Source organism: Silene latifolia, chromosome 1 (genome assembly GCF_048544455.1).
Source record: "Silene latifolia isolate original U9 population chromosome 1, ASM4854445v1, whole genome shotgun sequence".
Taxonomy (NCBI): domain Eukaryota; kingdom Viridiplantae; phylum Streptophyta; class Magnoliopsida; order Caryophyllales; family Caryophyllaceae; genus Silene; species Silene latifolia.
The window spans coordinates 130,553,882-130,625,970 of NC_133526.1; the positions used below are offsets into that span (position 1 = coordinate 130,553,882).

Genomic DNA, 72,089 nt, shown 5'->3' on the forward strand with positions numbered 1-72,089 from the left:
ACTGATCGATCTTGGTTGGTTGAATGCAAAAGTTGATAAAACGGTTTAAATGCATGAATGCGCATCCAATAATTTAAACCTAACATGTGAGAGCTTTCTAAGTCGGTTGATTTAATCCAAGTATCAAGCATAAGATGTCGAGTTGGATTTATGGTTGATTTGCATGCAAGATGGAAATTAAACATCCATTTACCAAATTAGGTTTATGGTGCATAACGTGATCCATTTGTCTTAATAAGACTTTTGCAAATACAGTTTTTAAATGAGCAAGTTAGTCATCTGATCTGTCCTGTATCCGGGTTAGCCGGAGTCGGGATCGTCCTAGACTAATGGTGGAAAGGGAACAGACCCTGCACCAGGCAGCCAGATGGGGCGCGAGTCCTATTGGCGATGTAAGGGGGTCTACCCTGGTTTGAAAATAGGAAAAGAAAATGGCATGTTTAGGCGCGGGTTAGTCAACGGTATAAGACGCATTCTGACCATTGAAAAACATATACAAAACGTATTGAAAATGGGTATTTGGACCCATTTTGATCGTGTTATGCATGATTTAGCATATTGTAGTCATGAAACCGGTAAAGACATGATAAAAGAAGGATTTTTACACCCTCATACTTACATGCTTGGTTTATGGCGATAAACCAACGTAGGTGTATCAACTCGTTTGGTTGGAAAAGACTCGTTTTAAAACCGTTTTATTAAGTAAAAAGAGTGTTTTGTTAAGTTTAGTGATGGTGTAGTTGTCGATGTAGTCGAAGTGGTCGGTCATGTGATTTAATGCACGATGACGGTACCAAACAATGTGTAAGGCTTGTATTTACGATCGGTAGGTCGTAAATACGCGTCGGATTGTGACTTAGGAAGTCGAGTCGAGAGTCTTAAGGGAGAAAATAGGGGACGGACACTCGCGTAAGTTCTCAAATGGTGGCATTTGAGGGTTATTTATAGGAGAATGAGTGGTTGTGTGAGTTTTGAGCGACGTGGCCACCTGGGCTGCTCAAAGAGGCGCGAGCAATGTAGCACGTCTTCGAGGTGTCTTGTCGCTTTCACACAAATGCAATCATGATTTGTTCTATCCTACGATTTGTATGCACATGTTTGGTACTTGACCATACATGAATCCGGCAAATCTTAACATGGAAGCATTTGAAGGTATGTTTTTTTTTTTGTGTTTGACTCGGTTTGACTCGTTGTTGGAGTCGGGATTTGAATTTTGAGTCGGTTTTTGGTCTGGTGTCGGTTTTGACTCTAGTTAGTGTCATTGCGACCCCGTCGTCATGCATTAAACACTCCAGGTACTTTTGAAAATTTTTAAAATGTTTTATTTTCGAAATCGTTTTATGTTTTACGACGTAAAGTTGTACACGAACTGTCGATCAAACGCCGCGATTCCAAAGCATGTTGTAGTCTACAGAGCCCCCACTTTGACTGAGGCTTAGACAGGGCAAAAGTCAAAGTAGAGCCCCGAGGTCAATCGAAGATTACAACCTGGAGACCCAAGCCACGTCAAGGCGGCTCGAAAGGATTCGGGCTAAGGACCTGCCGTCGGGAAGGGCAACGCCAAGGCGACTCGAGGGTACGAGCCAAGGACCTGTGGTCGGGAACATTTTAAAGTCTGTCAACTGTCCGCGGGGGTCGTTTAAAGTCCGTTAGACTACGTACAAAGGCTCGCCAGCTATAGGAAGGAGTTATACCTGAGGCATCTTCGGATATGTCCTTGTTTGTTTGCGGACAAAGGCTCGCCAGCTTGATAAGGAGTCGCACTCGAGGCATCTTCGGGATACGTCCTTGGGTTGAATCTTGCTTGCGGAAAAAGGCTCGCCAGACGTGCTACGGATATGAGGAGGGATCGACAGCCGCGGTGCGTGGTAAGGCTCGCCGGCGATGGTGCGTATATGAGGAGGGCTCGCCAGCCGCGATGCGTTGTAAGGCTCGCCAGCCATGGTGCGTATATGAGGAGGACTCGCCAGCCGCGGTGCGTTGTAAGGCTCGCTAGCCATGGTGCGTACATGAGGAGGGCTAGCCAGCTGCGGTGCGTTGTAAGGCTCGCCAGCCATGGGGCGTGGTGCGTTGTATGGCTCGCCAGCCATGGGGCGTATATGAGGAGGGCTCGCTAGCCGCGATGCGTTGTAAGGCTCGCCAACCATGGAGCAGTCGGTTGATAGACCGTGAGAATTGTCGTGTTGGATGAGCTTGTTTTAGAGATAGCGAACTCTTGATGCCGCCGTGGAAATAGTGAATTTTGAATTTCACTATTATAGTTTTCTAAATAAGCGGGTTCCGCGAGGAAGCTCCCTGTTGACATTTGAAGGAATAGTGAATTTTGAATCTTCACTACTCGTTTTTGAAGTGGCGGTTTTAATCGTCGTTTGTTTGAATTTTGGAGGAAATAACAAAATTTGGAATTTTCGCTATCATGTTTGAAGTGACGGTTTATGTTGCCGCCGTTGACATGTGAAGGAAATAGTGAATTTTGAATATTCACTATTATTTTGAAAATGACGGTTTTAATTGCCGTCGTTTGAAATTTGGAGAAATAGTGAATTTGAATTTTTCACTATCATTTTTGAAAATGACGGTTTTAATTGCCGTCGTTTGAAATTTGAAGAAATAGTGAATTTGAATTTTCACTATTATTTTTGTAATTGCAAAATGGCGGTTTTAATCGCCGTATGTTTGGAATTTTGAAGGAAAATAGGGAATTTTGATTTCACTATTTGATTTTGTATTTGAAAAATGACGGTCCTTAATGTCGTCATTGAAAATTTGAAGTTTGATGGGAAATTGGGCCAAAGCCCAAAATTCCGCTACAATAGAGCAGGGAGCACCCCATTGAGGCGCGAGCAACTTGGCGAGGTAAGGCGGCTTCCCTATTTTCCTGTAAAAGACGCGAGAATGGCTTACTCGTCATTCATTCTTCGTCTTCCTCACACAAACTCGAAAACCCGCGGAAAATCGTCGTTGTTGGTCTTCTTGCTTGCTCCCATTCGTGCCATTATCAACATGTCATCTCAAGGTACGTATTTCCTTTTGAATCCATTTGAATTTGTTGGTCTTTTTGAAAGATTGAATTAGGGCGAAATGTTTACCCTTGAGAATCGATTTGGGCGTTTTTGATTGAGCCTATTTCGAGTGAAATTAATGATTGCATTAGGTTAGAAACCTGTTTAGGAGTATAGAGGTGCGTTTTATTTGCATTTTGGTCCCCGTTTTCGTCCCCTATGGTTGAAAAACGTGAGTAAGGCGAAGAAACCGTCTCATTTCACAACGCCAAGTTTATTTGCTTGGGTAGTGGGTCCCACTAGATTGTATTGTAGTCAGGAAAGACCGTATTTGCCATTGTGGACCTTTGTTGGGTATTGTGGGCAAAATTGGAATTTTTGCCATTTGTGGTCTTATGTCTGACAAAATAAGCGCCTGTTCGGGCTTGAATGGAGTAAGTTTCCTTGAAATGGACCTCATTGGTAGTTTGGGTCGCTTTGAGGCGTGATAAAATCAAGTTGCCTTGTTGTGGTCGTATTTTGAAATTTTGACCGGTTTGTGCTCAAATTGTCGTAGGAATTGCCTTTTTGAGCCGTAGAAAAATACCCCATTGCATTGGGTATGTATTTTGGTTTGTTGGCGGACCTTGTGCGGGTCTTCAGATGCCATTTTTGTTTGTTGTTGATTTGACTCGTCGTTTGCTTGAAAAGAAGGGCGAGTCGTTTTTTTTGCGTTTTTTTGTAAATTGTTTTATTTGGTTGGGTTCGGGCGGGATTGCCCTTGTTCTGCTTTGCAGGTTTTTTTTTTTGGATTTGTCCATTTTACGCCGTCGTAATGCCGAAATTTCGGCTGACGTTCTTTGATTTGCCTTTGATTGCAGGGGAGCGTTCGGGGCTACGGGGTCTGTTGTGGAGGCATTGGAGGAGGAGGATGATCCGGGAGGAGGAGAGACGACTGTTTTTTGTTACAGGCTTGGTTGTGTTTCTCCCTGGCGGCCTTTGCCCGGCCAATGATCTGGGATCGATCGTTGGTCGTTGTCTGCAGAGGTTCGGATGTCCGATGAGTGGGGTTTAATACGGGCGTGTTATCCCATGTTTCCATTTTTGATCGTTGTCGAGTTCTGGTGATTGAGGGTCAACATCGGGGTAGTGTCCGTTGTCATGGTCCCATTTCACCCTTAAATTCTGATTATTGGAGGTCAACGTCGGGGTAACGTGCTGAGTTACGATCCTCGGTTGTCGTGTCATCCGAAGTCTGCCAGGCATCATTTTTCTTTTTGTTATGGAGTAGGAATGCGGTGTTACCGTCGTGGTAACCACCTCTGCTTCCGTTGTTACTCCTCTGTTTCCTGTGTTGCTCCTTTTCTTTTCCGAGCGAAAGGATAGGGAGTGCTTAGTTCGGTAGGTGGCAGATAGCCCCCAATTTGTTGTCTTAGGCCAGTGTCTGTATGATAGATGGTTGTTTTAGGCCAGTGTCTGTATGATAGATGTCTGTACTAGCTCCTGTTTGCATGGTCAGTCGTTTGTACCAAACGTGTGTCGATGTATTTTTGCGTGAGGCGGTTTGTATATATGTGTTTTTGGATTGTGGTTCATTTTGTGATTTTTGGCCCCTCTTTTTTGTGTTGTGTTTCGGAGAAGCGCTGTCGGCTGTCAATTCTCCTTTTGCTTTACATCGGTTCCTGCATCGTTAGTGTAGAAAACAGGCAACAGGTAGCACGTATGCGTAAACGTAAACACGTAAAAGGCACTCGATTGAAGACAAAATTTAACCGCGATGACACGAAGTTAAAAATTGAAATTTGAAATTTGAAATGACATTTTGAAAATTCCACGACAAGTCGTCGTATTCGGTCCTCTTAAAAAGAAATTGATTTGAAAATTTGAGCAATAAACTCGTGTCATGAATTAAATTGCATCGAGATTGTTGAAATTAATTTGTGACTCGAAAAAATTCAATCTCAAACCGCCAGGGGTGAATTTTAGAAAAGATTTTTACGAGTGTATTTGATTTGATTTTTTTGTGAGATCAAGACTCGAATTTGTGAGTGCTTGAAATTTTGAGGAAAACTGACGTCGTGTTATCAATTTTCAATTTTTATTTTTGCTGGGAAATTGCGAAAAAGCGAAAAATTTTCGGAATTTTGATGGAAACGATTCGTCGCTGATCGGGGCGACTAGCCCTTTCCCCTTTAAAAAAAAAGAAAGAAAAATCCGTATGTTTAAAGCTGCGTCAAGGAACCCGTGTCGGATTTCGTAAAATGCGAAGACAAGGAAATGTGAGTGTGAGGAGACACAAAATGTCCCGGACCATCCCGAAGAGGCGCGACCATTCCGGTGGGAGGTTTGAGGTGTCAGGAGAAAACACAACTTTAAAGGGACAATTCAAGGTGGGAATCCTCAGAATAGGCCTAAAGAGGCGCGGGCTATTTGGCGATAGGAAGCAGCTCTCCCTTTTTTCTGAAAAAACGCGCTGATTGTTTTGTATAAATAGGGATGTTCGCGCTTCATTGTTTCATCATCCGAAACACAAAACATCTCTACAAAACCTCTTCTTCTTCTTCCACAAAAATATTTCATGGATGCCTTTGAGAATGCGTTGCGACAATGGTGCCGGGATTTGTCGCGTCCCGAAAAGTATCAACTCATTTGCATGGGAGTTGGTCAATTGTTGGTGCTCCGTCAAGTCAATGCGCAATCCTCATTTCTCGAAGCATGTTCTCGGTTTTGGGATTCGAAAAACCATGTTTTCGTTTTCCCGAAAGGTGAAATTTGTCCACTTGCCGAAGAAGTTGGAGCCATTGGTGGGTGGCCGGGTTGTGTTTCGGCGCTTCCTCCGACTCGGTTGTGCTACAAGGAGAAATTCCGTTCAATGTTGGGCTTGTCGACAAGTTAAGTCAACTTCCTTCTTGCTCCACATGGTGTGGATATGTTGGCTCTTATCAACATCTTTTCAAACCGACTGGATACCAATGTTTCGGAGGTGGCTAGGAGAAGGGCTCTTGCCTTTTGTCTTGTCCATGTATACCTCTTTGTTGATGCTTTGAAGAAAGAGGGGCCGAAATGCTATTGTAGCATGACCCTTGTACATGTGGTTGAGCAAATGGAGCATGGTAGGGATCCATCATGGTTGGTGAGTGGCGAGATCATCCAAGCTTTGGACAAGGAAGGCTCATGTGGAGAAGTTCCCTCATTTGGATCCCCAAGGATCCTCCAAGTGTGGCTATTGGAGAGGCTAAGGTAAGTAGAGCCTCTGGTTGATTCTTCTGCTTATTCTTTCCGTCACCTTACCATGAGGAAGAAGTTGTACTCGGATAGCTTTGCTTCGACCGAGACCTATTGGGCCGCAAGATTGGCGGAGGAGGGTGGTCTTCATATCCGATGGCCGTGGTGCCATGGTGGCACTTAAGGTCCTTCACGAGGTTGCCCGCTTCGAGTGTTAGTCCTCGTTCTTTGATGGTGGTGGGTTTGAAGGTTGCTTCTTTCGTTTATCCCGAAAGGCTTATGAGGCAAATGGGGCGTCAACAAAAGGTGCCCGCTCAAGATACCCTTGTCCAAGAGAATGTTTTCCGGAACTCCGAGCTTGTGGAGGTCTTCGAAAGATGGTGGGCCACTCGGCCGCTTTGGGAGGTACTAAATCCCGTTGCCACGAAATGGGTGACTCCCGCTTATGTCAAGTGGTCAAGAGCTTTGTCCTTGGAAGAGAGGTCCAAATACCGTAAGGATGAGGTTGTCGACTTGAAGTATCGAGAGGTTGGCAAGGCCAGCCGTGCCTTCTTTGAGGATTATATTGATGGAGTTAGCCCGGATGTGATTAGACCACCAAAGAGGAGAAGCTCGGGTCAGAAAAATGTAGTGGGCCGTGCATGGGCTCGTTTTGGGCCGAACATGGGATCTTGCAATAGACCGGAGGCCATTGCCGTTGTAGATCCGTTGAGGATCCGTTCCGAGGAGGAAATCCATGCTAGGCAGGCCAACAAGAAGAACAAGGGGAAGATGTACCCCGAGGGAAAAGGAAAGGGTAGAATGGAAGAATGAAGACCTCCATTACCCACTTTATTATTATGTTGTATTATTGTTGTGAGCTTTTTATTATGTTGTACTAGATATGTTTTGTGTGTTTTCTGCTAGTTTTATTATGTGAGGTGTTTTAGTCGACACCTTAGCTTTGACAAGTTGTAGACACGTCGAGCTTTATTTGTTTTTGAAATTGTAATACCTCCCATTATTAATTAAATAAGAGGATTGCTCGTGTCGAAATTGTGAACGCTTGTTTCTTCCATCCATTTTGTAAAGGCAATTTGGTTTGAATCGTCCTAAACATTTGCACTTGGGAAATGGGATTTTTGTGGGAATGGAGAAAGGCTCTTTTTTGTATTTTTTGTGAGAAAAGGGAATGTCCCCCCCCCCCCTTTTCTTTTGATGGGGATGTTTTTTTTTTTTGTATGTGGTGTTATTTTTTTTTTTTTTTGATTATCGGGATGGTTGCATCCTTCTTGTATAAGAAAGGACTGCCTACGTATCCACCTGAAAAGGTGAAATCAAACCATGATAGTAGTTCGAAATGTTTTGTAAATTTATTTGTGTTTTGTGGTTGTATCCCTCATGTATAAGAGAGACCGCCTACGTATCCACCTGAAGAGGTGAAATCAAACCATGCTCGTAGTTCAGGGTTTTTTTTTAATGCAAATGGATGCTGCCTTTGACAGATCAAAGGACATTCGAAACGGGCAAGGTGCCAGAACTTAGACTCGATAAAACATGCAATTTCAAATCAGAACGTGCTGAGGAACTTGACTTGAAAAGGGTTAAGGTGGTCGCTAGTTATAAAACTAGGGTTAGGTTGCTGGTTGCTATGGTTCAAGGGTAGTATTTCTTGAGTTGGTCTAGGTTGGTCGGGTTTGTAAAATCTTCCCCGTCTAGGTCACTCAGTCTCACTGCGCCCCCGAAAAGTATTTTCTTGACCAGGTATGGCCCGGCGCAGTTTGGTTTGAATTTCCCCCTCGGATCGATGGGTAACGGTGCTCGAACCGACTTGAGGACCAAGTCGCCTTCCTGGATGTTCCTAGGTTTAACCTTCTTGTTGAATGCCCGTTGTATACGTCGTTGGTATAGCTGGACGTTGTGCAAGGCGTTGAGCCGCCGTTCGTCTAGAAGAGTGAGTTGTTCGTACCTTTGACGGTACCATTCTGCCTCAACGACTTGACTCTCCAGTAGGATGCGTAGAGAAGGGACCTCTAACTCTACCGGTTGGACCGCCTCCATACCGTATGCTAAGTACAAGGGCGTGGCGCCTGTCGGTGTTCGAATGGAGGTTCGGTATCCCCAGAGTGCGAATGGGAGTTTGCTCGGCCAATCGCTGTCGTTGTCTCGCATTTTCTTGATAATGGTGACAAGAGTTTTGTTAGCTGCCTCCACCGCTCCGTTGGTTTGTGAACGGTAGGTGGATGATCGATGTCGTTTGATCTTGTATTTGTCCAGCAAGGCCTGAGTTTCCGCCCGGAAGTGAGAGCCTTGATCCTGATGATTTCATGGGGTACCCGATATCGGAAGATGACGTTGTTTTGGATGAACTTGGCCACTTGTTTGGCGGTCAAGACTGCATATGACTGTGCTTCCACCCATTTGATGAAGTAGTCGATGGCGACGAGGATGAAGCAATGCCCCTTAGTGCCTATCGGGTTGACTTTCCCGATGATGTTGATGCCCCAGGTGGAGAAAGGCCAGGGTGATGTCATGGTGTATAAAAGGGATGGTGGTATGTGTTGTATGTTGGCGAAGATTTGGCAATTGTGGCAATGTTTGACGTAGTTACGACAATCGGCTTCCATGGTGGTCCAATAGTAGCCTAGCCGCATGATTTTCCGGGTAAGCATCATTGCGCTCATGTGAGGGCCACATTCTCCGTCGTGGACCTCTCCCATGACTTTTTTGGCTTTGTGATGGTCAATACAGGAGGAGAATTCCATGGGGTGTTCTTTTGTATAGTTGATCTTGGTTCATCACGAATTGTGATGCAAGTAAACGGATGGCTCTTTGTCCTCTTTGATCAGAGTTGGGAGGGAATTCGTTTTTGGTTTTATAGTTGAGGATGGCTTGGTACCAAGGTTCGGCATGGCTTTCCTCGTCGTTGTTCATGGCACAGATGTGAGCTGGCTTGCTCCTTCTCTCGACACATAGGGGCATTGAAGTCATGTCGTCGGGAATGTTGACGAGCGCGGCAAGTTTGGCTAGGGCGTCAGCAAATTGATTTTCCTCTCGTGACAAGTGGAAGTAGTCGACTTGGTCGAAGAACTCGGCTTCTTGATTGATTTTCGCTCGGTAGGGAGCTAAGCTGTCACTTCGGATTTTCCATGATCCGGACACCTGATTGATGATGAGTGAGGAATCGTCGTGGACCCTCAGTCTCTTGATGCCAAGTGAGATGGCTGCTTGTAGGCCGATGAGGCATGCTTCATATTCAGCGGTATTGTTGGTGACGACAAAGTCTAGCTTGACCGAGATCGGAACATGTTCTCCTTCCGGTGATATTAGAAGGATTCCTACCCCGAAGCCTCTCAGATTAGACGAACCATCGAAGTATAGGTCCCATGCGTCGGAATCGGCACAAAGGATGTTTTCGTCAGGAAGTGACTATGTGTCGGTCGTTGGATCCTCGCTGACGGGATTCTCTACTAGGAAATCGGCGACTGCTCTTCCCTTGATAAACTTGAGGGGTACAAACATAAGATCAAACTCGGACAGCATGAGTGTCCACCTAGATAGCCATCCGTTTAGTACGGGTTTTTCGAAGATGAATTTGACCGGGTCCATCTTGGAATAGATGTGGACCGTGTAGCTGAGCATGTAATGCAACAGCTTCTTTGTTGACCATACTAGGGCAAGGCAAGTCTTTTCGAGTTGGGTATACCTTGTCTCATACTCAATGAACTTTTTGCTGATGTAGTAGATGGCTCGTTCTTTGCCGTCGACCTTTTATGCTAGCATTGCTCCCATGGCTGTGCCGGTGACAGTCAGTTATAGGGATAAAGGAATCCCTGGTTGAGGTGGCATGAGGACAGGAGGCTTGGATAGGATTTCCTTTATCCTGTCGAAGGCCTTTTGACAGTCGTCGTCCCAATCGGTATGATCGGAGACGCGAAGTTTCTTGAATATTGGTTCACAGATCATGGTGAGCTTGGTAATGAAGCGGCTGATTTATTGAACCTGGCTGAGAAATCCTTGAATCTCCTTCTCGTTCTTAGGCCGTGACATTTGTTCAAGGGCTTTGATTTTGGTTGGATCAATCTCAATGCCTCTTTTGCTGATGACATGTCCCAAGAGTTTTCCGGAGGTAACCCCGAATGCACACTTCTGAGGATTTAGTCTCATGTTATATTTCCGCAGACGAGCAAAGAATTTCCGGAGGGCGCTGATGTGGCTGTCCCGTTCTCTTGATTTGACAATCATGTCATCGACATATACCTCTACCTCCTTGTGCATCATATCATGTAGGAGAGTGGTAGCAGTTCTTTGATAGGTAGCTCCGGCATTGATGAGGCCGAAGGGCATGACCGTGTAGCAATATGTACCCCACTGTGTAGTGAATGCAGTTTTGTGCATGTCCTCCCCAGCTATTTTGATTTGATTGTACCCAGCATACCCGTCCATGAATGATAGGAGAGCATGTTCAGCAGTATTGTCCACCAGAATGTCAACATGTGGCAAAGGGAAGTCGTCCTTTGAACTTGCCTTGTTCATATCCCTGAAGTCGACGCAAACCCGAATTCTCCCGTCTTTCTTCGGTACAGGAACGATGTTGGCCACCCAGTCAGAGTATTCAGACACTTTGATGAAACCGGCGTTGAACTGTTTATCCACTTCTTCTTTGATTTTCAAGGCCCATTCAGGACGCATCCGGCGCAGTTTTTGCTTTACGGGTTTAGCTCTGGGCTTAATGGGTATCTGGTGCTCTGCAATTTCCATGTCAATCCCAGGCATATCTCTGTAGGACCAGGCGAATACGTCCTTGTGTTCGTGGAGGAGGTCAATGAACTGTTGCCTTTCCGAGGGGTCAAGGGTTGTCCCTATCCTAAGTTCTTGAGGTGTGTTGTTGGTTCCTACATTAATAGGTTCGGTCTCCTCAATGATGGGGGGGTCTGGTTTCCCGTTTGCCAAGTTCTTTGGCTAGGTGAGGTGGGTAGTCACTCAAGTCAAATTCCTCATAGTCATTCAGAATTGGATTGCAGTTAAATTGAGACGAGTCATAAGCAAACTAAGCGTTCATTAAGTTAACACGAGCGAAAATCTCGGAGAGGACAGATATCTCATGGTCAGTCAGAAGTGAAAGAGTAGAGGAGGTGGCCCCTGGAACAGGCTCCAGGTTGTCACCTTTCATGGGAGTGGGGATGACCCTAGTAGACTCAGCCTCTGAATCAGCCACAAGCTTGTGATAAAACAGTGGGAAGGGGACCTTGGCTGGGCCATCAGGAGTGTTAGGAGCTACGACAGACTCTGACTCAGACTCAGACTCAGACTCAGATTCTTCTTCACTTCCCCCTTTGAAGATAGGGCCTTCTCCAGTTGTGATCTTGAGAATGCGGCCTTGGCGATCGGTCCACTTGATGGTCTTCCTCCAGCCCTGTGTAGCTTTCTCTGGGTCAGTATCAGAGATCAAGATGGTGGGGTCAAATTGGTTATCCTTCAGAGCAATGTTGATGATGTCCTCATAGTCGAGGTGCTTGATGTTATCCTCTCCAAAGAGGAGAGTGACAGCTTGTCCGTCGAGGCATGAGGATGGCCTAGACTCAGTTGATGCAGCTTTGGTGTTGTCGGGGATGAAGTAGCAGTCCTGGAACACTTCCACTCCCGGGTGCCTGACTTTGGCCACAGAGTCATAGATCGGCTCCAGAAAGCCATGGCAAAGCCCGGACTCTCCCTCGGGGACAAAGTATCCATTGAGGGTCAGATGATAGGGACAGAGGATAACTCTGTGCTTCTTGCGCTTTCGATCTAGGAGGTTCATCTCCTGGATATCTTCATCGGTAGGTTCATAGCCAAGCCCAAAGGGGATATTGGGACCTTAGCCTGTTTCAAGGGAGGTAAGGTGTCCTTCAGCGGATTGAGGGGTAAACCCGGGAAGTAACCCTAGCGCATTAGAATACGGTTGACTGTGAGGTTTGCAAACGGGTCACAATCAGAGGATGCTGATTCATCAGTTATGGCATTCACGGCTTGGAATCCCCACATTTCATTGTCGTCCTCCTCAATTGCCTGGGAGGCTATTCCCTTTTTCATGATGGCTTTAATCGGGGAAGCAGGAATTGTGATCGTTTTCCCGTTGAAGGGGACCCTAATTTTCTGGTGGAGAGTTGAGGTAACTGCCTTGACGGCGTGAATCCAGGGACGTCCCAGAAGCATGTTGAAGGAGGCGTCGATGTCGACTACATGAAAACTGGTTTGCCTCTCCAATGGTCCGGTTGTGATAGTTAGAGTGATAAGCCCTGCGACCTTACGACGAGTGTCGTCATAAGCGCGTACTCCTTGATTGGTTGGGACCAAATCAGCTTCTTTGATACCCAGTTTATGAGCCGTTTTGAGGGGAACGACATTCACCGCAGATCTGTCATCCGCAAGAACCATAGGCACATTCTTTTTGAGGCATTGTACGGTGATGTACAGGGCCAGGTTGTGGTTGGCTCCGAAGGGAGGGATATCTTCGTCAGAGAAGATGATCGGGTTGCTCAAATCAGGGACATCCCTTGTCATGTGTGCCACCACTTCTTCCGGGGAGGAGGTAGAGGGCACTGTCAGTTTTCCCAAGGCTTGTAGTAGAGCCTACCGATGCTCGAAGGATGTGGCAATTAGTTGCCAAATTGAGATTTCGGCTTTTGCTTTCTGCAGTTGTTTGAGAATTGAATTCTCGGGAGCCTTGGGCTGGGTGTCCGCGTCCGGGACAACTTGGTCATTCGTTGTTGGAGCGACCGTTGAATTGTTCGGGTTTTGATAGGGGCGTCCGGACCGGGTAAGGTGACCTATCTCTTCCGCCTGTTTCACTTTCCCTGGGGCAATATAGGCATCTTCAACATCGTCTCTCCAAATGCCATTGATTTTGGGATCTCGAGGGTACCTTGGAGGGGCATTCCTCGGTGGGCAGTTTTTGTGAGGGACGTTTTTGTGAGGGTAGTTTTTGTGAGGTTGATTATTGTGAGGGTAGTTATTGTGAGGTGCATACCAGAATGGTCGTGGGAGCAATCCATCCTGGTGAGGGTAGTTTTGGGTGTTCGGGGGACCCTCCCTCGGGCGTGGTGTTGGAGGACTGAAAATCAGACGGTGGTAAGCGTCGTCAAGTCGGGTAATTATTTCGGAGAGACTGGCTATAGCTTCCTCAACTTGTTGGAACATGGCAAGCATAGTTGTAGCACTGAACACAAATACCCCGTCTGAGGCATCCTTCTCCACGGCATTCACCTCGTCATCAATTGGCAGGATGAGGTGTGAGCAGTCCAAGTTTGGCTCATCATCGGAGATAGCATGGATTCCCAAAGGGTTTGTTTTGTTGTTTGGTTTAGTTGGTGGAGGCAAAGGCAATTCTGCTTTCTCGATCATGTCTTGGATGAGGTGTTTGAGCTTGAAGCAGGTTTCCATGTCATGACCTTTCCCTTGGTGGTACTGACAGTAGGCATTAGGGTTCCAGAAGCGGGATTTCTTAGCATTAGACGGATTCGGGGTGGCTCCGATTGGTTGTAGTTTCCCTTGGTCCATAAGTCTCTTTAGGGCGCTTGCATAAGTTGACCCTATATTAGTGAACACTCTCTGGGGGCGCTCAGCTCTCTTGGCGGTTGGTTCAAGGAGGTTGACCTCATCAATCTTGTTTGTCTGACCATAAGGGCGAGATCCGGTTGATTTGGTTCCCTGGTAGCCTCTACCGGTGGTTTTGGCTAGGACACCCTTACGGGGGTCGTCTTCAATGCTTGTCCCAAGGATTTGCAGGTCTTGGAAGGTCTTGATGTTTTGGTACCTCAGTAAATTGGCATACTCCGGGCGGAGATTGTTGACAAATTTTTCCACCAAGGTTGACTCACTCGGCTTGCTGATCAACTGGGTGCTTACCCTCCTCCAACGGGTTAAGAACTCGGTGAATCCCTCCTTGTCATTCTGGGTTAGGACCTCAAGGGTACGGGTGATGGCTTGGATTTCGACATTGTCGGCATATTGCTTAGCAAATTCAACTGCGACCTCATCCCAGGTAGTAAGGTTCTTCGGGTCAAGGGAGTAGTACCATTGGCGAGTGATCGGTTCCAAGGATTATGGAAAGATCCGGGTGAAAAGTTCCTGTTTAACCCCTTTTATGGCCATGTAGTCTTTGAAGGCTCGGATATGATTGAGTGGGTCCTCCACTCCCTTGAATTTGGGCACATCGGTCAAGGTAAAGTTGTCAGGTAGTTGATCCCCAACAGGTTCAAACCTTCGGTTGTTCCCAAGATGGATATTGTTACCCCGGGCTAGGAGCTGTTCTTCCAGGAGCTTGATCCTTTTCTCAGTTTCAATCAAAGGCGGAGTGTTGTGTTCTCCAGCTTCTTTGTTTTCCAGGGTGTCGATACGGGTCTCGACACGATCCAGAGTGACCTTAAGAGCAGTGAGCAGGCTGGCTAGCTGAGCAGTCATGACATCTCTGTTGTTATCATTGTTGTTGTTGGACGAAGTTGAAGACGGGGCCATCATTCTGAGGCAGAAAAACGGCTCACATTACAACTCGATCCGACACGGCTCAAAGACTGAACGCAGACAACATAAAGGACGAGACAAAGATCAGACTCAACAAGACGAGGATGACCGCGTGTGGTACCTCGGTGTTGACTCGATTTATGACGTGACCGTGTTGACCGAACTTTGACACGCGTCCAACGTAGCGGCGTGACGCCATTGGACGAGTCTCGTGGTGATACGACTCATAAGTAAAGACCTATAAGTACGTTTGCTTCGACTCGATAGACACGAGGCGGAATTGGAATGGTGGACTGAAGTTTTCGAAAATAGAAATTTTCAAAAGATTCATTTGTCGCTTTATGGATGGCTTCCGAAGATAGGAATCTCCGCAAGTCGGTCAGTTGAAGGGGTTGTCTTAAGTTTGTTTGCGAAAGACGGTTTTGAGTTTGAATCGGCTCGGAAAACAACGTACTGCTTCCCAAGACGGTTTTCAAAATTCAAAATTGTATGTTTTGAAAATCGGGTTTGAAATGTTTGAAGAGGTCTCGGGGACGGTGTATGGTCCTCGGGATCTCGAAAGTGTCTCGAGAAAAGGGTGTGTGCTTTTCTCGGGTTTTGAAAGAGCCATTGTCGGCGCAAAACGGGTTAAAATCCGTGTCTAGACGCGGCGATTATAACGGCGTAAAAAGGTGATTTGAAATGGTTGTAGAAGATCGAGTTTGAAAATCGTCATCACGACGGCCTAGAAAGGCATGTTGAAATGGTTATAAAAACCGGGTTTGAAAATCGTCATTACGACAGCCTAGAAAGGCGTGTTGAAATGGTTATAAAAACCGGGTTTGAAAATCGTCATTACGACCGCCTAGAAAGGCATGTTGAATTGGCAACGGTCGGCGAAAGACCGAGGTTTGAAACGGCCATTATAACGGCGCAAAAAGGTGTGTTTGAAAGTTTGAAAATGACACGGAAGGACTTATGATAAAGTAGCACATAAGCACTCACAGTTCATTATATTATGCATAATGCTGACACGGGTTTTGGCTTAAAAGGGTGGGTTACACACCAAGCAATCAAACCCCGATTTGCGAGAGGGATACCAATCCAAACAAAATGTGTAAGGAGGGTGCCCTAGCCTCGTGCTCGAAGGTGATGAAAGTTCTTTGACCAAACATAAATGTGTATCGTCCACGGTATGCTTGACTCAATCGAGATTCGAAACGCGGGGATGAGAAAACTCACGCCGACGAGACGAGCCAATTGGTCGAAAAGGGTTAGGTTATGGGCACGGACAAGGAACCCGACCGTGACCGTAATATCAATTAATGCATTCCAACCAAGACCTCGTTCGAGTCTCATCATCTACGGATCACAAAGACATAAGTGTCCTAGCTCTCCCCAGCGGAGTCGCCAATCTATGGACACGGGCCCACCTACATGTCGAGCCGATCTGTCGGACGTATAGCGGTCTTTTGAAAGCCACCCTCGGCGGCGTAAAAATGCCTTCGACCAGATCGTTTTAGATCGGTCGGTTTCGTCTCGGTAAGGGTCTCGAAACGATTAGAGATGTTCGGAGTCGCCACCAAGCATTTGTGGGATGCTTGGAACCTATTCGAATCCACTTTATACCTCGGTTAAACGAAGCACAAAGCTTTGTTTGACATAGGTACTAAAGATGAGGAATCGTCCCTCTTTAGCATCCTATCTCTAGAATGACTCTCGTACGCCCTGGATAAGGTCGTCCACTATCCAAAGTTTCTGAGTAAGAGGTGAAGGTACGTATTGGGAAGCCCTTTAATCAGACACCCAATCCCGCCCGCGGTAGCGGCCTCTACTGATCGATCTTGGTTCGTTGAATGCAAAAGTTGATAAAACGGTTTAAATGCATGAATGCGCATCCAATAATTTAAACCTAACATGTGAGAGCTTTCTAAGTCGGTTGATTTAATCCAAGTATCAAGTATAAGATGTCGAGTTGGATTTATGGTTGATTTGCATGCAAGACGAAAATTAAACATCCATTTACCAAATTAGGTTTATGGTGCATAACGTGATCCATTTGTCTTAATAAGACGTTTTGCAAATACGGTTTTTAAATGAGCAAGTTAGTCGTCTGATCCGTCCTGTATCTGGGTTAGCCGGAGTCGGGATCGTCCTAGACTAATGCTGGAAAGGGAATAGACCCTGCACCAGGCAGCCAGATGGGGCGCGACCCTATTGGCGATGTAAGGGGGTCTCCCCTGGTTTGAAAATAGGAAAAAAAATTGCTTGTTTAGGCGCGGGTCAGTCATTGGTTAAGACGCATTCTGACCATTGAAAAACGTATACAAAACGTATTGAAAATGGGTATTTGGACCCGTTTAGGTTTGAAAGGACCGTTTAGGTCGTATTTGTGTTGATTTGAGGAACGAGACTTGAATAATCATCATTGTTTTGATGATATTCGATATCGGGTTCGACTTTATAAGCTTGACATGAATAATTTTGAAAATAATTATGAACTAATTGTTTTATGTTCATTTGAATATAATTAGTCGATACTCATCACCGTACTCGGATTAAAATCCGACATGGTATGTAGAACCAAGGATGACTTTGTGTTGGTGACTAATACATTTATTTTGAAAATGTAAAGAAATGATGAAAGGCTTTAAAATACCTTCCAAAATGTAAAGAAATGAAATAAAAGGCTTTAAAATACCTCTTAAATGTAATTAACCAAATATTATCACCGAAACACGGATTAAACCGTCATGGTATTAAGAACCAAGGGTGAAAAATATTTTATGGTTAAAACTTGTAAAATAAAATAAAAATGGGTTTGAAAATACTTGAAATGGTAAAAACCGATTACAAATATGAAAATAAATTAAAGAGGAAAGACGAGAACAAACACGGTTGAGTCTGACCTGGGCACCCCATTGAGGCGCGAGCCTGTGTGCATAACAAGGGGCTCCTATCTCAGGCCAAAACTCAGTTTTGGCTCGTCTAACCTATATTTGGATCGTGTTATGCATGATTTAGCATATTGTAGTCATGAAACCAGTAAAGACATGAAAAAAGAAGGATTTGTACACCCTCATACTTACATGCTTGGTTTATGGCGAGAAACCGACGTAAGTGTATCAACTCGTTTGGTCGGAAAAGACTCGGTTTAAAACCGTTCTAGTAAGTAAAAAGAGTGTTTTGTTAAGTTTAGTGATGGTTTAGTGGTCGAAGTGGTCGGTCAAGTGATTTAATGCACGATGACGGTACCAAACAATGTGTAAGGCTTGTATTTACGATCGGTAGGTCGTAAATACGCGTCGGATTGTGACTTAGGAAGTCGAGTCGAGAGTTTTAAGGGAGAAAAGAGGGGGTGGACACTCGCGTAAGTTCTCAAATGGTGGCATTTTAGGGTTATTTATAGGAGAATGAGTGGTTGTGTGAGTTTTGAGCGACGTGGCCACCTGGGCTGCTCAAAGAGGCGCGAGCAATGTAGCACGTCTTCGAGGTGTCTTGTCGCTTTCACACAAATGCAATCATGATTTGTTCTATCCTACGATTTGTATGCACATGTTTGGTACTTGACCATACATGAATCCGGCAAATCTTAACATGGAAGCATTTGAATGGTTTGTTTTTTTTTTTTAGTGTTTGACTCGTTGTTGGAGTCGGGATTTGAATTTTGAGTCGGTTTTTGGTCCGGTGTCGGTTTTGACTCTAGTTAGTGTCATTGCGACCCCGTCGTCATGCATTAAACACTCCAGGTACTTTTGAAAAGTTTTAAAATGTTTTATTTTCGAAATCGTTTTATGTTTTACGACGTAAAGTTGTACACGAACTGTCGATCAAATGCCGCGATTCCAATGCATGTTGTAGTCTGATAATCATCGGGTGTTTGTTGGAGTCTCAGCAGATACCGGGTATCTACAGAGCCCCCACTTTGACTGAGGCTTAGACAGGGCGAAAGTCAAAGTAGAGCCCCCAGGTCAATCGAAGATTACAACCTGGAGATCCAAGCGACGTCAAGGCGGCTCCAAAGGATTCGGGCTAAGGACCTGCCGTCGGAAAGGGCAACGCCAAGGCGACTCGAGGGTACGAGCCAAGGACCTGTGGTCGGGAACATTTTAGAGTATGTCAACTATCCGCGGGGGTCGTTTAAAGTCCGTTAGACTACGTACAAAGGCTCGCCAGCTATAGGAAGGAGTTATACCTGAGGCATCTTCGGATATGTCCTTGCGTGTTTGCGGACAAAGGCTCGCTAGCTTGATAAGGAGTCGCACTCGAGGCATATTCGGGATACGTCCTTGGGTTGTATCTTGCTTGCGGACAAAGACTCGCCAGACGTGCTACGGATATGAGGAGGGATCGACAGCCGCGGTGCGTGGTAAGGCTCGCCGGCCATGGTGCGTATATGAGGAGGGCTCGCCAGCCGCGATGCGTTGTAAGGCTCGCCAGCCATGGTGCGTATATGAGGAGGGCTCGCCAGCCGCAGTGCGTTGTAAGGCTCGCCAGCCATGGTGCGTACATGAGGAGGGCTAGCCAGCCGCGGTGCGTTGTAAGGCTCGCCAGCCATGGGGCGTATATGAGGAGGGCTCGCCAGCCGCGGTGCGTTGTAAGGCTCGCCAGCCATGGGTCGTATATGACGAGGGCTCGCCAACCGCGATGCGTTGTAAGGCTCGCCAGCCATGGAGCGGTCGGTTAATAGACCGTGAGAATTGCCGCGTTGGATGGGCTTGTTTTAGAGATAACGAACTCTTGATGCCGCCGTGGAAATAGTGAATTTTGAATTTCACTATTATAGTTTTCTAAATAAGCGGGTTCCGCGAGGAAGCCCCCTGTTGACATTTGAAGGAATAGTGAATTTTGAATCTTCACTACTCGTTTTTGAAGTGGCGGTTTTAATCGTCGTTTGTTTGAATTTTGGAGGAAATAGCGAATTTGGAATTTTCGCTATCATGTTTGAAGTGACGGTTTATGTTGCCACCGTTGACATGTGAAGGAAATAGTGAATTTTGAATTTTCACTATTATTTTGAAAATGACGGTTTTAATTGCCGTCGTTTGAAATTTGGAGAAATAGTGAATTTGAATTTTTCACTATCATTTTTGAAAATGACGGTTTGAATTGCCGTCGTTTGAAATTTGAAGAAATAGTGAATTTGAATTTTCACTATTATTTTTGTAATTGCAAAATGGCGGTTTTAATCGCCGTTTGTTTGGAATTTTGAAGGAAATTAGGGAATTTTGATTTCACTATTTGTTTTTGTATTTGAAAAATGACGGTCCTTAATGTCGTCATTGAAAATTAGAAGTTTGATGGGAAATTGGGCCAAAGCCCAAAATTCCGCTACAATAGAGCAGGGAGCACCCCATTGAGGCGCGAGCAACTTGGCGAGGTAAGGCGGCTTCCCTATTTTCCTGTAAAAGACGCGAGAATGGCTTGCTCGTCATTCATTCTTCGTCTTCCTCACACAAACTCGAAAACCCGCAGAAAATCGTCGTTGTTGGTCTTCTTGCTTGCTCCCATTCGTGCCATTATCAACATGTCATCTCAAGGTACGTATTTCCTTTTGAATCCATTTGAATTTGTTGGTCTTTTTGATAGATTGAATTAGGGCGAAATGTTTACCCTTGAGAATCGATTTGGGCGTTTTTGATTGAGCCCATTTCGAGTGAAATTGATGATTGCATTAGGTTAGAAACCTGTTTAGGAGTATAGAGGTGCTTTTTATTTGCATTTTGGTCCCCGTTTGCGTCCCATATGGTCGAAAAACGTGAGTGAGGCGAAGAAACCGTCTCATTTCACAACGCCAAGTTTATTTGCTTGGGTAGTGGGTCCCACTAGATTGTATTGTAGTCGGGAAAGACCGTATTTGCCATTGTGGACCTTTGTTGGGTATTGTGGGAAAAATTGGAATTTTTGCCGTTTGTGGTCTTATGTCTGAAAAAATAAGCGCCTGTTCGGGCTTGAATTGAGTCAGTTTGCCTTGAAATGGACCTCATTGGTAATTTGGGTCGCTTTGAGGTGTGATAAAATCAAGTTGCCTTGTTGTGGTCGTATTTTGAAATTTTGACCGGTTTGTGCTCAAATTGTCGTAGGAATTGCCTTTTTGAGCCGTAGAAAAATACCCCATTGCATTGGGTATATATTTTGGTTTGTTGGCGGACCTTGTGCGGGTCTTCAGATGCCATTTTCGATGTTATAGCTTGTGCGGGTCTTCAGAGTGAGTGGTTGTGTGAGTTTTGAGCGACGTGGCCACCTGGGCTGCTCAAAGAGGCGCGAGCAATGTAGCACGTCTTCGAGGTGTCTTGTCGCTTTCACATAAATACAATCATGATTTGTTCTTGTAACACCCCCATATTCAGAGGAGCCTTAACTAGGCTTTCCTTAGGATATAAGGGCGTTACCAACTCGGTTGCCCAAGGATAACAATATTCACATGTCGATAAAAGAACTATTAAGATATATTACAAGCGATTTAAACCAAAATACAATATAAAGGTACAACTCAAAGACTATTCACTATGACCGCCATATCTCGTGAGGACTCATCCCTGCCCGGACTCCAGCTATCAACAACATCAACACCTGCTAGGACCGACTGCTCACCATAAGGGATCACGGCAGACACAAAACAAAAAAACAACCACACAAGGTCAGTACTGAGATAAGACACAGCAATAACAGCTACAACCAACAACACAATACGATGCTATCAATCTCACACACACACAGTCACGACAATCCAACCAATCTCTGTCACTGACTGTCCACTGGACCAGTCCTGCCAGAGGGGGACCGCAGCCGCACCCACCAAATCCCCGCTCATCATACCGAGCGATAACCATGTCCATTAATGTGCACATCCCTTCTGTGGCGGGTTCCACAGAAGGCAAAACTAGGGCGTGAAGCCACTCCCGCAAGTGACCCCACTCAGCCGAGGCCACGCCTCACGAACCATAGACAACGATCACAACCACAATCACAATACAATTACTATATCAAACAACCAAACACAACACATCAATCAACTGACATGCTAGACCATCAACAGAAACTGAGTAGGCGAACCTACCTTTAAGCCACCGCAACCAATCCATGCCGACAGATAACATGTCCAGCGACCAAGCAACGCCTATAACCAGAATACCATCATCTATTACTAACAGGCAAACCCTAACTAAAGAACAAGGACACGGATGATGATCATGACATACCTATTAGAGAGAAAACTCAGCAAGAGACCACTACCCGACACCAATGACGCCCTCATAAGGTTCAAGGATCTTCAAAAAGGCTTCCATGGAGGTTTTGAGGTGAAGGGGAGGGAAAGGGGTGACTGAAGAATAGAAGGAAAGTGGCGGAAGTGATTTGTGGATTTAACAAAACGCGATATAAAACCCTCGCTGAAAACCAGGTACTCGATCGAGTACCCAACATACTCGATCGAGTGGCCCCCTACTCGATCGAGTAACCTAGCTACTCGATCAAGTAGCCTCTACTCTATCGAGTACCACTCTTAACACGCAGCCCAAGATGGTTTTGGCACACTTTTCTAAGACTACTCCCGCTCCCATGTTCAGTCAACGTTGGTCAAAGGGTCCCTAAAAGGGCGGGTATTACAGTCTTCCCCCCTTAAAAAGAACTTCGTCCCCGATGTTCAACTCCCTATCTCCCGCTCGCGGCACGAGAACAACACGACCTCACCACTCTTTCCGCTCAAACCATAACTCCTTGGCAATACCATCCCCCCCCCCCCCCCCATGTCATCATCATCACCGACCACATTTATACCTATCGATTCTTACTACTGTCATGCAAGCGTTATCACCGTCAACCGTTATTCTATATATATAAAAAACATCCAACTCGCAATGCGAATCACCACCCACGATCACCCAACATGCGGTAACAACTATCAAACTATCAATCTAGAACATGTCTCATATCAACTTTCATGTGGTACAATTAATGCCACCATGTTACTCGGCAACGTGATTCAAATACGATTCATCGAACTATAACTATTTCTTCATGACCGTCTCTTGAAACATACAACCACATTCACTTTAAAGAACTAAAGTAATCCGTTATACTTCAGAATTTTTTTTTTGTAATTAAAGCAAAACATGATACCAACAACATTATAAACAAGCAAAACATTATTCAAAAACAGCCTTTTTATTTCGCGACATTACTCTTCCCCTCTAAAAAGGAACTTCGTCCCCGAAGTTCACCACCCAATTTCAACGCATATTACTTATTATCTGATTCATGACATGGGTTGAAACATATTATTTATTGTAGACATTACCCGTTAAGCCTAAACTCGTTAAATTATAAATCATACACAACTCTCCGGGACAACTAGTCGCAAACGATAAAGCACGTTAACATTGCACGCACAGCGTATGAAGAAATGTAACTTCAATGAATAAATGGTAAAATGACATATTGTAATATTAAAACAACAAGAAACTGTCACCACTTCACTAATCGTTATCAGGATGTATATAAAACCGAAACTTGACTTCCAACATATAAAATTAATGGTTCAAAGGTGTAACTACGCACTAATAGCCACATTAAACATTAAACTTGCAATTATAAAACAATTGGACATTTTAATTTTTTGAGAACCTCCTGTAACAGTGCTACTCGATCGAGTATGTAGTGATACTCGATCGAGTGCCATGTTACTCGATCGAGTGTCTTGGCTACTCGATCGAGTAGCCTACAGGTCAGAATGCTTTTATCCCATCTTCCTGCAGCTACTCGATAGAGTACGGGGTACTCTATCGAGTACCTACAGGCCAAGTCCCTTATAAAACCTGTCATAAACTAACACACATATATATATATAGCCGGCACATAGCTTGGGTCGAGATGATTTCCCGACCCCAAAGTCAATCCTGCAACATAGGTAAGTAATAAATCCGGCCTTATGGCCACAATACAAGTCCAAAATCAAGTCTCAACGAAATAACTACTAAAGTCTAGCAATACTTCTAACCACTAATACCAACTACCATCAACAAGGATAAAACAAGGAGTATCACTCCTCCTGCTGCTGCTGCTGCTCAAACATCACCTCATCATCACCACCACCAGATGCACCTGCTCCCGATGACCCGATCCCCGCATCCACTCCTGCTCCTACTCCTGGACCCACGTACCATGGAGTCAAGCCACCGTAAGGAAAGGACTGAGGTGCCCCCCACGTCGACTGATCCACCCCGTAGGAATGGAAAACCCCTGAGTAGTCCCCAACTCCACTCCACCAAACTGGATGCGGTCCCTCGGTCCCTATCCCCTGAGCGTACGCCATCTCGTGCATGTTCCGGAGTGTCAAGGTAGGTGACACTCTATCTACCAAGTAGCTGGACCGCGTCTCCGGGGTGTCGAGGTAAGGGTAGCACGGAAAAGGATGTTGCTGCTGCTGTGGCGCTACCGGCTGTGGCCTAGTCTCCGAGGCCCTCTCCCTCACTCGACGGGGTCCCCTCCCCAATCTGGGTCTCTCCACCACCGCAACTCCCGCATTCTCGCCCTTCGTCGGCTCCGGCATCACCTCCAGGATGGTGTCGTCGATGAGATAGGTCTGCAGATGGCGGGGTCTATCCTCATCCTCCTCCTCCTCCTCATCATCGGAGTCCACCGCCACTACCGTCGGCTCCAAGGGCTCCGTCGGTGGGAGGTGCTGAGGAGCTGGAATTTTCATCCAACTCATGCCCCACACCCTCCACGCTAGGCTACCGTCAGCCAAGGTCCTCAACCATTTCAGGTCGAGATAGTAGTCACGATCCATGGTAGGCACTGGGGTAGCTAGAGGCACGTACTCCGAAGAAGCCTCAAAAGAGGTTAGCTTTTCAACTAACCGTGTGGCGATAGCGCCACAACTCAGGTACCGGGAAGAGGAAGAAGCCATCAAGGCAAGGGCAGCACAAACCATAGAAGGAGCATTAAAGACCACTTTCCTGGCCCGCTCCGGGTTGAGGTAAGACATCAAAAGTAAGACCTCATGATTATTCAATTTACTGATATCCTTTCTGTCATAGAGGAGGTTCGAAAGAGAACGGAGAAAGACCCTCAAGGTAACATGTTGAACGTCATTAATCAGCATGTTGCTCGAGGTGGGAGCTTGCTTCCCACTCAAGCAAGGCATTAGGCGGCAAACGCCGCACTCAGCTGGGATGTCGGTGATAGAGTTCTTGGGAGGTTTGGCCAACCCAAGGTGACAGGCAACCAAATCCATAGTCAACAGAAAGCTGGTGTTCATCAATCTAAACTCAACGGTCTGGCCCGCTGGGTCATAGCTAAAAGAGCTCATGAACTCCAAAGTAAGAAAAGGGTAAGTATGCTTCCTCAGCCTATACAAACCCGTAAAACCCAAGGTCTCGAATATGTGACGGACATCCGTCTCTATCTCTAAATCCTCCTACACAGTAGTGTCTATACACCTCGTAGGTCTCATTTTGCGTTTTTGTAAAGCTACAAAACGCTCCCTCTGCTTGAAATCAACAAAAACAACTGAAGGGTATTCGGGAACCGCTGGGTACCACAGTCCACTCCCCTCCCCATCTCGGTGGGTTACCCCTCCCCCGTTTACTTTGGCGCATTCCAAGGTTCAGTCTCGGCATCTGCTTTAGGCATATGTTCAAGCAACTTGTATAAACATGCAAATATTTATTTCATGTAATTTGAATTCACATACTCAGCTAAGTACACAATTTCACCAACAAATTTGACATGTGAAGCACATAATTCATGTTATTAACCTTGAATATCACACTATGTACACGCATTCGTCAACGGTTTCCAAATTTTGACATGCAAGCTCAGTTTACTACTACTCATAGGCCATAGTTGTGAAAGCAATTTATCATGGTGATTACGTATGCACAACAAATTCGAATATCTTAGCATGATTCTAAGGTTATTCCAAACACACTTCTAATCACATGTGAGGTATTCTTACTAGTTCATGGACAAGAATGACTTAGAACATATCATTATCACCCTTCACTACTATGAACAATAACTGAATTAGAATTTTCAGACGGTCTTTACAGCTGTGATAATCTTGGCATATTTTCATCAATTATCGTTTCTATTATCATATTGAAGTTTAACTTATACTTATAATGTCATTCACAACATCAATTTTCCAATTATAAATCACGGATTTCCATTTGAGGCACTTTTAAGACGGAGTTTTAAGGCAACTTTCTAAGGTGAAATCGTCAAAATCTATCTTCCAACATGACCTAAACAATATTTAAGGCTCAATTCTACCATCTAACCATTGTAAAACAACCAAAAATCGATTTCAATTTTGGAAACCCTAGAAATTTCGATTTCAAACTTTGCAATTTCTAATCTAATTTACAGCAATTAGTCACCAACAAACATGGAAAGAAGGCATGTGAATCATGTTTCAACAATTAAAAACACCAAATTGATCATAATAATCGGAATTTCAGATCGTTTCACTTCTCTAACACATTCAAAACAATAAATCATGTAAATTAAGAAGAATAGCATACCTTGATTGATTAACAAAGTAAAGAAACGAAATTAAGCAAGGAAATTAGCCCAAGAATCACCACTTAACCCAAGAGTATGAGAGGATTTGAGAGGAATAAGGATTTAGGAGGGACTTAGGGTTTCGAAACATAGGGAATAAGAGGAAGAAATAGAAAGAAATAGAAAGATAAGGGGTTTTAGAAAACCCGTAGGATTCGCTGTACAGTAACCTACTCGATCGAGTACCTGGGGTACTCGATCGAGTACCACCCTACTCGATCGAGTAGGAGCTAAATCGTCGAGTATCTGCAGGAGTCTTTCCCACATCCCGACATCTTAGCTTCCTAACTAGATCGAGTGAGGTCTACTCGGCCTAGTAAACACCCGCACTCGGTCAAGTATAGTTAAGTACTCGGTCGAAAGTACGAAGTAATTCAAAGATACCTGCAAAACAACACCGCGTGTCGATCCCAAACTAAGTTTGGAACTCGGCACTAATTATCACCTTCGATCACGATTTACAATCATTAGTCACGCACCACGTATCACTTTATTGACAAGGTGTATGCCACCTTACGCTACACAACTACCCAACTCGGTTTACCTGCTACCGAGTCACTCTTAGGCTTAGTCACGTCATCCTATCATACTCAAAGCTTGTCTTAATGTGTTGCTGCCACACTCGCTTTCACCATAAAATGAAACATGTAACTAACATTAATTTATACTTTCCTATAACACATAATTATATACTCTTCATAACAAATCAATCTATCCATATTCTCTGACGCAATTATAAGCAATTTGTTTTACTCAAATCAATTGCCACGCAGCGGAAAAGTTTCAACCAATTAACAAAGCATATACACATTACCATATGCTAAGATTCGGACTATCACTCAATATTTCTATAACTATCATCATAGTAATCCCGGCAGGATTTATAAATTCGTTTACCACTTCCGTCATCATTAACTTTTAGCAATCACCTTCGTCACATATCTCATAACCATCATATAAGCTTGTTAACCATTCAAAGAACTTCAATAATATTATCAACAATTACCTTACACAGCCCAAATACTACCGTCACACCCCTACTAACTTCTAACAAAGACTTAACCGGAGGTAGCTCCGGCACAGTTAACATACATATCACACATAGACACACGGACTCCACATTCCCATGCCATGTGACTGGCTTAAGTGTCATGGGGCCAAGATCTTGAAATGAGGGCGCCTACTCACCCAAAATCTAGCATCAGCTAGGGCTCCCAATACTCATACACCAGGTTCATTTTATTAGACTCCCTACGTTCATTATGTTCATTTGTTACAGGTTCCAAAATCGTCGCTCTGATACCACTTTGTAACACCCCCATATTCAGAGGAGCCTTAACTAGGCCTTCCTTAGGATATAAGGGCGTTACCAACTCGGTTGCCCGAGGATAGCAATATTCAAATGTCGATAAAAGAACTATTAAGATATATTACAAGCGATTTAAACCAAAATACAATATAAAGGTACAACTCAAAGACTATTCACTATGACCGCCATATCTCGTGAGGACTCATCCTTGCCCGGACTCCAGCTATCAACAACATCAACACCTGCTAGGACCGACTGCTCACCATAAGGGATCACGGCAGACACATAACAAACAAACAACCACACAAGGTCAGTACTGAGATAAGACACAGCAATAATAGCTAGAACCAACAACACAATACGATGCTATCAATCTCACACACACAGTCACGACAATCCAACCAATCTCTGTCACTGACTGTCCACTGGACCAGTCCTGCCAGTGGGGGACCGCAGCCGCACCCACCAAATCCCCGCTCATCATACCGAGCGATAACCCTGTCCATTAATGTGCACATCCCTTCTGTGGCGGGTTCCACAGAAGGCGAAACTAGGGCGTGAAGCCACTCCCGCAAGTGACCCGACTCAGCCGAGGCCACGCATCACGAACCATAGACAACGATCACAACCACAATCACAATACAATTACTATATTAAACAACCAAACACAATACATCAATCAACTGACATGCTAGACCATCAACAGAAACTGAGTAGGCGAACCTACCTTTAAGCCACCGCAACCAATCCATGCCGACAGATAACATGTCCAGCAACCAAGCAACGCCTATAACCAGAATACCATCATCTATTACTAACAGGCAAACCCTAACTAAAGAACAAGGACACGGATGATGATCATGACATACCTATTAGAGAGAAAACTCAGCAAGAGACCGCTACCTGACACCAGTGACGCCCTCCTAAGGTTCAAGGATCTTCAAAAAGGCTTCCATGGAGGTTTTGAGGTGAAGGGGAGGAAAAGGGGCGACTGAAGGATAGAAGGAAAGCGGCGGAAGTGATTTGCGGATTTAACAAAACGCGATATAAAACCCTCGCTGAAAACCAGGTACTCGATCGAGTACCCAACATACTCGATCGAGTGGCCCCCTACTCGATCGAGTAACCTAGCTACTCGATCGAGTAGCCTCTACTCTATCGAGTACCACTCTTAACACGCAGCCCAAGATGGTTTTGGCACACTTTTCTAAGACTACTCCCGCTCCCATGGTGAGTCAACGTTGGTCAAAGGGTCCCTAAAAGGGCGGGTATTACAGTTCTATCCTAGGATTTGTATGCACATGTTTGGTACTTGACCATACATGAATCCGGCAAATCTTAACATGGAAGCATTTGAATGGTTTGTTTTTTTGTGTTTGACTCGGTTTGACTCGTTGTTGGAGTCGGGATTTGAATTTTGAGTCGATTTTTGGTCCAGTGTCGGTTTTGACTCTAGTTAGTGTCATTGCGACTCCGTCGTCATGCAATAAACACTCCAGGTACTTTTGAAAAGTTTTGAAATGTTTTATTTTCGAAATCGTTTTAAGTTTTCCAACGCAAAGTTGTACACGAACTGTCGATCAAACGCTGCGATTCCAAAGCATGTTGTAGTCCGATAATCATCGGGTGTTTGTTGGAGTGTGAGCAGATACCGGGTATCTACAACACCAACATCCTACATACTTCTACTCAATTAAAAACATAGAAATAGGATAAACATTCTTATCTTGAATGATTAGCAAGTAAGGAGAACGGATTCAGCAAAGAAAATACAAGATTCAAGCACCAAAATCACAAGGTTGGAAGCACAAGAGAGGTATGGAGTATGTTAGGGTTTAGATGGAAGACGAAATAAGAGAAAGAATAGGGGAAAGGGTATAAGAATCCCGCAAATCCCCGGGTACTGTTCACTTACTCGATCGAGTAAGTGGGTTACTCGATCGAGTGGCCTCTACTCGATCGAGTTGGAGCTAGTAGGTCGAGTTTCTGCTGGCGGATCCAACGTTTTCGATGTTATAGCTTCCTAACTAGATCGATTGAGGTCTACTCGATAGAGTGGATACTCTTACTCGGTCGGGCAAGAATAATAATGAGGTCAAAAGTTACGAGTTTGAGTAACGGATCCTGCAAAACAACAATGCGTGTCGATTCCAAAATAAATTCGGAAATCGTCACAGATTATTACATTCATTCTTAACGCACTATTAATACTCAATCGTAACATAACGATTTAATCCAACCCAGATACATATTTCTTCATTCTATAACGAACACTATGCAAAACGATTTATTACATCATGAACTTATTCATACATACACTTGACACTTTTCTTTACTTCTAATTATGCATTTGCAACTTCAATAATACAACTTATACTTATACTATCGTTGTCATTCATCTAACATTAAACCATCATTTATCATCCAAGTTTTTTAATAATCTAAACATATCACCACAAATTATCAACTAAATTACTCAACTTAACAATGCCGTAACATAAAAGTACTCAACCATTCATTCATTGCAATTCCAATTACCACTTGGCAGACTCTACCATCAAACGTAAAACTTACCATCCCTTGATGTACTCACATACCTACCAAAATTTACGACTTCTTATTATCACACATTCAAGACTCGTAATATCTTTATAAACCAACACGCATAGAAAGATGTAGAAAACGCTACTATCACCACATGACACCACACTGTCACGTATTATAAGCATTTCACCACTTCCACTACTTTCATACACACTCCTACTCAACCACATACGTACACAGTTCCTCATCACAATTACACATACTAACATTAATAGAGACTTCATCACCAATATTCTAACGTGACCATTATACACTAAGCACATAATTCCCGACTCGATATCCCATAACCGGTGACTGGCTTAAGCATAATGGGGCCATGATTTTGAAATGAGGGCGCCTACTCACCCAAAATCTAGCATCAGCGGGGGCTCCCAATATACATACACCAGGTTCATTTTATTAGACTCTATACGTTCATTAGGCTCATTTGTTACAGGTTCCAAAATTGTCGCTCTGATACCACTTGTAACACCCCTATATACCAAGGAGCCCTAACCAGACCTTCCCCAACATATAAGGGCGTTACCATCTCGGTTTACTGAGGACGGTAATAATCAAATGTCGATGAAAGAACGTTTAAGTTAATTACAAGTGATTAACAAAACTAAAGATATATAAAGGTACAACTCAAAACCACTATCAGCTATGTGAACTACTTCTGTCATGACTCCTGATATACTCATCCCGCCAAGCACCCAGCTATCATCCAGATCACAACCTGCTAAGACTGACTGCTCACCATAGTGGATCACGGCAGACATAACAGAAACAAACAACAACAAAACCAGACAAGGTCAGCAACTTAGGGAACAGACACACCACCACAGACACAACACAGGCACAACATTAGACACACACACATCTCTTCCAACCAACCACCATCACCGACTGTCCACTGGACCAGCCCTGCCAGTCGGGGACCGCAACCGTTCCCACCTAAGCCCCGCTCATCAATCCGAGCCATAAACCCATGTCCATTAATGTGCATATCCCCTCCCGTGGCTGGTTCCACGGAGGGCGAACTACGGGCGTGAAGCCACTCCCGCAAGTGACTCCACTCAGCCGAGGACGCACCTCGAGAACCATAGACAAACAATCACAATCACCTGTACCACAACAACGATAATCAAAACAACACAACACCAACCAACTACCATAATCAATCAACCATACCGACACTACATCAACCAAACCACATCAAAAGACACTCTAGACAATCAACAATACTGAGTAGCCGAACCTACCTTTAGCCAACAGCAGCGATTCCGCGTCCGATCACATGATACCAATCAACCAAGCAATACACCTATACACATAGTATAATCATCTATCACTATTACTACAATCCTAACCGAAAACAACAATGACGATGATGATGGCGATAACATACCTTATCCACAGCCATCTGGCGTCAAGACCGCTACCCGACACAAGCTTCCCATCCCCATTGCATAAGCAACCTCAAGGACCTCAAAGGAAGGGACTATGGTGAAGGGAAAAGAGAGTGATGGCATTTAGGTTTAGGAAAGAGAAGCGGAAATGATTTGAGGTTTCACGATTATCGATTTATAAATCCCCGCTGCAAACCCGTTACTCGATCGAGTAACTAACTTACTCGATCGAGTGAACCCTACTCGATCGAGCTCCCAAGCTACTCGATCGAGTAGCCTCTGCTAGATCGAGTCCCACATCAACCAAAGCTCACATCGTCACAAGACATCACCTGCAAAGTTTCCCAAGGTCAAGATCAGTGTTTAAGGTCAGTCAACGTCGGTCAACGGGTCCTTAAAAGGACGGGTATTACATTATTATTATTATTATTATTATTATTATTATTATTATTATTATTATTATTATTATTATTATTATTATTATTAGTATTATTAGTATTATTATTATTAGTATTAGTATTATTATTATTATTATTATTATAATACAACTACACATACTATTATTACTAATAGAATTACTCGGAATTTTGGAGCACAAGGCCCAAGATATTATATGCCCCATTATCACTTCCCGACTCCTTTATTATTTTATTATACTTATCGTCTTTATTTAAACTATAATTACTGTAATTAATTATTTAAAAGGCTTATTATTAATATAAAATCCATTAAATTACGGGTTTTACAGTCTTCGTTCCCCCCTTAAAATGAAATTCGTCCCAAAGTTCGCTCATACATACTATAACGACATCTATAAATATCCACACAACCGAGCACAATCCAACTTATGAGAACACAATTACCCATTTACAATTATTAACTATACCAATCTTATCACAAGATGTCACAATAATAACACAAAACATTTGTAGTATCACATTCTACCCCCCTTAAAAATAAACTTAGTCCTTGAAGTTCGGAATATCAAACAACATGAATAAACAAATCATTTATTGTAACCTCTCAAGAACACGTAGTACACATAAGACAACTATTATTTTTAACACAACATCAATTGATGAATAAATGAATAACAACAGTTTTTGAATTATTAATTCTTTTTTTTTCTATTACTTGCGCATTTATTTCTCACTAATGAAGTCTAACTTAAACATGGATGCAATTAATGTAATTATATATATATAGGCTTAGGGCAAGATATTCCGCATATCATTAGACATGGTAATATATTTCACATAATTTACAACATCAAAATGCCAAGGTGAAAGAGATAAGAAGCAATTGTTTTAGCACAACTTACATTTTCAAGGATAAGGAAAACATATTACAACTCCAAAACTCATTATTAAATAGTAACATAATTATTTCTTGAGCACTTATACTTTTTAGAAAATACATAGAGTTAGTAAATCATGAGAAAAAGAATCAAGTCAAAAAACTCAGAAGGTCAATTTATAATGCATTTTACAAATTATTTGGTCAAGATAGAAATGTTATAGCAACTTGTCAGAAACTTAGGTCAACTTGTAAAAATCACTATAAATAGTCAAAATATTATCTTGCGATGTGGCTTATCAATTTAGAAACATATACGAATATTTTTTAAACAGTGGAGTTGAAATCATACCTAAACAGTAAGTAAGTTTTAAATGGCAATTTTTACAAAAACATAGGATGAAAACATAACTGTACAGGAATATTCTGACCACTGTCAACTAAAATATTTATTTCTCCTAAACCGTACATTATTTAAGCATGACACCAACGACATATGAAAGCTAACTCACAAGCTATTACACATGAAAATTTCATGCAAGGATATCAAACAGGCAATAAATGAAAGTCAAAGCAATCAAGGTAAAAATTTCGAGAAATCAACCAAATCACATTCTTCACAATTCCACGCATTTTCCATAGTACTACAGATGTTAATCAAAATTACACCTCCTGAATACATCCCAACATACGTTTCTCATAACCACATGCATATACCAATGCTTAAAATCATATCACACTCCGATCACCTTAAAAGCAAGGTTACATCCCCGTAACCACAGTCTTTAATGAAAATAATATTCAAACAAGGCAAAAAACACTCCTAAGACAATAAACGATATTCATTTTAAATTACCCCACACTGTAATATCTCTCAAGGTAAGCAGTTCAAAACTAGAAGGGCAAAGGTACGAATTAAGGACATCTCCTTAACCGCACTAAACGGGCTTCTAACAGTGTCTACCCGGGGTTCATTTTATTACACACATCCTACCTTTATTATCGTTCATTTGAATTAAGGCCTGAGGATCGTTTCACTCTGATACCACTTTGTAACACCCCCATTTATCCAGGAGCCTTTAGCAAGACATTCCTAAATAAATAGGACTGTTACCATCTCTGTTGCCCAAGGTAGTGAATAACAAAGTACAACAAACCAAAGTACTTTAGATTAAAATTTAGCGAATAAAGTTTTATTACAACTTAACCAATACTAAAGAAATCTAAATTAACATTTATTACAACTCGCAGCGAAAATTATAGAAACTGAATTATTAAAAACTCTGTGGTCTAGACTTCTAGGCAGACTGGCTGAAATCCTCATGCATCCCCATGAGCTCCCAAGTCAGCTAACTCAAGTACCTGTCAAGTCTGCTCCCCAGTTACGGTTCATCACAGGTGTTCACGAATACACGGTCAACCACGAGGTTGAGTAGGATAATTACACAACATACAAACTTTATAGATGCAATCACGTGGAATAAATACCACTACCAATTCTCCATCATATCCATACTCAATACCACACAGTCGTCCCGGTCCCTGACCGAGGCTCCACTACACCGTTGTCCCGCCAACTCTTGCCCTGGGGATAAACACAAATGTCGTCCCAGTCCGAGACTGAGGATAAACCACTTATTCACTATCGTCCCAGTCCGAGACTGAGGATAATCTCTCCACAATAATAGCATATAATATGCATAACTCAACAAGACCAATCCACATTAAAATCAGTTATCATCCATCCATAAACACACATCCATCTTTCGTATTATAACCATATGACAATTAACACAAATCACACGACCCTTGTCCACCCACGACCACCCATAGGCGTCGACTAACCACCATGAGCCAACCCAACCCAGGTACAGTCTCACCCAACCACGGCAAGGGGTTATAAACCCGATTCTATCGTGCAAACTACCATCACGCATTCCCTCGAAACTCCGGCCGACCACCGCACAAAGCGCCACCAACAACCACCCTACTGCTACCCCTACGGTTGACGCACCACCCACGGTCCATCCCACCAGGTGCGGTCTCAAGTCAAGCACGGTGGGGGTCCTAAATAAGTAAAAACCGAGTCACACAACCACCCTAAACACCTACGAAAAACCCGACAATTACCCTACCCCGACGGTCAACGGTAGTCAAACAGATGGTCTGGTCACTCCCTAGTGGTCCACGTCCACGTTCAAGGTCTTAGCTAGTCACATGGTGGTCTAGTTTACGAGTTATAATAGCCTTAAGACGAGTATGTTATGAGACGATTAGGAAATTACCTTGAGACGATAAATTAAGACCAACATCTAGTTTTCTCCCTTCTAGATCTTCCTCTCTCTCTTTCTCTCTCTCTCTCTCTCTCTCTCTCTCTCTCTCTCTCTCTCTCTCTCTCTCTCTCTCTCTCTCTCTCTCTCTTTATGAGTTATTTATCAGATTTTATGACCAATAATAGTTAGGTTAAAGACTTAAATTGTATTTATAGGTAAGGTTAAGGATATCAAATAGGAAACTTCTTACTAATTAGGAAACATTTAATATAAAACAATTACTCTTATAATTATAATTATAATAATAATAATAATAATAATAATAATAATAATAATAATAACAATAATAATAATAATAATAATAATAATAATAATAATAATAATAATTATTATTATTATTATTATTATTATTATTATTATTATTATTATTATTATTATTATTATTATTATTATTATTATTATTATTATTATTATTAGGGTAAATTGATAACTTATACCTACTATAACACGAGTTTTCAAAACTTATACCTAAAATAACTTTTTTTTAAAGTTATACCTAAAATCCCGTTTTCTTACAAACTTAACACCATAACCGAAAAAACGAGATAAATTGACTGTTTTGCCCTTACTCAGTTAAAAACATTAATCCCCTCCCACCCTATTAACTTGCACATCTACAATCACCATCACCACAAATCACCTCCTTTGCACTTGCACCACCACTAGTGCTGCCACCGCCGCCCCACAACTGTCCACCCGCCAATCGCCTCCTATTAACACCCCCGACGAACCTATCGAACACCCATAATCATATTCGATCCAAGCTGTCTTCTTTTTTCATCCTCTGAAAAGAAGTCTACTACCACTCGCATAACAAACCCACAAATAATGAAAACCCATTGAATCAATCGCAAAATCAAACCTTTAATTAGGATCAATATAGCATCATGGCATTGTATAATTCTAACCAATTTACTCAAAGCTTTTCTATCAACATTGAAACCATTTAAAATAAGAATCAAAACACAGAAAGAATCAAGATTAGCATTAATTATCACCCATTTTTTTTCCTGATTTGTAGTATTCCAATGGATATACGCACTAATTGGGAATAAAGAACAATTTTTTGATGATTTTGTGAAGAGGGTAATTGGGAAATTGCATGTTTTATAACATTTAAAAGTGTTGATTGATGAAAATAGGAGATTGTAAAATGGGTGTTGGTAAATAGAGAGTTTAACAGTTGAAAGTGATGACAAAATTGCAGAAATTGATTCTCGATAATCACCATTTTCGACAATCCAATTTCTCTATATGTGGTGGAGGGGGAGTTTAATTGGTTACTTTGGTGAAAGAAAGATAGATAAGTTAATTAACAAGGGTAAAATGGTCTATTTATGTCGTTTTTAAAAATATGGTATTGAATTTAGAAGAAAATTAGATTTTAGGTATAAGTTTTGAAAAAAAGTTATCTTAGGTATAAGTTTTGAAAACCCGTGTTATAGTACGTATAAGTTATCAATTTACCCTTTTTATTATTATTATTATTATTATTATTATTATTATTATTATTATTATTACTATTATTATTATTATTATTATTATTATTATTATTATTATTATTATTATTATTATTATTATTATTATTATTATTATTATTATTATTATTATTATTATTATTATTATTATTATTATTATACAACTACACATACTGTTATTACTAATAGAATTACTCGGAATTTCCGGGCACAAGGCCCAAGATATATGCCCTATTATTACTTCCCCACTCCTTTATTATTTTATTACATTTCTCATCTTTATTTCAACTATAATTACTGTAATTAATTATTTAAAAGGCTTATTATTAATATAAAATCCATTAAATTACGGGTATTAAAAGTAATTTAACTAAAACATGAGTCGTTTATCACTTAATTGTTTAGTTGGGGTAATGAGGTGTGGTGAACTTTGGGACGAAGTTCTTTTTAACGAGGGAAAAATGTAATACTCCGTAAGTAATAATTTATAATTTATAATTTATAAGATGTGAATAAATAATAATTGTTGTCGTAAAAAAAATAAAAATAATAAAAATAAAACCGGGTGAAAGGACCACGGCTTGGACCGTGTATTGGTCACGGGGGACCGAGTCCAAGGGAGGTGGTATGTGGTTTGGGTGTTATCTATGCTACCTAGATATTTTCATTAGTTTAATAATATATGCAACTTCCTAGAACTTTCAACATCCTCCTACAAATTCATATATATACCTAACTCATGCCACACCATCATATTTATTCCACATCGAAAACTCAACATATAATTTGTGAGGAAGAGCTATTTTGTGACACAACCTTAAGACGGAGTTTTCATCTCGCGCTAATTAGATGTGGTAAGTTGTTTTATCGCCTCACATTAATTATCTACGTTTGACCTATGACCCGCACCTTTGACCACCCATTGACCTGGATCGTGACCGTGGGGGAGTCGTTGACCAACGGGTTGACCACCGTCGGGTCAGCCGTGATGTGGGGCTGCGTTTGTGACGGTTTTTGCGGGATTTTTTTGGGGAGTTTAAATCTTAAATTCATTAATTAGATTAGTTTATAATTATATATAATTTAATTGATTGATTAGATAGTAGATATCTGGAAGAAGCTTTCTAAAATTAATTGTTGAATTGAGAAGATTTCCTAAAGGTAGGATAACTACTCAACTATGTCTAATTGGAAATTGGTAGATTGTTTATAAGACGTATTATTATTATTATTGTGTTGTTGGCATGAGATAAGTTGTTGGTTACATTGTCATATGATAATTATGTCATCTTGAGCATATTGTTACAGTTGTTGTCTTGAGTATCTTATAATCAAATTATTATCATTGTCGGTTGATTCTCTGTGGTTTATTGGTATGTTGAAAGGGGATTGGCACTGTAATTGAAATTATTTGGTCAGCTAGGCACGGGGTCGTAGGGTGCCGTGGAACTGCGTTGTTTTGGTCGGCCAGGCACGGTGGCGTGGAGTTGGCCGTGAACCTGAGCAGTACTAGCGTTGTGACGGTATTGTGTGGTGATGTGTTCGGTTGTGGCACGTGGTATGGTGCACGGTTATGCCGTGTGTGATGGTCTCTTGGTTTGAGTTTCTTTGATTATATTTTATTGCAGGTTATCGTATTATTATTGTTGTTTAGTTATCCTGCTCAACCTCGTGGTTGACTGTGTATTCGTGAACACCTGTGATGAACCAAATATTGGAGAGCAGATTGATTTCAGGTTAGCTTGTGTGATGTGTTGGATGCTTGGAGGGAGCTTGGGACGTTGACCTTCGTCAGAGTCTAGAGATCACTTTAAATTATTCAGACACTAATTATTTTATTTCCGCTGCAGTTGTTTAAAACATAATTTGTATTATTAATTTATCTCGCTGGAACTTTTGTAATAAAACCATTTGAAGCACTTTATTTATATCGTCTTAAAGTACTTTGTTAATTGTTTGTCTTTTATACTTACTACCTCAGGCAACTGAGATGGTAACACCTTTATTTATCTGGGAATGTCTTGCTAAAGGCTCCTAAATAAATGGGGGTGTTACAAAGTGGTATCAGAGACAACGTTCCTAAGGCCTAAACAAATAAATTTAATGAACTTAGGATGAGTCTAATAAAATGAACCAGGGGTAGAAACTGTTTAGGAGCCCTTTTCTTAAGTTAGGGAGACGTCCTTGATCTGTCCCTTTTCAGTTTTGAGCCGGTCACCTCGAGGAAGGTTAAGATAGTGGGGTAGTTAGCGTGGATGTTATGCCTTAAGGGTCTAATTGTGTTCTGAAGTTGCGAAAGATACTAACTTTAATTGCAGGATGAGAACAAAAGATAAGAAATTTTGAGACAGATGAGTAGGGAGAGGCGTGTGGCCTATGAGAGGGCAGTTATGGTGGATTGAAATTGTTTTCAGCTTATTTTAATTTGTGCATTAATTACTCATGGAAATTTTCTTGGCGTATCATGAATGGCATAAATTGGAGAAACATAAATTGATTGAATTATTGCATCTTTATATGAAATTGGTTGTATTTACGTGAAGTACATGCTTAGAATTACATGTCTAGAGATATGCGGAATGTGTTGCCCTGAACATATAAGCAAGAATTATGAAATTACATGAATTAAAAACTAAGCATGTGTGAAGAATAATTAATTGGAGCAAAAGAGAGGGAAGAGCCATGGGCAGGCCGTGATTGTGACGGTCACGGTGGTTGGTCGGGCAGGGACCAGCTCGATCAATAACACATTCTTTTGGATGCAGGAATTCTATCTTATGCCTTATGCCAGAAAATTCTTTTAAAACGGAAACTTATGCTTCTTCTTTATTCTTAATAGAACCAAAAAATGGCACCAAAGAGAGCTACATCCACATATATGTCACAGGAAGAGATTGATAGGCTTATTGCAACAAATGAGGCTTTAACAGCTGCTTTCAAAACGAAAACTGCTACAATGGATCCTACTAAGATGAGTGCTGCAATTGCTCGTCATAATCCGATGAAATATGATGAAATAGGCGAACCGTCCTTACTGGGATATCGGTCCAGGGAGTTTGACAACTTCTTTGAACTGTTGGACTGCCCTGAGGAGATACAAGTAGATCAGGCTGCTCACTACTTGAAAGGAAAGGCTGGATTGTGGTCGAATCGTAACAAGGCAGTAATTAGGGAGGCATGGAAGGAGAGTGATGAACCATTTGTCACCTGGAAGGGCTTTAAGGATACCATGAGAGAAGTGTTTGTACCTGAGCACGTTTGGAGTAGAATGAGGTCGGAGTTGGATGCATTTTAGATGACGGAAGAGATGACAATAGAAGACTATAATTACAGATTCATGGAGCTAGCTGAGTATGTGTCGCACTTAAACTATGGAGAGGAAGTGTTGGCTTTGAGGTTTGAGAAGGGTTTAACTACGCGTATCAAAAAGAGACTTGCAGCTGGGGAGCCAAGTACTGTGGATGAGGTATATCAAAGAGCGGGACATGCTGAGAGAATTGCTGACATGGTGAAGGAGGAAAAGAAAGACAAGGGAGAAAAGAGGAAGGCAGAGACTACTAGTGAGGGAGCTGGAGGAAGCAAGAAGCAGAATTACATTTAGTACCGATCATTTTCTACAGGGGAACGGGGAGTGGTGGCGGGTTCGGCCGTAGCTTGGGGGCGAGTGGTGCCAGCAGTCAGAGCAAGCCACGGTGCTATGGATGTGGTAGATTTGGTCATAAGATCGTTGAGTGTAGGACTACTGCGAGGAGGAATAGTATGAATGGAGGATTTGTTGGTGGAAATTCAAATGGGTACAAGACACCAACACCTAGTTATGGAAGCAACCGTTTTAATGGGTCTTAGAATAATCAAAGGAGCTATAACAACAACTTTCAAAATCGTTTCAACAACAATTAAGGCAATGGAAATGGAGGGAACCGGAACAATACCGTGAAGCAGGGCACGGCGTCGGCATCTACGGTGCAGGGCGGCGCAAAGAGTAGTTGTAAATTGTTCATGATGGGTAAAGAGGCTGCTGAGGGAGATGCACATGTGGTTTCGGGTACTTTTCTAACCAATTCTAAGCCATCTTATGTTTTATTTGATTCGGGAGCAACTCATTCATTTATATGAAGTGACCATGTTAAATTGTTGGAATTCATGGACCCAGTAATAATAGAAGATGAAGTAGTAATACCTTTTGGGGAGTCTATACCTTGTACCAATATATATAAAAATATAAATATTCTTATCGGGGAGGTTTTATTTTCCATGGACTTAATAGAATTTCCTTTGGGTGGTTTTGAGATTATCTTGGGGGTGGATTGGTTGAGTAAAAGTAGAGCTTTTATTGACTGTCATCAAAAGAAAGTATCCTCGAAGGGACCAATGGGAGTAAGAGTGTCCTATAGGGGATTTGTGGTGAAACCAAAGGTGAGACTTATATCAATAATTACTCTGAAGTCGTGTTTGAGGAAGGGAGGAGAGTTGATCTTGTGTCACGTGAGGGACCTGCGTGAAAAAGTGAAGGGCGCAGGAGAGATTCTTGTGGTGAGTGAGTTTCACGATGTGTTTCCGGATGAGATTCCAGGATTACCACCAAAGAGAGATGTAGATTTTAATATTAAATTGAAACATGGGTCGGGACCTATTTCTAAAGAACCTTATAGAATAGGGCCGAAGGAGCTGGAAGAGTTGAAGAAGAAGTTTGGGGAGTTGTTAGATAAGGGTTATGTGAGGCCAAGTGTATCACCCTGGGGCGCACCAGTTTTATTTGGTAAGAAGAAGGATGGGAGTATGAGATTGTGTATAGATTACAAGGAGTTGAATAATGTGACGATTAAGAATAGGTACCCTTTGCCTTGAATTGATGATTTATTTGATCAGCTGAGTGGAGCTGGAGTTTTCTCTATGATCGACTTAAGGTCGGGTTACCATTAGTTGAGGGTTAAGGAGGAGGAGGAGATTCCTAAGACTGCCTTTAGGACGAGGTATGGACATTATGAATTTGTGGTTATGCCTTTTAGTTTGACCAATGCACCTGCAATATTTCTGAATTTGATGAATAGAGTATTTAGTCCTTACCTTGATCAGTTTTTTGGTTGTCTTCATTGATGATATAATTGTGTTGCAGACCTTGAGGGAGAATGACTTATATGCTAAATTGAGTAAATGTGAGTTTTGGTTGGATAAGGTAGCTTTTTTGGGACATGTGGTGTCGAAGGAGGGAGTGTTAGTGGATCCAGGCAAAATTGAGGCGGTGTCTAACTAGGAGAGGCTGAAAAACATGGCTGACGTACGAAGTTTTCTAGGGTTGGCTGGTTACTACAGGAGATCTGTGAAGGATTTCTTTGAGGTAGCTAGGCCTTTGACTGCTTTGATGAGGAAGGAGAACAGGTTTAAGTGGGATGAGAGTTGTGAGACAGCTTTTCTAACCTTAAAGGAACGCTTGACCCTAGCCCTATCTTAGCTTTACCTGAAGGGAGTGAGAATTTTGAGGTATATACTGATGCTTCAAAGAATGGGTTAGGATGTGTGCTAATGCAAATGGGGAAAGTGATAGCGTATACTTCGAGACAGTTGAAACCATATGAAGAAAATTATCCGACACATGATCTAGAGCTAGGGGCAGTCATGTTTGCTCTTAAATTGTGGAGGCATTATTTGTATGGAGCTACTTTTAAGGTATTTTCTAATCATAAGAGTCTTAAATACATTTATACTCAGAAAGAGCTTAATATGAGGCAGAGGAGGTGGATAGAATTGATTGGAGATTATGATATGGAAATAGTTTACCATGAAGGGAAGGCTAATGTGGTGGCAAATGGTTTAAGTAGGAAGTCTATTCATGCTTTATGTTCAGCTATGTCACGTGTGAAATTGCAAGATGAGTTAGAGAATATGGGAATTTGTGTGATAAGAAAAGGGGATTCGGTAGGGGATTTAACTATTGAGCCAGACTTGTATGCTAAGATTAGAGAGAAGCAAAAAAATAACCCGGTGGTGCACGGCCGTGGCTGACGGCGGGGCGTCGCGGTTCACCGTGGGGGAGGATGATGGGTTGAAGTTCGATGGGAGATGGTGTGTACTTGTTGATGAGGAAATGAAAAGAAATATTTTGACTGAAGCACATTCTACGCCATATTCTGTGCATCCTGGAGGAGATAAATTGTATAAAGATTTAAAGAAATCATTCCAGTGGCCTTGGATGAAGAAGGAGGTTGCTGAATTTGTTTTAAGATGTTTAACTTGTCAAAGGGTGAAAGGAGAGCATAAGAGACCACAGGGTAAGGTACAGTCTTTAGATGTGCCTGAATGGAAGTGGGAGAGCATTTTTATGGATTTTATTATAGGTTTGCCTCGTACCCAGAAGGGCAATAATATGATTTGGGTGATAGTAGATCGTCTGACTAAGACTGCACACTTTATTCCTATGAAAGATACTTGGAGTAAGGCTGAGTTGGCTAAGGCTTATGTGAGAAATATTGTGAAGCTGCATGGAACCCCAAAGATATTGGTTCTGATTGTGACTCGAGGTTTATTTCTAAGTTCTGGCAAGAGTTGCAAGAGTGTATGGGTACAACTTTGAAGATGAGCACTGCATTTCATCCAGCAATAGACGGACAGACAGAGAGGACTATTTAGACTTTAGAGGATATGCTGAGAGCCTGTGTCTTGGAGTTTGGAAGATCATGGGAGGAGAGGTTAGACTTGATAGAGTTTTCTTATAATAACAGTTATCATGCTAGCATTGGTATGGCACCTTTTGAATCTTTGTATGGGAGAAAGTGTAGGAGTCCAGTCTGTTGGTACGATGTCACTGATGCCGTGACACTAGGCCGGATTTGATCAAGTAGATGGTTGAGCAGGTACATGTAATTAGACAGAAGATGAGAGCTGCACAAGATCGACATAAGAGTTATGCAGATTCTAAAAGAAGTGAGATTTAGTTTGTTGTGGGAGACAAAGTATTATTGAATGTGTCACCAATGAATGGGGTGATGAGTTTTGTCAAGAGAGGAAAGCTTAGTCAGAAGTACACTGGGCCTTATGAGATTTTAGATAGAGTTAGTGAAGTAGCATATCGTCTTACACTACCACCAGCCTTGGCAAGAGTTCATAATGTTTTTCATGTTTCACAGTTGAGGAAGTATGTGAGTGATCCGACTAATGTGTTAGCAGCAGAGATAGTTGAGATGGATGAGAATTTATCTTATGTGGAGGTGGCTAAGGATATTTTGGACAAAAAAGTGAGGAAGACGAGAAATGGTGAGATTGCATTGGTGAAAGTTCTTTGGGCTAATCATAATGTAGAGGAAGCTACTTGGGAAGCAGAAGCTGAGATAAAAGAGAAGTATCCCCATTTATTTGCTTAAGGTATGTTGGTTACGAGGACGTAACCTTTTCTTTTACGGGGGTAGAATATAATACCGAGTTTAATTTTGGTCATAAATAAAAGTAATTTAACTAAAACATGAGTCATTTATCACTTAATTGTTTAGTTGGGTAGTGAGGTGTGGTGAACTTTGGGACGAAGTTCTTTTTAACGAGGAAAGACTGTAATACTCCGTAATTAATAATTTATAATTTATAAGATATGAATAAATAATAATTGTTGTCGTAAAAAAAATAAAACAAAAAAAATAAAACCGGGTGCAAGGATCACGGCTTGGACCATGTATTGGTCACAGGTTGGACCGAGTGAAAGGGGAGGTGGTATGTGGTTTGGGTGTTATCTACGCTACCTAGATATTTTCATTAGTTTAATAATATATGCAACTTCCTAGAACTTTCGACATCCACCTACCAATTCATATATATACCTAACTCATGCCACACCATCATATTTATTCCATATCGAAAACTCAACATATAATTTGTGAGGAAGAGCTATTTTGTGAGACAACCTTAAGAGGAAGTTTTCATCTCGCGCTAATTAATTGTGGTAAGTTGTTTTATCGCCTCACATTAATTTTTTACGTATGACCTTTGACCCGCACCTTTGACCACCCGTTGACCTGGACCGTGACCGTGGGGGAGCCGTTGACCGATGGGTTGACCACCGTCGGGTCAGCCATGATGTGGGGGTGCGTTTGTGACGGTTTTTGCGGGATTGTTTTGGGTAGTATACATCTTAAATTCAATAATTAGATTAGTTTATAATCATATATAATTTAATTGATTTATTAGGTGGTGGATTTGTGGAAGAAGCTTTCTAAAGTTAGACGTTGAATTGAGAAGATTTGCTAAAGGTAGGCTAACTACTCAACTATGTCTAATTGGTAATTGGTGGATTGTTTATAAGACGGATTATTATTGTATTGTTGGCATGAGATAAGTTGTTGGTTGCATTGTCATATGATAATTATGTCATCTTGAGCATATTGTTACAATTGTTGTCTTGAGTATCTTATAATCAAATTATTATCATTGTTGGTTGGTTCTCTATGGTTTGTTGGTATTTTGAAAGAGGATTGGCATTGCAATTGAGATTATTTGGTCGGCCAGGGACGTGGACGTACGGTGCTATGAACCTGCTCGGTTTTGGTCGGCCAGGCACGGTGGCGTGGGGTTGGCCGTGAACCAGAGCAGTACTAGCATTGTGACGGTGTTGTGTGGTGATGTGTTCGGTTGTGGCACATGCTGTGGTGCACGGTTATGCCGTGTGTGACGGTCTCTTCGCTTGCATTTCTTTGATTATCTTTTATTGCAGGTTATCGTATTATTATTGTTGTTTAGTTATCCTACTCAACCTCGTGGTTGACCGTGTATTCGTGAACACCTGTGATGAACCAAATATTGTGGAGCGGATTAATTTCAGGTTAGCTTGTGTAATGTGTTGGATGCTTGGTGGGAGCTTGGGGCGTTGACCTTCGTCAGAGTCTAGAGATCACTTTAAATTATTAAGGCACTATTTATTTTATTTCCACTGCAGTTGTTTAAAACATAATTTGTATTATTTATTTATCTCGCTAGAACTTTTGTAATAAAACCATTTGAGGCACTTTATTTATATCGTCTTAAGGAACTTTGGTAATTGTTTGTCTTTTATACTTACTACCTCAGGCAACTGAGATGGTAATACCTTTATTTATCTGGGAAAGTCTTGCTAAAGGCTCCTAAATAAATGGCCATGGGGGTGCTACAAAAAACTACTAGCAACAAATGTAAACAAATGAAAAGTAAAACAAGCAAATAAAAGTAGAGATGCAAACAATAGATTAAAAGACACTAGAGTGTCGTGGGATCATAGGGAAAACATGGTAAAGTCACATAAATGAGCTACATAACCGATTAGAGTTGTGTTGGAATCGAGTTGATTTATGTCTTATTATTCCTAGGGAGACTTAGGTCTCGGAGCCGAGTTGATTTATAGCTTACGACACGTATAGTGACTTGGATCTCCCTATTCAACTATATGCATGGTCTAACAATACTTGAGTTGATTTATGTCTTACAAGTCTTGTTAAAGAGATAGAAAATCATGCAAGGTTATCAATCAAGCATTTCATCAAACATAACATGTGCATAAGTTGAAAACACAACAAGCAATCATTCATATGAACTCATTAAGCATAGATCTTAACCCATAATTACTCCCCTAATCCCCCACTAACCCTAGCTAGAAGACTACTCACAAAACATCATGCTCTTCATGTCAACAATACTGTCAAACATCATAACATAAATAAACATGATTATTAAGCAAGGAAATAAACAAAGGTTTAACAAGTAAATATATGAATTAAGAAGGTTACCAACTTGGAAAGTAGAGATGAACATAAATAACGAAGAATCCTTGAATAAAGATAAAGACTTATCACTAATCTTCAATTATATATCTAAGAGATCCAAATATAAACAACTTGAGATGAACAAAGGAAAATGGAAGAACAATAGAAGAAATCTTTGATTAATGATGAAGAGTTGTCAATTCTCCAATTGAAACCCAAGAATTCTTCAAATACAAAGCTAGATCTAAGGTTGTTTGAAAAATAATTAAGGAAAGATTAAAGTGCAATTATGGAAAGATTAAAGACTAATCTACTCCTAATTTAATCAAAGCCTCCTCTAAGAGGACTTCCCTTGCCTCCAAATACAAGAGGTTATATATATAGAGTAAGTAAGTTTTAGGGTTAATTAAGGGCTTAAATGAAAGCTTGGCCCATTAGATGAATCCATCGACTTCCAAGAGCTGAGTTAGCTCATGGGAGCTGAGCTTTGAAGAATCAATTCTACGAGCCAGCTTGGGCGAGCTGAGCTCGGCTTAGGCGAGGCGGCGCTTATCTTGTCTATTTGAGCTCAGATTGTTAAACGGGCGTCATTTCCTCATCCGGACTCCTATTGGAGTGATTCAAAAGCCTAAACCACTTGATTCAAAAGCCTCAACCACTTGGTTCCAAGCTATTTTTTCTTGTAATGGCTCCCTTCTCGTCATTCTTACTCAAAAACTTGTGGGGATTGATTCTTGGATCGTGGGGGTTGTCCTTCATTGCTCGGAAACTTGATTTATTGAACTACAGCCTTTAGTTTTGGTCTCCTCTTGATGCATGGTTGTTGTATGCCTCCATTTAGCTTAGAAATGCTCGACTTAAGCAAGGCTAACGCTCCTTTCCCACCAAAGGCACCAAACCTCAAAGTATAGCAAATAGGAAGCTAAAGATAGTGAAACGACCTTAATAATCGCATAAAAGCACGCGAAACAAGGTTATTTAGGGGACTAAATGTGCGTAAATATGAGCCACATCAAATATCCCCAAACCGAACCTTTGTTCTTCCCAAGTAAAGAGGTGACTAAAATTAAGACCTTTATTTAAACTAACTAATACATATCCGATGTGAGATAATTAGCGGCTTTCACTCCGCCTCTTCAACTCGCAACAAAACATTTATGAGGTTGAATACCTTCTTGCAAGGCAAGGTGGGGCTTGCCAAAATGGCGATGCATCCAAGCATTAAGCCCACAAACAAGTAATAGTATGCATCCACAAAAGAATAGCCACTCTCCTCATCTAGGTGGCGGAAGCACTAAAAGAGAAACGATCTAAGGGAGCATATTCCATCGTAGATACTGGTTCTACAAACTACAAGGTTTAAAAGGATAAAAATAAATCACCTCCAAGTAGTGTTAAACTAGGCTTCGTCAATAGCAAGGTCCTTATGGCGTTAGAAAATACTGTAGGATAGCGGAATTCCCCCTCTTGCCTAGATAAGAAGAAGGGTCGTCCCCTCTACACCATGCAACAAAGATAAGACCATCAATGGATAAAAAGGACTCGAGATATATGAGTTTAACAACGGTAGTTTGTTTTTGGGTTATTTTCTCTCCATTTTTGTAGCATTTGACATTAAGAACATTTCTTTGCCATTTTTTATGATTGGCATTTTTGACACTTTGGCATTTGGCATTTTGGCTTTGATTTTGCATTTGAGTATTGAGAGTAACCCCATATGTGGCAAGGGTACTCTAAAAAAGCATAGGAGTCTATTTTGTGCAACTTATTTTTTGACAAAATTGCAAACGTTTTACTTTGATTTGCATTTCGAACTCAATTTGTGATGATTATAGTACTCATTCCCTTTGGTTGACAAAATAATGATGGTAGAAGTGAAAGAACGGTTGCATGGTATCAAGGGTCACCTTAGAATAATCGGTATCCAAGGAATTATCTCACCACAAGGTACTCTTGACTAGGCTCTTATGCATGGGTCGAACGATACTAGAATGACACTAAAACGGCTGTTTGAAGACTATTGTTGCAAACAAAGTGTTAAGTAGAAAGAGTATCTATAATGGCCTATGCACACATGTCAAGTTTCTTAATTAAGCATTTTCCAAAGTTTACTCCTAAATGCAACTATATGCCATGATGGAACTAACATATATACAAGAAAACGCAAATGCTTCTACCAACTACATGCCACAAAATCTAATGCATACTCCTAACAACATATGGATACACAACCGCAACAACAAATTACATCACATCCTACTTGACATATAAGCTCATCCTCCTCATATGAATAATGAAAAGAAATGGAAGGGAAATAGAGATTAATTAGAACGATCATACCAAGCAGTCTTCATATTCCCTTGCTAATGTCTTAAATGTAATGTCGTACCTATGTGAGAAGAGAACAAAAACACACAAGTACATACAAGTCTACACTATTAAATGAAAACACATATTTTTGGTTTTTGTAATTTTTCAAATTTTTAGGAGTTTTGTTTTTATGAAAAATTAAAGAATATATTTTTCATGTTTTTCAAAAAATTTCAAATTTTTATAAGTTTTTAGAATATAAATTCTCATCCCCCACTTTATTTCGAACATTGTCCTCAATGTACAACGTAGGAGTCGGAAATAAAAAAGAAAGAAATCTTTTTGTATTTTTGAAATAAGTTTTATTTGGAAAATAAAGAACATGTTTTTATATTTTAAAATATTTGAAATTAAAATATGAATGCAATATGCAATGCATGATATGAATGAATGCATGATCTATGTAAATGCAAGTCCTACATGTTAAATATTACAAATGATGCAATTATTCTAAGCTAAGCCAAAGTGATGCATGTTTTCTCTTAAGTTGGAAGCTAATTTGAATTAGCTTAGGTTACTTATGATCAAACCTCCCCAAACCGGTTTAAACATTATTGCTAGTGTAGGAAAAATGAGGTTTGGTCATGGGTGACCATGCATGAATGCAAAATGAATGAACTAAATGGAACCAACTACATGGGCTATATAACATATATTACAATGCATGCTATACTATATGAACTATATAATTCACATGCGATATGAAATATGATACAAATGGAAGCCTAAACTATATGACTTACTATATTGTAAGTCACTTCATGGTTAAACCTCCCCAAACCGATTTAAACACTATTTCTAGTGTTGGAAAAATGAGGTTTAATCATGAGGTAACTACATAAATGCAAGTTAGATGTATATGTATATAACTAAATGCAAGTGCAAATGCAATCTAATCTAAGATATTATACAATGCAATGCTATACAAGAGAGATATAGATAAAGGAAAGGAGTCTTACAATAAGGATTGTAGAAGATGAAGATAGAGGTAAGATAGTATGATTGTAGCTAAGTTACGAGCCAAATGAAGCAAAACATGAGGATAGAAGGTACCTCGCGCGGGTTGGGCTTAGCTCGCCCGAATTCTGGGTCAAGGCTACAATTCCGCTCCAATCTCACCAGGGATGCGACTGTCTCGTTTGAGCTCTTCTTGTCTCACACGGATTCTTGGCCAGGTCCCTTTTCCTTCTTTGCTTTAGGCTTCTACTCGTGGGAGCTCACCTTGCTAGGCTTAGCTTGCACTTTCTTTGGCTCGATTTCGTCCAAGATGATATACAAGGTATACATAAGCCCACATCTTTCATTTTCTTTATTTCTTTACATTTCCTATCTTCTCATTTTCATTCTTTTTTCCTTCAAAAGGCTCAAATCAAATATCAGTACCCTCCCTTTAATCTCTCATGCAAGGATTAAATAATGAATGCATGCAAATTACACTAAATGCATATGTATAAATTGATGGTTATTGGGGGGACTCCACCAAACCAAGAATTGTCAATTAACGAATTCATATAAAAATATCAATGGCACTCAAAGCTCGTATGAGTTGGTCAAATTCTTGGGAGTGGGGCACAAATAGACATGGATAGCACCACAAGAATATGGAAATGAATGATGCCCAAGTAATAGACCAAACAAGCATATCAAGAAAACCATGACAATAATTATAGAAAACATGATTGATGGAAGGGACATAAGACGAAGGATTACTCAACATCTCATCCAACTCGTCCTCCAAATAGTCAAACAACCAAAAATGCCTAAATTTTCTTCCCAGTAATTTCCTACTGAAGATACCCTACCAAATGGCACTCCTACACCCGCTCATCTAACCGGAACTTTCATAGTTAAATCGACTTTCATACAATTAATGGAGAGCAGCCAATTTGGAGGAATGCCATGTGAAGACGTACATCTTCATATGAAACTTTTTGTGACTATTGTGATGCCATATCACAAACCAGAGTGACCCAAGACTAAATAAAATAGGTATTATTTCCATTTTCTTTGATTGTAAGTGCCAAACAATGGCTCAAGAGTTCGAATAGAGCAACCCTTGGTATTAACTCATGAAAGAAGCTTGCATTAGCCGTCTACCAAAAGTTCTATCCACCGGAGAAGACCAACATGTTAAGAGCCCAAATCACTGGGTTCAAGCAAAGAGAAGAGGAGTCACTATATGAAGCATGGGAACGTTTCAAATCTATTTATCACTCTTGTCCTCACCAGGAATTCAACGAATGGTTCTTAGTGCAATAATTTTGGAATTGACTCTTCGAAGACTCTAGAAAAATTTTTGAACATGGGTTCTAATGGAATGTTCACCGAAGTGGATAACAACCTAACGTGGAGAAAGATTTAAGAGATAGCGGTTCACAACTCCCAATTTAGTATGCCCTGAAAGGCAACCCAAGGAGGGAAGCATGAGGTGGACTCTATCAGCTAACTAAGTGCCAACATTGGCGCACAATTGAATTCTCACATGGACACCGTCAATCTAAAGCTCAAAGAAGCCATAACTAAAGTGCAAAAAACTTCTAAACCAACCCAACAAGTCAATTGAATAACAACATCATTACCCAATGGAGTTTGCGAGAGTTGTGGTACTTATTGCCATGACAAAGTGAATGTGGAAGGACAAATGAACAAGTCAATGCTTTTTAAGCCTATAGGAATGGTACCCCATATTACAACTTCTACAATAAGAATAAGAAATTCCATCCTAATTTTTCTTACAAAGACAAAAATGTCCAAAATCCCAACCACAACAAGCTTATGTGTCACCACAATTAAGGAACCAAAACTAACAACAAAGCTTTCAAAGACCATTCTTCAACCAACAACAACAACAAGGATTTCAATCCCAACCTTCCAACAACCAAAGACCAACCGTTCACATCTAATGATCAATAAATCCTTTGATATGCAAAAAGTGGTTTTGCAAATACAAAAGAATCAACAAGATTTCTTTAACTAAATGCAAAAAGATAGTTAAGCAAAGGATATCGGCATCAATAATATCTTAGCACATAACAAAATTCTAGAAACCCAAATGTCTCAATTAGCTTCATCTAGCTCCCAAAGACAAAAGGGGCAACTACCATCTCAAGGTAACCCCCCCCCCCCCCCCCCCCCCCCCCCCCCCCCCCACACACACACACACAACATGAAACTGCTCATGTCATCCACTTGAGGAGTGGCACACAATATGAGAGACCGATGATGCCTATTAAAGAAGATATTGTTGAGACAAGAAACAAAGGTAAGGGTGTGGTGGGAAGAGGAGTGTTGGAGAAAAGGAATGAAGAGGAAGAATTGAAGAGGAATGACTGTGGACACAGGCCACCCACGCCGCGTGGCATCCCGCGCATTGGTGTCGAGGCGGCCACACTTCTCCCACGGAACCCTGGCGAAAGGCCAAAAGTACGTCATGGGCCATTACTGATTTGTGAGGCATTAAAACCAGTGAAAGGTTTGACCAAGCCTGCATTTGTGGAGTCGCCACCAATTTTTGTGGAAAATTGGAATCGTTCGAATACTTCATGCCATGTTAAGACACAAAGTAGTGACACGAACACTAAGAAATTTGTTAGCCTTAGCATTCTATGTCTAGAATTACTCTCGCGATGCCAATGAACACGGATGTTCACAGATATCTGAGTAAGAGGCGATGGTACGTATTAGGAAGATCATTATTTGAACACCTAATCTCGCCGGCCTCGATAGCGGCCTCTACTAATGATCAGGGAAGTTATTTATATTTCATATGTTGTCAATTGTATGCATGCAATGCAACATCCAACGTTTTAAACCTAGCATGTGAATATTAACTAAGTCGGTTAACAAGCAATTTAGCACTCAATTGGGTCGAAGCTGGAATTCGATTAATTACATGTGAAAGTTAGAGAAATAAATCATACAAGATAAATATGAAATATTACAAATTACAAAGAAATAAGAAATAAATTACAATGGATATTTGAATGTACGTCATAAATACGCTCGAAAAGAAAGATTTGAAAAGAAAATAAGAGAATTAAAAATAAGATAAAAGATGAAAAAATGTCGAATTATAGAGTGATAATAAGGATAATAGTCGATTGAAGGCCTAATTAGAAATCCTACGTCAAAGCGAGATGAGTTCAGAAGCAGAAACCAACCCAGAACAGGCGCAGCAATCGTTGCGTCCTCTAGAAGAGGCGCATCAGACCTTGCGTCTGTTCTTGAGCTGGGTTCTGACTGTGAAAGTCAGATCAGCGGATTAGTTATTGTTCGTTGGTGAATTTACATTAATTATTGATATTTTACTAAAGCAGAAGTGATTTAGCATGTTTATATACACTGAAGATCGTCATAAGTCAGATTAAAGCACGAGTTAAGCAAGATATTATGGTGGTTTACATGGTTACAATTATACGATGTCGGGTTTACAAAGATTGAAACTTTGAACTTCAAAACGAACGAAAATGGAGTTAGATTGATGAAACTGAAAAATAAAGAAAGTCATGTACAAAAAACGGATTCTAAGAACTCGATTTGGGAGAATCGAACTTCTAAAACCCGGGTTTGAATAAGATGACGAAAACCCGCAAATATTAGTTATAAGGGATTTAAGCCGCAAGTAATTGAAAAGCATTTTATAAAACGAATAGAAAGACTGGAAAACATAAGAATTTGAAGAAAAGAAAGGAAGAAACGAGAAAAGGACGGCCAACAGATAATCGAGGAAGAAGAAGAAGAGCAGCAACAGGCAAGGAACCTTTGGAAGAGGCGCAGCAGATGCTGTGACTATTCCAGAAGGTGCATCTGCTGATGCGATTCTTCTCGACGGTCTTTCTCTGCTAAATCGTCAAAAAGATTTAAAAAAAACATGTTTTAAAAACGGTTTTGAGCATATTTTTTATATAAATTCTTACATAGGTTATATACAGAAAATAAATACAAAATTAAATGGGATTTACGCTCTCAGACTTATATGTTTAACGAAGAGAGATTAACTAAGTTGTCGTTTAGTGATTGCTTGACTCGATATAATGTTGAAAGTGCCCTTGAAAAAGGTATTAAAAAAATTGATTAAGTTGATTAAGTGGAGTTGATCAACTGGGTCGGTCTATGAAATGTTACTGGCACTCAGAATGATCTGAGCTTACGTGGTCGCGTAGAGAAAGCACGTAGGCATCGAAAAGCAACAGCGCACTCTTAGAATGCAAAGGGAGAAGAGAAGGGCGGACACTCGCGTGAAAAATATGTGAGGCGGAGGCCTCTATTTATACTAATCATGAGGAGGAATTTAGGAAAAAGTCGGATTAGGAACGAAATCCGGAAATATTCGGGAAACTGGGGAAAAAGCAGCCTAGGAAGTGGCGCCGCAGGAACTGTGACCTTTCCAAGAGGCGTGGCTCCTGTTGTGTTTTCTCTCGGGTGGTTTCCTCCTCGGCAAGAAAGATTTCCGCGGTTTAATTTAGGAATTAGGGAAGATGTATGCTTCCTTATTCCATAAAGAAGATATTTCAAGATTTAAATCATAAAAGATAAATATTTAGGAATAAAACTCTAAAATATTCTACAACATTCCGACTCGGCTTGAAGACGGTTTTAGAAAATGGAAACAGTTTTTGACCCGGACTCCAAATGTACTCTAACTAATGTCAAACCGAACGTATCGGCGCGTAGATGACGACCATGAGATTGACTCGATTGTTTGAGCTATCACGTGTCGACGAACTTACGAAATGTTATAAATCGCTCCGTGTGATAAACATGTTGCCCAATCATCACTGGTGGTTGGCGAAAGGTGTAGAAACGAGTTGTCTACAATGACAAAGTAGTGGAATCCACTACAAATGAAACTTTAACAAAGAAGAATGAAGAAAAGAGAAAGAAGGATGAAGAGGAACCCATCATTGTTAGGTTACCTTTTTCAAGTTGACAAGCAAAGCCTAAATTTGACAAGCAACTTGGGAAGTTCATGGAAATCGTGAAGAACTTGGAAGTATCTATGCCTTTCATGGAACTAATCATACATGTGCCGGCATATGCAAAATACATGAAGGATATTCTCACCAAAAAGAGGTCTATTGGTAAGATGGAGACCATGGCCTTTGTCGATATAACTTGTGGTTGACTATGCTAGCAAGGAGATCAATGATAAAAAGTTGAAATCCCCATCTTGTTACCCTATGAAGGAAAAAATTCCTATTAGGGGAGGTAAAGTGGATATGCCCAATTGGAAAGAAGAAGTTGATGACATTGAGATAGCTCTATTTGGCGAGCTTGGTATTTTTGACAACACTACTAATGGAGGGAGCTTGAATGGCTTAGTTTGTGTGACAAGAGATAATAGGAACCTTGACCGTTTAAAACACAAGAATAAACAAGCAACCATGACAAGTAGTGAGACATGCATTAGAGGAGGCAATATGGAAGAAGTAAGCGGTCTATGGGACGACGAGTTTGAAGGGTTAATCAATCCTTATGTTGGAAACGCTATGATCCTAAACCAAAGCTACGAGAATTCTTATTAACAAAACTTTGATATGGGATTCCCAAGTAATGAAATCGACAAAGAACCCAAGTCCATTTGGGACCTCTACATCAATTGTGAGCAAGCCTTTGATTACTTATTCGGAACGTTGAGCAACATCAACAACGTCCTTGCCCTACCACTTTGAGTCGCTTCAAAAAGGAGAAGAGTTTGGTGGAGTCCTCCCTAAACTACCATTTTTAAATATTCTAACCGCTTGACTTTGCATTTAATTAAGTTTATTGCATTGCATTCATTGTAGTTGTAGTCATTTAACCATTTTTGCATGAGAGCAAGCGAGGGAGGGTTACTAATTGTGCATTTATTGTGTTTTAAAGATAGAATTTAAGTGTAGGGATGCATTTGCCTAGTCTAAACGAGCTCATGGAAGCCAAACCCCATGCCAGAATGATCAAAAGGATGTAAGAAAAAAGAGCTAAGAAAGAACCCCCGCGAGTTGAAGCTAGCTTGTGAGAGCTAGAGCAAAGAGGAGCAAAGGGACGAATCCTGTTTGTTAAGTCGCCCGAGACGAAATCCAAGTCGAGCGACTTGGAAGCCAAGTTGGGCGAGACAGATGCCAAGTCGCTTGACTTGCCCACTTAAATTGATCCTTGTTCGTCAACTAGCCCGAGATAGATGCCAAGTCGGGCGAGTTCCTTACACGACTTCAAAAACACGGACCTTTCCTCCTTTCCTTCCTATTTCCTATCTTTTTTATCAAACACAAAACCCCCTTCTCTCTCTACAACACCCAAAACCCAAGTTTCAAAACATCATTCACCCACTCAAAATCATCAAACAAATCATAATAACCCTAATTTTTCCAAATTAAAAACAACCCTTAACAAATTTCTATCCCCAAATTTATCAATATCACCCAAAATTTAACCCGCCCAACTCTAGGATTTGGGTATTTCAAAAATTCCATATTGGGTTGGATTAAAGCTTAAATTCTGGACCAAGGAAGCATTGTCAAGTATTAGGAGGGCTAATTGGTTCTTAGTTGATCAAAAAATAAAAGAAAGTTCAACTATTTGAAGGGGTGCTCATCAATGGCAAGAATAAAGGGAAAGGGTAAAGCACCTAGCACTCCAAATTTGTCAAAGATAAAAACGTTGTTAGCAACAAAGGCAAGTCTTGTTGAAGAAGTAGTAGAAGTGGCTTTAATCCCTGAAATTGAACAATTTGATACCTATCTGGAGCTAAAATTCCTTAATGAAACTCATAAGCAAGCCTTTTCTTCTCTACTTGAGAAAGTCATTGCTACGAGGATTGTATGTCATGAAACCTTGCGCCAACTTGGAATAATTAGAGATACGGAATGATTCTTTGAGTCCATGAGTTTTATCGACTTTCTTCAACACGTTCTAATTTACCTACCCGTCCCTTACTATCAAGTTTATAACCTCTTTGAATTTCTCGAAAGTAGAAGATAAGAATTATGTGGAATTCCGTCTTGAGAACATGTCAAGGAAGTTGACTTTGTCGGAATTTGGTAAGGTGTTTGGAATTAAACCCCCAAGGAAATTGTTCAAGAAACCACCTAAGTGTGATGCCAAAACTATTTGGAAAGCTCTTACCGGTAAAAACATCACCATATACAAGGAATGTCCTTCTCTTTATGTCCATTTCCCGGGAATAAGGTATTGGCATAGGTTTATTTCCAACACGATCATTGCTAGGAAAGAAGCTTGCTCCTTTTCCGGGATTGACCTTGTATATCTAGAATCTCGTTTAAATGGACATGGTTCTTATAAGTCAAAGTATAATATAATGCCATCCAATAGATGTTGGTGCAATGGGTCGAATTGAAACAAGGCAAAAAGAAGATGAAATACATAGTCAATGGAGGGATAGTCACAAAGTTGGCTAAGCACTTCAATCCAAACTTCAATGAAGACAAGAGTTACAAGCCTTGTAGTGGGAAGAATATTTTGGATGATTACATGCTTGTGCATCGCTACAATTGGATGAAACGAGATAATGCCACTGGAAAGATCGAATGGTTGATAAAAGGCTCTACTTCTATTCTCTTAAAACGTGAAAAGCTAGTGCAGTGTCAAATACCAGGCCTGACACAAAGACCCAAAGTTTGATTGGACTGGTCTTTCTGAAGTTTCTCAGGAATGCAATGAAATTTCAAAAATTGCTAAAATACCAAATGGACAGCTAAATTCATGAAACTTGTTGACAATTCACTTAACTGAAAAATCTACCTCTGAGTAAATTTTCAGGATTTTATAGACATTCTAAGTACTTTAAATTAATTACATATGACTGACTGACAAAAGGGATCAGACAGCTTGACACAGGAGTGTCGTTTCGGACAGAACAATGACCAAATGATATAATTATCAACTCAAATCCCACAAACTAATCACAAGGAAGTAAGCTAACAATTTGGACGACTTAAATTGAGGATTACCACAGTCTAAGCATAAGTAACTCACAACTTAACTCAACAACAAAGATCAGACAACACACCGTCAGCGCACAAGATTGAATAAACTTTGCCACAGGTTATTGATTAACAACCACAACCTAGCAAATGTTGTCACTAAGCCCGACTATTAACTAAAGACTAAGCACAAGTTAAAGAGGTTTTAAATTGAGAGAAACCTCAGGTTTAATATGTTAGGGCTGGTGTCCTCTACAGTTAGTGCAATAACATTTAAATCTCTAAAAGGATCAAAGGGTATACTTTTGTATTTTATCAGTTGGTCCACGTTTATCAATAACGGTTGGCTTGCTAGATAAGTTTGACGTTATTGTCATACAGATGGCGGTGATCAACTGGTCCCTAAAAGTCACACCTATAGGATACGTTTGAGAGATGTGACAGTATGAAAATACAGTCATGTTGATGCCTAATATGACTAAGCAGTTAGTCGAAGTTATTATTGGCTAATAATTAGTCAAACGCGATGTTGAGATATTTATTTAATACGGATTAAATAATAATGGCTAAGGCGAATTAAGCAGTTAATTCGTAAATTGAATATAAACGATTATATTTAATTAATGTATATTGAATTAATTAATTATACAATATTGTCATTGTCGGACAAGTATTAGTATATCGACTGAGTCATGTTACTAGTTGATATTTTAATAACCGATAACCGATGACGATTTATAATAAAATCCCATCATATACATTTTAGCGATACGAGTCGGACCAAGAGTTAAAAAATAAGGAGGAAGTGAAAGCCCACTCCCTCCCCTTGCTCACGGTTTGGACCGAGTGAACAAAAGGAGAGGCTCTCTCTCCTTTTGACCGAGTCTTTGTCATTTGCAAGAAAATTAGGGTATCGGAAAAATTTTCCTCTGAAATTCTACATCTCTCATCGAAAACCTCACAAAAACTCTCTCAATATTGCAAGGCAATTAGAGAGTACTTTCTAGCACAAGGGGCATAGTCTAACGGTCTTGGGTGCAACGATTAGGAGGAAATCTATATTGATTTCTGTTCTTAGGCCGTATTCACAAAGGACCCAAGGTTGATTCTTATTCTTTATCGTTTCCCTTGTATTTTTCGTTTATGACAATAATCACATGTTAAAGATACGTTATAGTCCTAAAATTTAAGGGAATTTTACGGATATTTCCCTACAAGTGGTATCAGAGCGAGGCCACGTAAATTTTTCATGTTGATTTTCATAAAACGATTTGAAACGATCTTGTTTTACATAGAAAACCGTGCGGCCGAACTGTGTTGTATACACGGCTGCTTTTGTTTTTTTTTTTCTCATTGAAAAACGTGACAAACGGTTCCGGTCTGATCAAACGATGTTTTGTTTTTCGATTTGTTCTTTGCATATTGTTATTTTAAACGATAATCATAGCAATATGTTAAAGTATTATCAATTGTAGATTTAATTGTATATGAATTAGATCAAAATTGCAATTGGTCTTGTTTTGTTCAATCGTTTTTACGAGGGTTTTGATGCTTGGAATTTTTTTTTTCCTTTCTTGCTCTCGGTCCAGCCGAATTAAAAAAAAAAAAAAATTTTGTTAATTTTTGCTCTCGGCAGCAGCAACAATAAAAAAAAATATTTGGTTTTTTTTTTTTTCGGCCATAACATATGCACAATACTGATTTTGTGCATTCGCTTGATAGTGAAACGGTTCACTCACGTACCATTTAGTTATTTTAAAGCAATTTAAAGTAACAGATTATCATGAATTAAAATTAAGTTGATAGAAGCGGTTTTGTCACATAATTTTAATTGTTAAAAGGTGGTTTGGATAAATTTAACATAATTACGGAATTATGTCACGAATAAATTTTATTTTAGTTGATGCATTTTTATTTATCGTTATATTTGAATGCCTTGAATGTTTTAATACGTATTTAATTTTACAAACGGTTGTAACTTAGTGTGGCCTTAGTAGAACGTGTTACCGTAATGATGGAACACGGTCTTGGTTGTATTTTGAGATCTTGTATCTCCGTTTTGGTTTTTCCTTGTAATTACAGTTTTTTATTTAGAATGTAAATAGGTTTATATTTTGTAATTTTTAAATTGTAATTTTGAGAAGACCAAAGATGGAGATCGGATGCTCACTCCCGCTGCATGGACAAAGATGGAACATCAAGACAAGCTTCTCGGGTCCAACAGTGGATTCCAAAGTTGTATTATGTTCTTTTTACTAGGATAGGCCACACTAGGATTTTTATTTACGTTTTGCATTCTTTTATTTTTTTTTTCTTTTCTTCGTAACGATAGTTTGCATCATATTCCGCCTAAAACCAAACCACCTAATATTTGCATGAAAACTGACTCATATAGAGGTCACGCGTTAGTTTTCTTTGATATACAGATATCACACGTTTTTATAAGCCATCACCTAAATTAATTCATTCACGCAATGCTAGTTTTTCGTTCACTTAAAATGAATTAAAACTAAGTTGATGGGATCTTCCTCGTATAAACAAAAATTGAGAATAGTCTTTATAGGTCAAACTCCAATGAATCCCTTCTTCGTCGGTAGGCATAATATGACCCCTTCTACGTCGGGTAAGTTGGAACTGATTGACCTATTTTATCTCAACACTATGGTCACTCGTACGATCCTGTGATTATGGTGGACTATAGATAGGATTTACGGAAATCTATCGACCAAGAGTTCTAACGGTAGAACTAGCTAAACAGTTGGCTTATCAATTTACGGAAATTGAGTCTTGGGATCACTTGTATTATTCTTGAGGGAGATCAATTATGCAAGTGCAATGAGTCTACACGTTAAAATGAATTTTAAATAGACTTAAATCACCTCGATGAGTTGCTTATTTCCTTTTGTTTTTCCCTTCTTTTTCAGTGTAGAACACGATCATTTAAACTGCTAATAACATAATGGCTGGCCGTGCTGACGACCCAATGCCAAGTGACACATTGGACCGTGAGTCCTGGCTTCGGATCTTCATGAATCAGATGAATCAGTCTACTCGACTGAAGAATGTTGGATCAAACTTCGCGGTGGGAGGCGGCATTACGGAATCTTTGCCATTCTTGACGACGGAAGCTCAAATATCTGATTGAGCCCATCCCGCCAAACCCAGGCCCCACGGCTGGAGCTAACGAGATCGCCAAGTATAACGATTTCGCCATGGAAGCGGGTACGATAAAGAACGTACTCATTTTTGCAATGGAACCCAATTTGCAGAAACGCTTCATAGCCCAAGGTGCAAACAAGATTTTCACCACGCTCACTAAGGAATTCTTGAAAGCACCGAGAATCGTGACCTATGAGCTTACCTGTCGATTCTTTGAGGCGAAACTCCAGAAGGGCCAACCGGTTAGCCCACACATTCTCAGCATGATTGAGAATGTTGAGAAACTGGAGGCACTTGATTGTAAGATCAGTGAGAACATTGTGATTGACCGCATGCTTCATTCACTCCACGATGGTTTTGCGCTCTTTAGAGCCAATTACTATATGAATGATTTGAAGAAAAGTCCTCACGCACTACACTCCTTTCTCGTACAGACCGAGAAGGACATGAAGTTTAGTGGGAGCCTGAAACAGGATGTTCTCGTTGTGTCAAACAAGGGCAAGGGTAAGGGCAAAGCTCGAGCGGACCTAGCGATGAGGTAAACCGAAGTTTAAGAAGTCGGGATCAGGTAAGAGTGGGCCTGGTGAGTCGAGCACCTCATCAGGCGCGACAAAGAGCAAGACTGGTAACATGGAATACCACCATTGCCACAAGACTGGGCATTGGAGGCGTACATGTCCTGTATACCATGAGGACATAAAAGCAGGTCGCGTTAATCCTGTTGGTATGTCTTCTTCTTCTTCTTTTATTCATAAGATTGAGATTAACCACGCAAGTTACGGAACTTGGGTACTAGATACTGGTTGTGGTTCTCATCTGTGTAATCATGTGCAGGGGCTCCGAAACATCGAACCCCTCGTAAAGGGTGAGGTGGACCTGCGTGTCGGGAATGGAGCACGAGTGGCTGCCGTCTCGAGGGGAACATATGTGATCCAGCTTCCTAGCGGATTTGAGTTATTTTTATATAACTGCTATTATGTACCCAGTCTTTCTAAAAACATTATTTCAGTTTCTGCGCTTGGCAAACTTGGTTTTTCATTTGTAATAGAGAATAATACTTGCATTTTCTCATTACACGATATGATTTATGGCAAGGCAGTCTCCATGAATGGAATTTATGTTTTAGATCAGACCACCGAAATATTACACGTAATGAATAAGAAGTTAAAGGTTGGTGACAAAGATCAAACATATCTATGGCACTGCCGTATGGGACACATTAATGAGAAACGCGTTAAACAGCTCATACAGAATGGAGCTATCTCGGCCTTTGATTTCCAATCATTTGGCACGTGTGAATCATGTCTCATTGGTAAGATGACTCGAATTTCCTTCAAAGGTGTTGGAATGCGCGCTGCTGACCTATTAGGACTCATACATACGGATGTGTGTGGACCTATGTCAATCACCGCACGAGAAGGCTATAGGTACTTCATCACTTTCACGGACGATTTAAGCAGATATGGCTATGTCTACTTAATGAAGCACAAAAGTGAATCCTTTGAGAAATTCAAAGAATACCAGAATCGGGTATAGAACCAACTGGGTAGAAAGATTAAAACACTACGATCAGACCGTGGTGGCGAGTATCTTTCTCACGAGTTTGATCAACACCTTAAGGACTTGTGGGATTGCCTTACGATTAACTCCACCGGAACACCTCGGTTGAATGGTGTGTCCGAACGGAGAAATCGAACACTACTTGATATGGTTCGATCCATGATGAGTCACACCGTGTTGCACGACTCATTGTGGGGTTATGCTCTTACATCACCTTGCTCTAATACTTAACCGAAGTCCGTCTAAAGCTGTTGACAAGACTCCATATGAACTATGGAAGGAACGGTCCCTAACTTGTCCTTTATACGGGTTTGGGGCTGTGAGGCTTATGTCAGTGGAGACACGAGGATAAGCTCGGCCCGCGATCGGTCAAGACATACTTTATAGGTTATCCTAAAGGAACACTTGGTCATTACTTCTATTCGCCAACCGAACAACGTGTATTTGTTGCGGCTAGTGCGACATTCTTAGAGAAGAAATTTCTCGAGATCGCGAAGAGTAATAGAGCCTTCGAGCTGTCGGAGATTCCAGAACCAAATACCGAGCAACCATTGGAGGAACCAGTTCCTACAATTTTGGCTGCGGTTAATATTCCTGAGGAACCTAGGAGGTCGGGAAGAGTCTCTATTCCTCCGGACAGATACATTGGTATGGTCGAGGAACATGACATAGATGACATTCTGCTCTTAACGAGTAGTGAACCCGCAACCTATAAAGGTGCCATGACTAGTTCTGACTCAAAGCTATGGCTTGAGGCCATGCAATCCGAGATGGACTCCATGTATGAGAACAACGTGTGGGATCTTGTTGACTTACCTGCTAAGGTTCGTCCCCTTCAATGCAAATGGCTTTACAAGATAAAGCATTCTGTGGAAGGTCAACAAGATATCTATAAAGCACGACTAGTTGCTAAAGGTTTCACCCAAGTGCCAGGTTTGCACTACGATGAAATTTGTGCACCCGTAGTCATGCTGCGTTCCATTCGGATTATCTTAGCGATTGCCGCTTTTCATGACTATGAAATTTGGCAGATGGATGTGAAAACCGCCTTCTTAAACGGTTTTTTGGAGGAAGAGTTGTACATGGTACAAACCGAAGGTTTCATCGATCCCGAACATCCTAAGAAAGTGTGCAAGCTTAAGCGTTCCATTTATGGACTTAAGCAAGCTTCTCGGAGTTGGAATCATCGTTTCGACCAAGCGATAAAAGAAAATGGATTTACTCGATCGGTCGAGGAACCATGTCTATATATCAAGTCGAGTGGGAGCAAGATTGTCTTCCTAATATTGTATGTTGATGACATACTCCTGATTGGGAATGACATACCTCTCTTAACTTCGGTAAAAGTATGGTTGAAGAACCATTTCCAGATGAAAGATCTGGGTGAGGCACAAAGAATTTTGAGCATCCGTATCTATCGAGATAGATCACGTCGGATGTTATCTCTCAGTCAGGAGTCTTACATAGACAAGATCCTAGAGAGATTCAGCATGACTAACTCCAAAAAGGGGTTTCTTCCTATGGCTCCAGGAGTGCATTTGAGCAAGTCTCAGGCACCAGAGACACCGGAAGAGAAAGAGCGCATGACACGGATTCCTTATGCCTCGGCTATAGGATTAATCATGTATGCCATGATATGCACACGTCCGGACGTGGCATATGCATTGAGTATGACAAGTCGATTCCAACAGCATCCAGGTGAATCACATTGGATGGCTGTCAATAACATTCTTAAGTACCTACGGAGGACTAAAGATTGGGCATTGACTTATGGAGGCGAACAAAAGCTATGCGCAACAGGTTACGCAGATGCTAGCTTCCAAACGGATCGAGATGACTCGAAATCTCAGTCTGGATTCGTTTTTACTCTTAATGGCGCTGCAGTCAGCTGGAAGAGTTCCAAACAAAGTGTTACAACAGATTCTACGACTGAGTCCGAGTACTATGCCGCGTCTGAAGCTGCAAAGGAAGTGATATGGATGCGTCAATTCTTACAAGGACTATCTGTAGTGCCTAGTTCGAATGACCCGATCACCATCTATTGCGACAATAGAGGTGCCATCTTCCAAGCTAAGGAGCCTAAGTCTAGCAACAAGTCTAGACATGTACAACGGAAAGCTCATCTAATCCGAGATTACGTGGAGCAAAAGGAGGTAGTGATAGAAAAGATTGCTACGGATGATAATATAGCAGATCCTCTCACTAAACCATTACGACAAGATAAGCATGAAGGGCATGTTAATTTCTTGGGAATTAAACGTGTTCCTGAGTTGTAGTACTCTTTTATGGATTATATTCATTCTCTTTTGTACTCTATACGACATCATCGTTTTGATATTTATATATTTTGTTTTTCATGTGGAATTGTACGACAATTTTGAACACCACAAAGTGAACTGAACAAACATTATATTTTTTGGTCCTTAATTGCCCACGTGAGCTGATAACTCTGGCAATTATTTTGTGACGTTGGTTGATGGTGGGTTCAACGAGCCATAAGTCAAACGGTTGACTGACCAATCACAGAGGCGAGTTATACGGATATCTCGTAGGACACAATTGTAACAACGACGTGGAGTCCTAAATGTTTTATAACATTCAGTGCCAGGTCGTGGATAGGACCTCCATGGTGATCCTAAGAGTCGATTCTTTTGACTATCGACTGTCTCTTGAGGTTAAGGCAGATTTTGGGTGACTTTGGTTTCTTTCTCACGGTCATCCGTAACAGGGGGCCAAGTAGATTTTTTCTGGGTCATTTCATGCTGTGCTTACATCGGCATGAGTCGAGTAGAAGGAAATATTCAGCCTTTATCAGGTACTCGATATTTCTCAGGGCCACTCGAGGAGCTGTAACTGAAATGCATGGCCATGCTCGAATGCGGATTCGTTTTATCAGTTAAGTTACTCTCTAGTCGGGGAAACGACTCTAGATACAGATCGATTGTAAAATACGACCTTTGCGGATCCGGATCTACAAATTGTTTTACATTGAGTGGGAGAAATTTTAAATGAATATGAGAATCGGTTATCGCACATACACTTGTACGGACAAGTGGGAGTTTGTTGGAGCCGTGTCCTCCAGTTAGTGCGGATAACGTTATTGCACATACACTTGTACGGACAAGTGGGAGCTTGTTGGGGCTGGTGTCCTCTACAGTTAGTGCAATGAAATTTAAATCTCTAAAAGGATCAAAGGGTATACTTTTGTATTTTATCAGTTGGTCCACGTTTATCAATAACGGTTGGCTTGCTAGATAAGTTTAACATTATTGTCATACAGATGGCGGTGATCAACTGGTCCCTAAAAGTCACACCTATAAGATACGTTTGAGAGATGTGACAGTATGAAAATACAGTCATGTTGATGCCTAATATGACTAAGCAGTTAGTCGGAGTTATTATTGACTAATAATTAGTCAAACGCGATGCTGAGATATTTATTTAATACGGATTAAATAATAATGGCTAAGGCGAATTAAGCAGTTAATTCGTAAATTGAATATAAACGATTATATTTAATTAATGTATATTGAATTAATTAATTATACAATATTGTCATTGTCGGACAAGTATTAATATATCGACTGAGTCATGTTACTAGTTGATATTTTAATAACCGATAACCGATGACGATTTATAATAAAATCCCGTCATATACATTTTAGCGATACGAGTCGGACCAAAAGTTAAAAAATAAGGAGGAAGTGAAAGCCCACTCCCTCCCCTTGCTCACGGTTTGGACCGAGTGAACAAAAGGAGAGGCTCTCTCTCCTTTTGACCGAATCTTTGTCATTTGCACAAAAATTAGGGTTTCGGAAAAATTTTCCTCTGAAATTCTAGATCTCTCATCGAAAACCTCACAAAAACTCTCTCAATATTGCAAGGCAATTAGAGAGTACTTTCTAGCACAAGGGTCATAGTCTCAGACGGCCTTGGGTGCAACGATTAGGAGGAAATCTATATTGATTTCTGTTCTTAGGCCGTATTCACAAAGGACCCAAGGTTGATTCTTATTCTTTATCGTTTCTCTTGTATTTTTCGTTTATGACAATAATCACATGTTAAAGATACGTTATAGTCCTAAAATTTAAGGGAATTTTACGGATATTTCCCTACATAATATTCATCAAAAGCTGCCTCAATGCAGTTGCGGTAGAGGTCCTTATATAGGCCTCTCCCTAGGAATTATGTTACAATTTTACCCTAGAAATCCCATCTAAGGGCCGGGATTAGTTCTTAGGATACAAATAAAGTGATGGAAATATTTTACAATGATAACAAAATGACTTAAAGAAATCTGCAATAAAAAAACAGAAAACTACAACTGATAGTGACAGGCTGCTTCTTTGGCTGTTGTGCTGCTTTGGCTAGGAGCATAAGGAAGAATTGATGCAGTTGATGCCTTGACTTTGGCTCTAGGTGATATCTGAAATCTGAAGAGATAAACAAAAAGGACCTTAGTACCAGTTCTCCTCTTGTTTAGCCAGAAATGGCAATCTGCTTTATGCTTTATGTCCCTTTTAGCAACTTGTCTTTCAGCTTGGTTTTCTCTTGGATGCAATGCGATTTAATCCTGGCTCCCCATGACTTTTCTGAGCTTAGTTGGTTAAAGTTTTAGCTGGCCAAGATGGCAGCTGGTGGTTGTGCTTGTACTGATACTTATGACCTTCCAAAGCAGTCTTGGCAGTGGCTGTTATAAGGGTAGTGTTGTTAGGATTGTTGCCTGATTCTTGGTCAGTGTTGTCCTGGTCCCTAGCTCCTATTGCAGCCTCCCCTGGTTGAACAGGGCTTGTCTTCAAGCCTGTAGCTTCCTCATCATATGACTCATAATAGGGACTGAGATCTCCTACATTGAAAGTGTCATGTACTCCATAGTCACCTGGTAAATCAATCTTGTAGGCATTTGACCCAATCCTTTCAACAATTTCAAAGGGCCATCAGCTCTTGGTATCATCTTGTTCTTTCTCCTGGCTGGGAACCTTTCTTTTCTCAGATGAATCCAGACCAGATTCCCTAGCATAAACTCTTTCTTATTTTGAGGGACGTTAGACTGCCTTTTGTATCTCTCATTGGCCTTTTTAATATGCTTCCTGACTGATTCATGTAGTTTTAGCATCTGTTCAGCTCTGGCCTTAGCATCAAATTTCAGTTCTCCTCTTGGAATATTGGACAGTTCTAAGGGCATGAGTGGATTAACCCCATAGACTATCTCAAATGGACTATGACCAGTTGCAACAGATGGTGCTCTGTTGAATGCAAACTCAGCTTGTGACAGTTTTAGATCCCAATCCTTCAAGGACTTGCTGACTATGCACCTTAGTATCCTTCCAAGTGTCTTGTTGGTGGCCTCCGTTTGGCCATCAATTTGAGGATAATGAGAAGTACTGAATAACAACTTTATCTTCAGAAGCCTCCACAGGGTCTTCCAGAAATAGCTCATGAATTTGGTGTCCCTGTCAGACACTATGGTTTTTGGTACCCCATGCAGCCTCATAATTTCCTGTAAGTAGATTCAACAATACTAGCAGCATCCTCAGTCTTCTTTCAAGCTACAAAATGAGCCATATTGCTGAATCTATCAACAACTACAATCACAAAATCTTTGCCCCTCTGAGTCCTGGGTAATGCAAAAATAAAATCCATGCTTACATCTTTCCATGGCTTATCAGGTACTGGTAACGGAGTATATAGCCCAGCCCGGAAAGAGCTATTGGCTTGTTGACACACTGAACATCTTGTAAAAATGACCTGGACATCTCCCATCATTCTGGGCTAGTAAAATTGGTCCTGCAGTATATCCAGTGTTTTATGGACTCCAAAATGCCATCCCAAGCCTCGTGAATGTACTTCCCTTATTAGCAGATCCCTGTAAGAACCCCTAGGTACACACAGTTTGTTGCACTGGAACAAGAACCCTTCCTGCAAGAGATACATGCTCGCTGGGATCTTCTACCCCTCAATTTGAGTTACCCACTCCTTAGAAAAATTAAGATCCTCCTTGTACATCTCCTTTATAAATTCAAATCCAAGGACCTTCTTTTCCATGACTGACATTAAGGAGTGCCTCTTTGATAATGTATCTGCCACCACATTTTGTTTTCCCTCATTGTATTTGCTGGAAAATGTTAATGACTGAAAGAACTCCACCCACTTGGCATGCCTGTGACTCAATTTGTGTTGACCATTGATATATTTCAGAGCCTCATGGTCTGAGTGCAACACAAATGGTTTAGGCTTCAGATAATGATTCCAATGCATCAGAGCCCTGATGATGGCATACAATTCTTTATCATAGGTAGAGTATTTCAATTTTGCTCCATTTAACTTCTCACTGAAATAGGCCACTCGCTTCTGAGGTTGAATTAAAACTGCTCAAATGCCTACTCCACTGGCATCACACTCTACCTCAAATAGTTGATCAAAATCTGGTAGCTTCAGGATAGGGGTTTCACACATTAACTTCTTAATCCTTTCAAAGGACTGCTGAGCATTATCAGTCCATTGAAACTCTCCCTTCTTCATGCACTCAGTGATTGGTACTACAACAAATGAAATTTTTAATGAACCTTCTGTAAAAGGAAGTTAATCCATGGAATCCCCTGACTTCAGTGATTGTCTTAGGGAATGGCCAGGACTGAATTGCTGAGATCTTCTCCTGGTCCACTGATAATCCCCTTCCAGATACAATGTAGCCTAGAAAGGTCACCTCTATAACCATGAAGGTGCACTTTTCTAGATTACCAAACAGCTTCTGCTCCCTGAGAATTTTAAAGACCACTCCAAGGTGCCTGAGATGCTCTTCCCTGCTGTTGCTGTAAACTAGTATGTCATCAAAGTATACCACAACAAACTGACCTACGCATGGCCTCATCACTTCTGTCATCAACCTCCTAAAAGTGCTGGGTGCATTTGAGAGACCAAATGGCATCACAAGCCACTCATACAACCCATGCTTTATCTTACAAGCAGTGTTCCATTCATCTCCTTCTCTGATTCTCACCTGATGGTACCCTTGTCTAAGATCAATCTTAGAGAAAATTCTGGCACTACTCAGTTCATCAAGCATATTATCTAGCCTTGGAATTGGGAACCTATACTTGACAGTGATGTTGTTAATGGCTCTACTGTCAGTACACATTCTCCATGTTCCATCCTTATTAGGAACAAGCAATGTAGGGACTGCACAATGACATAGAGATTCTCTGACAAAGCCCTTGCTCATAAGCTCCTCAATTTGATGTTATAATTCCTTGGTGGCTGCTGGATCACTCCTGTAAGCAGGCCTGTTACATAGCACATAACCTGGTACAAGATCAATATGGTGCTTAATTCCCCTCAAAGGTGGCAGACCACTAGGTAGTTTCTTTGGAAACACATCTCTGAAGTTATGGATCAAAGGTTCAATTTATGCAGGCAACTCTGAACCCTTCTTTTCAGTCACTTCCTTGGACAGAAGGATCAATACAGGTTGCTCCTGTCTCACTTCCTAGATCATGGCAGCCTGAGATAAGAACAACATACCAGTGATCTCCTCTGGCATGTTTGGACTTCCATAGTTTCTTTAATTTGGTGGTAATGGGGTCAGGGTGACCTTCTTACCTTCAGATTTAAAACTATAAACATTCTCCTTACCCTGGTGAGTTGTATTCCTGTCAAATTCCCACGGCCTCCCTAACAGCAGGTGGCAAGCATCCATGAGTACAAGATCACACAACACCTCATCTTTGTACACTTTTTCAATAGAGAATGGAACCAGACATTGCTTATCAACCTTAACTTCTGCTCCCTTGTTTACCCATCTGAACTTGTAAGGGTTTGGGTGATCCTGAGTCACTAGATTCAGTTTTTTAACCACGGTGATGGAAGCTACATTGGTACAGCTCCCTCCATCTATGATCAAGTTACAAACCCTTCCCTGAACTGTGCATCTACTCCTGAAGATCAGGGATCTCTGGTCAGCTTCTAAGGGTGCCTATTGTGAGTGCATGACGCTCCATAATACCAAGGTATGCCCTGTGTGATGCGTGATCTCGACTCAGGTATCCGAAACCCGTAAAGGAACTCCTTATACCGTGAAAGGTCGTGGAGGAGGTACGTCGAACCCGTGTGGGAACCGTGGGTTTGGTTCAATGAACCACCTAGTTTTCTACATTCTAGTTTTTATATAATGCCTAGGTTTCTTCAAAGTCTAGCCTAATTCTTTTCAAAGTGTAGCCTAGTTTTGTTCTTAGTCAAGGCTAATATTCATGCACCTAGGAAATCATGCACAACATTAAATTATAGCCTTGTAGGCCAAGGATTTTGGCCTATATAAGGACCGAAATTCCTCATTTGTAATCAGGCATGTTTTAAGAAAATGGAAATGAAATTCGAGAGACTTTCTCAGTTTCCCTTAAAGATCGACGAGTTTCGAATCTTGCCTTAAACCAAGGACGCGTTTCGAAGTTTGAGTTGAATTACTTGACACGTTTTCGAGTAATTCCCCCATTGTTATCGTTATGGGTCTAACGATAGCAAATATCCCATTGGTTCGATCTCTTCACAAGATATCGAAACAAATATCCCTTTATTCTTACACAAAACAAAACACAAAAACAAACAAAATGTCTTCCACTTCCGCCTATACGCATCAAATATCCTTCATTATTCACCTCAAGTGAAACGATTTGGTCGGGTTGCACCTACTGCATTCGGATCTCTCGCCTCACTTGAATTCACAATTAAGTCTTCCGCTCCGCTTTACGCATCAAGTGGTATCAGAGCTTCGGCTCTTGATTTTCCTAAATCTAGACGGTCGTAGGCGTGTCAAAACCAAGTTGTTAGTTGAATTTCCGATTGCGATTGGAGTTCAAGGGTTAAACTCAAGCAGGTAGTTTGAGGGTTAATCGGTTTTGCATCTCAGGAGCAAAGTTCTAGAAACTTGCTATTCAAGGCTTTACGGCTGAAGAAACAAAAAAAAAAAAAAGAAAAAAGAAAAGAAAACCTTACTGTTCACGTCGTGGTACTGTTCACCCGTGAAAAAAAAATGAAAAAAAAGGAGATGGAAGGCGTTGGAGAAAAGGGTAAGGTGTGTCAAAGTCAAAATGTTGGTTGAATTTCCGATTGCGATTGGAATTCAAAGGTTAAACTCAAGCGAGGTAGTTCGAGGGTTAATCGACTTTGTATAACCCATATCTTAGGTTCAAGAATCGGGACGATTCTTTTTGAAGAAGGAGAGAATGATGCGTGATCTCGACTCAGAGATCCGAAACCCGCAAAGGAACTCCTTATACCGTGAAAGGCCGTGGAGGAGGTGCATCGAACCCGTGTGGGAACTGTGGGTTTGGTTCAATGAACGACCTAGTTTTCTACATTCTAGTTTTTATATATTGCCTAGTTTTCTTCTAAGTCTAGCCTAATTCTTTTCAAAGTCTAGCCTAGTTTTGTTCTTAGTCAAGGCTAGTATTCATGCACCTAGGAAATTATGCATAACATTAAATTATAGCCTTGGAGGCCAAGGATTTCGGCCTATATAAGGAACGAAATTCCTCATTTGTAATCAGGCATGTTTTAAGAAAATGGAATTGAAATTTGAGAGACTTTCTCAGTTTCCCTTAAAGATCAATGAGTTTCGAATCTTGCCTTAAACCAAGGACGTGTTCCGAAGTTTGACTTGAATTACTTGACGCGTTTTCGAGTAATTCCCCCATTGTTATCGTTATAGGTCTAACGATAGCAA

The 72,089-nt window shown here is 41.1% G+C and overlaps 1 protein-coding gene, 1 long non-coding RNA gene and 1 other non-coding gene across 3 annotated transcripts; 2 read left to right on the forward strand and 1 right to left on the reverse strand.

Moving 5' to 3' along the window:
* Positions 1-41,914: 41,914 nt before the first annotated feature.
* LOC141655861 (uncharacterized) lies at positions 41,915-44,003 on the forward strand. Its single transcript, XM_074462889.1, has 3 exons — positions 41,915-42,024; positions 42,601-43,204; positions 43,779-44,003. The coding sequence occupies exons 1-3, from the start codon at positions 41,915-41,917 to the stop codon at positions 44,001-44,003; spliced, it is 939 nt and encodes a 312-aa protein (XP_074318990.1).
* Positions 44,004-44,296: 293 nt separating this feature from the next.
* On the forward strand, positions 44,297-45,664 carry LOC141609264 (uncharacterized). The gene is made up of 2 exons (XR_012527331.1): positions 44,297-44,572; positions 44,818-45,664. It is a non-coding gene; the product is annotated as an uncharacterized LOC141609264 (long non-coding RNA).
* Positions 45,665-50,858: 5,194 nt separating this feature from the next.
* On the reverse strand, positions 50,859-50,965 carry LOC141621094 (small nucleolar RNA R71). The gene has a single exon (XR_012532099.1). It is a non-coding gene; the product is annotated as a small nucleolar RNA R71 (small nucleolar RNA).
* Between the last annotated feature and the right edge of the window lie 21,124 nt (positions 50,966-72,089).

What these genes read in the sequence shown, in the direction of transcription:
- LOC141655861 (XM_074462889.1), top strand. Translation starts at nt 41,915, where the DNA reads ATGGCTGACGTACGAAGTTTTCTAGGGTTGGCTGGTTACTACAGGAGA. An exon ending in TTGATGAGGAAGGAGAACAG is followed by an intron (nt 42,025 to 42,600) that starts GTTTAAGTGGGA and finishes TTGTATGCTAAG; the next exon opens with ATTAGAGAGAAGCAAAAAAA. An exon ending in AGAGTTGCAAGAGTGTATGG is followed by an intron (nt 43,205 to 43,778) that starts GTACAACTTTGA and finishes CAGTTGAGGAAG; the next exon opens with TATGTGAGTGATCCGACTAA.